This window comes from Protobothrops mucrosquamatus, unplaced genomic scaffold (genome assembly GCF_001527695.2).
Source record: "Protobothrops mucrosquamatus isolate PMUCROS unplaced genomic scaffold, P.Mucros_1.0 scaffold1974, whole genome shotgun sequence".
Classification (NCBI taxonomy): domain Eukaryota; kingdom Metazoa; phylum Chordata; class Lepidosauria; order Squamata; family Viperidae; genus Protobothrops; species Protobothrops mucrosquamatus.
The window spans coordinates 50,543-122,631 of NW_015388090.1; the positions used below are offsets into that span (position 1 = coordinate 50,543).

At 36.6% G+C, this 72,089-nt stretch overlaps 3 protein-coding genes across 3 annotated transcripts in view; 2 read left to right on the forward strand and 1 right to left on the reverse strand.

Annotated features, from left to right (window-relative positions):
• Positions 1–572: 572 nt before the first annotated feature.
• On the reverse strand, positions 573–39,549 carry MOV10L1 (Mov10 like RISC complex RNA helicase 1; the record flags this gene model as incomplete). The annotated part of the gene is given in 26 exon segments (XM_029285630.1): positions 573–762; positions 3,377–3,514; positions 6,349–6,456; positions 8,101–8,250; positions 9,557–9,730; positions 11,040–11,204; positions 13,968–14,067; positions 14,826–14,947; positions 16,223–16,369; positions 16,935–17,113; positions 17,342–17,423; positions 17,961–18,083; positions 19,532–19,641; positions 19,841–19,899; positions 21,581–21,672; positions 22,048–22,118; positions 24,350–24,527; positions 26,932–27,046; positions 28,089–28,283; positions 29,523–29,697; positions 29,789–29,937; positions 31,063–31,195; positions 32,166–32,343; positions 34,166–34,278; positions 35,138–35,294; positions 39,409–39,549. Coding segments are annotated over 26 exon segments (3,349 nt in total), but the record flags the coding sequence as incomplete, so codon positions are not given.
• Positions 39,550–48,743: 9,194 nt separating this feature from the next.
• MLC1 (modulator of VRAC current 1) lies at positions 48,744–63,615 on the forward strand. The gene is made up of 12 exons (XM_015823750.1): positions 48,744–48,809; positions 49,583–49,766; positions 52,328–52,417; positions 53,640–53,693; positions 53,786–53,887; positions 55,595–55,696; positions 57,469–57,540; positions 57,628–57,744; positions 59,484–59,540; positions 60,734–60,856; positions 62,294–62,461; positions 63,180–63,615. Exons 2-12 carry the CDS (start codon positions 49,587–49,589, stop codon positions 63,252–63,254), a joined length of 1,140 nt encoding a protein of 379 aa, XP_015679236.1. The 5' UTR covers positions 48,744–48,809; positions 49,583–49,586; the 3' UTR covers positions 63,255–63,615.
• A 3,544-nt stretch (positions 63,616–67,159) lies between these two features.
• Positions 67,160–72,089, forward strand: part of TTLL8 (tubulin tyrosine ligase like 8) — a 39,320-nt gene continuing 34,390 nt past the window's right edge. Inside the window, exons 1-2 of the mRNA XM_029285631.1 lie at positions 67,160–67,223; positions 71,409–71,504. Of these exons, the coding sequence (XP_029141464.1) occupies positions 67,160–67,223; positions 71,409–71,504 (160 nt within the window). The remainder of the gene's footprint in view (positions 67,224–71,408; positions 71,505–72,089) is intronic.

A 72,089-nucleotide genomic window follows, 5' to 3' on the forward strand; every position in this document is an offset into this window, starting at 1 on the left:
TGCCACTAACTTGTTCCAAGTCATTCCCTCCCTCACACATTCCCCTTTAGACCACAGCACTGTGTATTTCCTTTTCTTCCCTTCAAGCATCAACCAACCAACCAACCAACCAACCAACCAACCAACCAGAATAAGAACTGGAAGGGACCTTGGAGGTCTTCTAGTCCAACCCCGTTCAAGCAGGAGACCTTATACCATTTCAGACAAGTGACTGTCCAGTCTCTTCTTAAAACCCTCCAGTGATGAAGCACACACAACTTCTGATGGCAAGCTGTTCCACTGCTTAATTGTTCTCATTTTCAGGAAGTTTCTCCTTAATTCCAGATTGCTTCTCTTCTTGATTGAATCAAGCAGTCCACTCTGCTTCATTTTTTCTGAGATCAGCCCAAGTTGGCCATACACTCTTATCTAGCTGGGAAAACTATTGTTCAGCTATAGATCTGCCAACAATATTTATATGAAGTTGAAGAATCTCAGAACAAGCTAAGGCTAATTTGCCATGAAGAATAAAATCTAGTACTTTATTGTACATGCTTATTAACTACAAGAAAAAAGAAGATACCTGCAAAATGCTTTAATCATATTTATTGTTATAGCATAAAAATACAGCAACAATGAAACCATAATTATAACTCAATAAGCACTGTTTTATAGTATATTCTTTTAAACAACCAAAAAAACAAATCTCTGTATTTTTTTTTTAGGAAATAAAGTCATAGTCTGGAAAAGTGGCCTGGCGGCACTTCTTCTATTTAACTGCACCTGCAGATTAACAAAGTAGGACAAGAAATAAAACAAGAAATAGAGAAATATTATTTTAATCAGTTAATCCCAGAATGCAGGAAATGGTACCTATAACCAAAGGCATCATATGAAATATTTGTTTTACTAGCTTAAATTGATTTACAGTAATAATCATGTCTAGATAGTATCATGCATTCCAAAGTAATTGCTTTCCTGCAACTTTAAGACCATCTATAAACATTCACATAAGTGGTTGAAAGAGCTCTAATTAACGGGAATTGCTAGAAAATAATAAAGGAAACAAAAACATAGTCTTAAGATTAAGGATGCATTTTAACCGCAGAACAAGAGCCTAGGCCAGTGGTGGCAAACCTATGGCACGGGTGCCAGAGGTGGCACTCAGAGCCCCTCTGTGGGCACGCGCGCTGTCGCCCCAGTCCTAGGCCTTCAGCTGGGTTTTATAAAACCTTTTTGCTTTAGGCCTCCGCCGCCGTGTGCAAAAAAAAAAAAAAAAAAAAAGGTTCAATCAGTCAATTTCAACTTCTCGCGGGAAAAAAAAATCTTGCAAAGTTGGAATTGATTGATTGAACTTTTTAGTCCCACCCAGTCTGCCGTTACCACCGCAGCCACGCCCACCCAATTGGCCATGCCCACTCAATGGACCACACCCACCCGGCACTCAACGATGCATAAATGGGTTTTGGGTTGCAGTTTGGGCACTCAGTCTCTAAAAGGTTCACCATCACTGGCCTAGGCATTGATGGTTGTCCTGAAGTGCAAAGAGATTGATTTTGGAATTTTCCACCAATTATGAAGAAAATCACAATTATTTGATGAAGTCTCTATTTATATAAGGGATGCAAGTAGACTATCTGATCAGAGTAGTTATTTCCAGCAGATGGACTGAGTAAATATGGAACACACCAATGCTATATTCAATATGAAAGGGGAAAAATGGGATCTTATGTAACTATGTTGATCTACTAGATAACTGTAACATTGTCTGAAACAATTTGGACAATGGGATATCAGAGGAAACCTTCAAAGACTCTGAATATCTTCCAACTATTCCAATAGTTCTAATTCTTGATATGCTGCTATACTNTGTGTTGCTAGGATACCTAAGATGACAGTGTGGGAGCTGGGCTAAAGCAAGCATAGTCTAACTTCTTATAATTTATAATATACATTACTAAATCCCATTAAAAGTTTTTATAGGCTTTTGTAACATTTATTTCACTGAGACAAATTACATGTTTCCTTATTTTTTTGAAAGACTTGATTTGGCAACTATTCAAGATGTTCAGCAGACTTTACTTAATAAAGGTTGCTATAACTAGAAAGTAGTGTTTCAAGATCTGAACTAGCATTTGAAAATCAAAATTGAGCTGGGTCAATTTATTCCATCCCAATTCTTGTTGTCCTTTGTTATTGCCATTATTACTATTATAAACTAGCATTTGAAAGTCAAATATTCTGGGTCAATTTATTCCTTCCCAATTCTTGTTGTCCTTTGTTATTGCCATTACTACTATAGTGAAAGTGGAACAACCTGGCCCAACTTCTGTACACTTTCTCTGAAGACAAGCAAATTGAAGAGGAAAGAAATTAGCAATTTAGTCTAGGGATTCAGTATTGCCATGAAAATCAACATTCTTAGAAAAGGAACATCCTAAAGAACACCTGCATTAATTTGTTATTCAAAAAAAGTCTTAAAAAGCACAACTACACTTCTATTTAATTAGTTACTATGCTTTTCCATGAAATTCTAGTCTCCATTTGGAGTTAACAGAAACTCAACAATTATTACTAGGTGTTGTCACTTTTGAACTATATAAACAAGAAATTATATTGGGCTATAAAGGCACTATGAAAAGCTTAATATTTGATTTGTCCAATTTATAGCACTACTATTCTCTTAATTATGAAAAATTAGAAGAAGCAAAATAAAATAAACCATACTATATTAGCTAAAATTATATTAGTGTGAGTTAGCAAAAAACAGACAAATGAGGATCATAGCATTGAAGACTGCTGCTGCAACCAACAGCTGAATTTATCAATTAATTTCAATTGTACATAAACAAAAAATATCATTAAATTTATATGCTGCCCATCTCCAGTTGCAAAAACTAAATGCAATACAATCTACTAACAGTACCATATTTAGAGATAATGCATAGTATGGTTGCTTTTTTGAGGGAAAGAACAGTTTGTTATTAAAAGTGGCATTACTTTTGATTGTATGCCATATAATCCATATATGCCATATGTTCATGTCAACACTTAGTGACTACATAATTTTTTTCAGGACGAGGCAAAACTTTACAACTTCAGAAGTGAGATGTTTAAGATCATTTATGATAGCAACACGTTCATTTGTTGACTTCATTTGGCTCCCTGCTGTATTCTCATTTATTGAAATTAAGACTGAGTTCACCATATTTCAGATAATTATCTTTTCTGCATTTAATGTATTGCTAAGAAAGATTCAGATGAATCACTAGCACATAGCTTTTTCCCGGAACTTTAAATTAGAAATAGAGACAGGCAGCTACCAATATGGCAATGAAATTATTATATTAATGTAATTAAATGAGCATGAATTAGATAATAAATAAGAAATTCTTACTTTGGCAAGCACATGAGGATTTCCCACAACAATGAGCAAAGCCTTGGGTCTGGTAATTGCTACATTAAAGCGCTTTGAATTAGCAAGAAAACCTAAAAAGGGTCTTTCATCACTGTGTACAGTTTCATTTGACCGAACCTGGAACATAAGCATAGACCATTTAATTCCTCCAATTACGCATAGTACTGCAGACAATTTTATAATCTGAAGTTGAATATAGCATAGTGATTAAAATGGACTAGAATTAGGAATACTGCATCCAGTTTTAGTCACCACGATGTAAAAAAGATGTTGAGATTCTAGAAAGAGAGCAGAGAAGAGCAACAAAGATGATTAGGGGACTGGAGGCTAAAACATATAAGGAACGGTTGCTGGAATTGGGTATGTCTAGTTTAACGAAGAGAAGGACGAGGGGGGACATGATAGCAGTGTTCCAATATCTCAGGGGCTGCCACAAAGAAGAGGGAGTCAAGCTATTCTCCAAGGTGCCTGAAGGCAGGTCGAGAAGCAACGGGTGGAAACTGATCAAGGAGAGAAGCAACTTAGAACTAAGGAGAAACTTCCTGACAGTTAGAACAATTAACCAATGGAACAACCTGCCTCCAGAAGCGGTAAATGATCCAACACTGGAAGTTTTTAAGAAGAGGCTGGACAGCCATTTGTCTGAATTGGTGTAGGGTTCCTGCCTGAGCAGGGGGTTGGACTCGATGACCTCCAAGGTCCCTTCCAATTTTATTATTATTATTATAACTCTGTCCTCAGCAACAGAAACTCCCTAGGTGAATTTCGTCTGGTTGCTCTCCCTTAGCCCATCCTTCTAACACCAAGCTGTTACTATGAGGAAAAAAGGAGCAAAGAATACTATCTGTGCTGCCTTGAACTCCTGAAGGAAAAGACAGGATATAGCCATGATGTAGAGGTTTGTGCAGCCTCAGAGATGATTACCATGTGTTTTTGAAAAGTTTCAAAGCCCAGAATGAATCATTCTCTTCCACCAAGTACTGCAAGTGAGTTAAAATGTAAGTCCTTACATCAACCACAGAAATCTTGGTCTAGCAATTTGATGAGTAACAGAACTGCATTCTAAATAGTCAAAGGTTTAATAGTATTTCCCCATTTAAAAAGGGCTCAAAGGAAATTTGACACAATGTACCTAATAACTGCAATCTTCAAGGTTTTGTGGATTGGTATAGACCAGGGATGGCGAACCTTTTAGAGACCGAGTGCCCAAATCGCAATCCAAAACCCACTTATTTATTGCAAAGTGCCAGGGCCGCATCATCATTGTGGTGCCCTTGGGGTGTGTGTGTGTGGCAGGGAGGCTCCTCTGAGTGCTGCCTCTGGCACGCAAAACCTGTGGGCACAAAAATGGGCCACCATGCTGCAAGGTGCAAAAATGGCTGCCGCCGCACCACGGGGTGCAGATACAAGGTGCTGCACCACAGAACAGGGCAGGGCTAGTGAGTATTATGCAGGCACTAGCCCCGCCCCATTTGTAGTGTGTCGTTGCTCGAGGTCCTGTGCACACGCACACATGTAAAATGCTTCCCCCTCCCTTTTCTTCCAATCCACCAATCAACAATGGTTGGTGACCTCTGCTCTACCACCTCTACTCGAGCTTGCTAGTCGGCCGCTTCACCTCCTTTGTGCTGGGCAGGGCTCCTGTTCCGGGTGGCAGTGGTGGCCTGATGGACCTGCTGCTGGCGGTGGTGGCACGTGTGCCAACAGAGAGGGGTCTGAGTGCCGTCTCTGGCATGCGTGCCATAGGTTCGCCAACACTGGTATAGACTATAGTACAACCAACATATATCAACTACCACATTTTGTACTAATACACAACTTGCAATCTTAAGCACACTGATCAGCTTCACTATGTACACTGAAAACTACTAATGAATAATTATGCAGAGGATTGTATTATCTGTAAAGAGATATCTTCCAGACATTTTGGACTTCAGCTAGACAGGACGATCAATTTCAAGTAATTGTGAGAGCAACAGTTTGAAATATCAGGAAGAAAGCTTGAACAAGGAAGAATATGTGGACCAAAGGTTTAAATTTACATTAAATTACAACTTAAAAGAATTTTTTAATAAGATGATGTATCATTGGTATTTAACACCAGATAAATTATCAACAGTGTATAAAGGTATTTCAAATGAATGTTAGAAATGCAAATGTAAAGAAGGGATTTTTTATCATTTATGCTGGACATGTGATAAAGCAAAGAAATATTGGAGTAGGACTCATATTCTAATACAGAAGATTCTTAAAGTGAATATTAAGATAAAACCAGTAACTTTTCTTTTGGGTTTAATGGAAAAACACCTGGGAAAAAATGTGGAACTTTGATGCTATATATGTTGACGGCAGCAAGATTACTTTATGCACAAAAATGGAAGGACACTTCAATCCCCACAATGGATGAATGGTTGCAAAAGCTGATGGAGTTAGCAAAGGTGGCCAAATTGACTGCTTTCATAAAAGAAAAAAACACAATCATTTTTGTTTCTACTTGGAAACAACCCCTTCTGGATTTTGTGCTTGAGTGGAAAAAATGAAACTTTGATTTGGGTTTTACTGATTAGATAGATCTGTTGTTATAGAAATGGCTAGTTTATACTATTATGTAAAAGTAAAATGTTGAGGTTCGATGTTACTATCTTATCCTACTGCAATAAAGGGAGTGAGAAGTCAGTGGCTTTTCTTTCTTTTTCCCTTCTTTTCTACACCTTTCCCTTTTCCCTCCCCTATTTTTCCTATTACCGTATTTGCTTTTGTACTTTTGTATTTTATATTATAATAAAAAGGATTGACATGTAAAAAAATGTAATTAATTTTTTTTTTAAATCTGCCTGTCCTGAGTTTTACTAGTCACTTACACATGCATTTTATTCTACTTCAGCTTGCTAACTTGGGGGATGACATTAGCCTCTGAATACCACATATACAAGTAGCACTTCACTACGTACTGTTGATATGATGATCACTAGGAATTCTTGTCCCTGAAATTCCTCCACTGAGCCAACTTTAATATCTGCTAGGTCCACATTGCGTAAGAGAACTGTGATTTTTTCTACCTAAAAATAATGACACATATTATTTCACAGAAAGCACTGGTCTCAAAAAAAATAACATCATGATTTGATTAAAATGATTCAGGTTTTGAAACAGTTAAACAAGTCAATTCTGAATTGTATTTTTGAAATTTTTGAATAGTTATCTCTTTATCTACTTTACTACAATTTGAGTTAGAAAATATGGAAGTTTATTGAAAGCAATCTAAATTTAAATGTACTTAAAATGAATAAATTAATTGCAGATCTTCAAATAAGGCCTACTTTTCTTGGGGTAATTATCCACTATTTTTTCCGTTTTTTCATGTTTATCAAATTATTTCAAAATTCGATAGAGTATCTTCTACCAACTATCAAGGATTGTCTTGGACGGGGAAGCACACTTTTGCAAACATCTATTTTTCACTATGCATATCTTTTATGAATGAGAAAAACTGAGCTACATAAAGCCAGGCTGCACATTAAAACATCTTCAACAATGTTTCAGATCACTGTCTATCATTATGATCTTCTACTTGAGGCACTGGTATTATACTTCTGAAGAAACAATTTTCTCAGTATACTTTTCAAAACTATTTTTTAGTTAGTCTCAGTAAAAATTCATTTTTACTGAGCTCATTTTTTATATTATTTGTCGATATTTTTTTTCTAAAAATAAAATGTGAACCACATTGGTCATTCACCAACTTTAACTACTCTAGGAAACAATGTAAACTTTGTAAAACAAGGTGGTTTATACAGTACTACCCATCAGATGGATTTACAATTGGCTGACCAACTGCACTCAGCAAATAGTCCTCATTGGAATAATATCTACATGGAGGGAAGCATGCAATGCAGTACTTCTAGGTTCTGTCTTAGGGGCAATACACTTCAAAATTTTCATAAATGATTTAGATGAGGAATAGAAGGGGGAAATCATCAAACATGCCAACGATATCAAGCTGGGGAAAATAGCTGACACTATTTTTTGCACTGATTGCCTGCAAAAGCTCTTAATTTATATTTTTTCTTCAATCTTTACATTCTTAAATCTTCTTGTTTTGTCTTTATTTAATATTTCTAAAGCTAAAATCAGCAGGAGACAATAGACAACTCTGTGTTGTTCCTCACAGGGTATAGATAAATCTCCATTAACAATTGTTTATGCCTTCTGTAAAGTATAAATAGATTTTATTCATTTTTTAAAATTCTCCCCAAAGTAGATATATTTCAAACTTTTAAATAAGAATGTCCAGTTCAAACTATCGGAAGCTTCCTCTGCATCTAAAAAAATTAATGCAACTTGTTTTTCATTGTGCTGTTCAAAATATTCCAAAATATCCAATTCAGGTTTTCTAACATTGTTTTTTAAACTGCCTTTTAGGTAAAAAAAATCAGCTTGATAAAATGAATAAATTATTGTAAAATTATTTTCAATCTGGGAAGCTGAGAAATATATCATGGGAACTTCAAAGCCCTTGAATGAGGAGATTCAGGAATACCGTATCTCTTAACACCCCCCCCCAAAAAGAATGTTTTTAGTATTCACATTTATAGTCCAATAATGTAACAGACAAACAAACAAACAAACAAATTAACATCAAAATATACAATGCAATTAAAAATACCCAAACAAATATAAAAAGCTGGATTACAAAGCTATACCTGCTTTCGATAAGGTGCAACTACCCCAATGTCTTTCCCTGATACTGAACAGCTGATGCCTTTAACAAGAAGGCAACAGTAGCGCATCACTTGAACTGCTTCTGTAGGATTGAACCAAGAAGGACTGCAGCCTTCACGCATTTCCATACCCTAATGTTGTTAGCAAGGCAAGAAATGAAAAACACAGAAAAAAAATATTATTTCAAATACTTAACTCTCTTTTCACAGTGCTTATGTTAATAATAAAAAGTCCAAACAGGCATTTAATAACCAGAGCTGTTCCAAAAATATTATGTTTATCATCCTGAGGAGACTCTGTACAATAGTGACTGAACATACCACTGTAGCTTTGGGGCAATTTAAAAAAGGGCTTTAAGTCACTCATTACAGAAAAAAACCCTCTTTGAATGGATTTTAGTATATGGAGGTTTCTACAGAAGAACTGGTCCTTAAAATTAAGATTTTATGGGGCATCATTAGCAGTTCAGAATTTGAACAGTAATAAGTCATTGTTCTTTGCTAAAAGGAATACATTTTCTGCAGCCATTTCTAATTTATTCTGGATAATTTGTAGTTTCCCAACAATAAAAATGTAATATATATTCTGCAGGTTTCTCCAAATTCTTTGCACAGAGCCCTCCCTAATGCCTCATAATTTTCAGTAAAATGAAATTGATGGTTTAGTGAGTAAATAAGATAGTTGTGGAGGTGAATATAAAAAGAGTAGATTTAAGAAAAAGTGGCTTTACTCTGGATTCATACATTGTTATCTTTTGATGATGCTCACTTCCCCCTTATTCTACTTCTATGTGGCCTCCATCAAATTATGTAGTCTTTGAATATATCTTCCCTTTTTTAGAAAGGTTTGGGTACTAAAGCAATTTTTTAAAAAATCAGCTGTAATTTCAACCAATGAAAAACAGGAGATACAGTTAAGCATTTTTTATCACTTATGTCTCTCCAGAAATAGTTTTTAATTTAAACATTTGTCCTCATCCTTTCTAGAACATAATCTTCATTCACAAATTAATGAAAACAGTTTTCATCAGCAGAGTGACATCGTTATATTTTCATTATTCTTAAGATGAAATGTATGAAGGTAGAAAGCTAATTAGCTTCTTCTTGCATCTGGTTTTTACACAATTCTTTTAAAGCACCTAGAAGCAAAATTAAAATTGTTATTTTATGATGCCCAAGAGCCCTCAATGTGGTTTTTCCCAAAATGGAACAGCAGATTGTAATATTCTCTTGCAAAGATAAATCACAATAATACATACAATTATAAAGAAAAGGAACATTTATGTTAAATTTCTTGTTGTATTCAAACTACATGGTATCACAACAATCTAAATAATGTGATATGCTTATTGATTTACATACTTTTGTGTATGTCTGAGATTTCTAAAATCTATCTAATTTTAAGTATAATGCAACAAATATTGATTTCTTTACATACCCTCATTCCATGAAAAATCAGTGGAAAGCCTTTCTTTGGCAGCTTCTCCCACCCCAACAAAGAGTTTACCACGGAAGGATCAGCACAGACTTCTAGTTCCTTATGATAAAATAGCTTGGATGGCAATGCAAGCAATGCGCCATGTGATCTGTAATTCTTCACAAGCTTTGTAATCTGCAAGCATAGAACCAACACCATAGCATGAAAATGAATACGGCTATATTCGGAAGCATTAACATGTTGATAGGTGAGTCCAGTTCTGTAAAGCGAGACAGAATACCTGAGGAACTCTAAATGGCTCCCTACTAGGTTACATTTAGGACATCAGGAGGACATTGTTTTCAGTCACATTCTGAGTATCATTCATATGTGGAACTAAAAAAGGGAGCCACCATTTCTATCTCTCACTCATAATGCAAACACATGGATTCATCCACATCACTGACTTTCCTATACTAACATAAAGAAGTCTATCCAATTGTGAACTCAACCTCCATTAGTAATTAAGCTTGAAAAATATATATATTTATTTTTCACATTTCTGAATAACCCATGTCTCTCAGAGAGGGACTCTGGGCAGTTTAAACACAATAGAAAAGTTAAGCATTTAAAAGGAAGCAAAGATAATTAAACACTCTTAAAATTAGTTAAAAGGTGAAGGGAGGGCTTTCAGAGCACCAGTCAAACCCACAACTATGTGCTCCTCTTGATTCCTCTTGGCTTCAACAATATTAATACCACAATACATGGGGGTAGCAAAGAGAAAACCAGATCCAACTACTGAATGTTTTGTTGGTTCTCTATTCACAATTAGTAGTCCCTGTCATTCAGCTGCACAAGATGTTTTATATGGTACTAGTTTTTGCTAACTTGTGTACATGTGAGATTGACTCACAAGTTGTTCAGGTCTGAGGAACAGAAACATTGCTTCCCAAAGGTGATTAGTTAGTGTCTCCCATTACATGATTTAGTCATTTAAAATTATAATGGCAAACAGCCTGAAAATTGATCCAAAAATAAATGTTATCTTAAATATATTTAAAGTAGTCAATTATAGCTGAAGAATAGCCATAGCAATAGCATTTAGGCTTATATACTACCCCATAGTGCTTTACAGGACTCTCTGGACAGTTTACAATGTAGAAGCATTATTTGCATATTGCCCCCAACAATCTGAATCCTCATTTCATTGACCTCAGAAGGATGGAAGCCTGAATCAATCTTGAGCCCCATCATGATTAAATTCTAGGCTGTGGGCAGACTTTGCCTGCAATATTACACGTTAACCACTGTGCCACTAGGGTTCCTTCATATGGAAGTCCATATACTGCAGCTCTAAATTTAATCAAAATTCACAATGCACACAAATTTGCTATATTAACAGCAATTTGATACAAATGTCTTAGATTTAGGAAACTTCCACATAAATAATCTGTCAGCTTGAAAGCAGCTCTTGATCACTCTATTCCCCAGTTCCACTTACCAACACAGGATTGTATGATCCACAAGGACCAAAAGCATCCTCATCTCGCAGGTACAAAGGGCGATGCATCAGCCTCTCCAACAAAGAGATGTTTAATCCATAAAGTGTTGCAAGCTTAGATTTTATTATTGGACCTAGTTGCATGGGATCCCCTGAAAGTATGATCTTCAGATACAGAACATTTTTTAAAAATGTGATAACTTGCATTTCATATAACGCTCTTCATGAATTACATAACAAAAATCTGGGAGACAGAGGCCACCAATACAGAAGTAATACCCATTTCTCTCTATTTTTTTAAATAAAAAATAGTTATCCATAAGTAGGACATTGTATTTGAGTTACTATTACATTTGAATAAAAAGAAGCATAATCTTCCCAAGGCAGCATCTCCAGGTTTTCACTTAGAAGCAATATTTCTACCAATACGGCTGTTCCGCAGGGGTAGACAACCTCGGCTCTTTTATGACTCATGGACTTCAACTCCCAGAATTCCTGAGTCAGCATAAAAGAGCCGAGGTTGCCTACCCCTGCTCAAGTGGATCAAAAGCTCACAATGCCTTCTATAAGATTTAACTAGCAGGCAGACTGCTATTGACCAAGAGATACTCTGATGTGATTTTTAAATTTTACCTATTTTTATTACTACAACATACAGTATATAGAAAGGAGAGGAATAATCTGGTTAGTCTATATAGTAGAAATATCTAGTAACTCGTTCTCCAGGCCTCATCTGGCCCAGAAGCACTCCATACAAAAGATAAACACTCTCGGCAGAAGTTCTATCATCTGTGGCAAACTGAGGCCTTCCGGATTTGCCGGCTCAACTGATCGGCGCGGAGAAACTCGCATGCCAGAGCGTCTTATACAAGGGTGCGTCTTATAGGCGGAAAAATACGGTAATTTAATGTCTTCACTGGAGAAATAGAAAAAAAAATCTCCTGTGTAATTGTGTCACTAGAAGAGGAGACTGGTAACCTTGTCAATAGAGATGTTGCAGGACCACTCTCTCCTATCTTGCTGAAAGGCTCTTTAACTCTTGGCTATTTCAGTTAGAGGCCAGAATCTCACCACCAGCCAGTACTGGCAGTTGCTTTGGTGTAGAGCAGTGGTTCTCAACCTTTTTAATGCCGCGACCCCAACCGGTCGTAAGTCGAGGACTAAACCGGTCGTAAGTCGAGGACTTTCCCTGCCCGGGAGTGCCGCGCATGCGTGGTTCCGCCCCCTGCACCAGCCGAGGCGTAGCTGGCAAGCAACAGAGACGGAGCAGGCCGACCACCAGCTGGCCCAGCTCAAGGGAGGTAAGGCACCCGCCGGAAAAGGGGGAAAAAAATGGCAGGCAAAAAAAATGGCGGACAGCCTTGCATGGCGACCCCCATGAAATGGTCGATCGACCCCAAATGGGGTCCCGACCCACAGGTTGAGAACCACTGGTGTAGAGAAAGCCTAACTTCATGGAATACCTTCCCACTTTGCTGATCTTCTTGCCTGTAGCTTCCCTTGCTTTCCCCAATCCCTTCTTCTCTCGCTTGTTTCCCTCTCTCCCTATAGTCAGTTGCAGATCCTTCATTCTCCCAGATCCTCTGCTGTCATTATAACTTCCTTTACATCCATACCTCCCTCAACAATAGCAGCCACAGTTAACCCCTCCCGTGTTGCCGTGGGTGGGCCAGTGACCTACTATTGCTGTTGGGACTAGCAGAGATGTTCTTTCACAAGAATGGAGGACCAGGGAAGGGAGAAGAGGAAGGAAGATGAGAAATCCATACTTGCCCTGGTAGGGAGAGAAGCAGGCAACAAGGAAGGAAAATTCCTTTCTCCTTCTCTTTTGACAGTAAGAGAAGGAGAGAACAACTTTCTGGCCAAATCCTGAAGTATAGAAAGCAGAACGCTGTGGGATAATCAGCAGTTTTAAAAACAGGTGACTTTCCTCTTATCTCCAGAATGGAAGGAAAGAACATTCTTAGGGCTGTGGGATCAAACTTATGATCAGTGCTGTAATGGGCAGCAACAGGTAGTCCTCGACTCGCATCCATTTGTTTAGTAACTGTTCGGTGTTATAACAGCACTGAAATTAGTGACTTATGACAGTTTTTCACACTTATGACCATTGCAGCATTTCCATGGTCACATGATCAAATTCCCAATGCTTGGCAACTGGCATGCGTTTAGGATGGCTGCAGTGTTCCAGAGTCGTGTTGATCACCTTTTGCAACCTTCTGACAAGCAGTGAGAAAGCCAGATCCACTTAACAACCGTGTTACTAATTTAACAACAGTAGAAATTGATTTAACAACTGTGGCGGGAAAGGTTGTAAAATGGGGCAAAACATACTTAACTGTTTTACTTAGCAACACAAATGTTGGGCTCAATTGTGGTTTTCGGACGAGGATTACCTGTATTTCTCTGTATCATTAGAAGTTGAGATGATTAAAAGATTTCTGAGGATTCAGTAGTATGAGCACCTCATGACGATATGAAGGAGTTTTAATTACCATATTTTCCCGTCTATAAGATGCACTTTTGTATAAGATGCTCTGGCATGCGAGTTTCTCCGTGCCGGCAAATCCGGAAGTTCGGCCGGCCGATGATCTTGCCCCCTCCCCCTCCCATTAGTGGCATCCATAATCAATTAAGATTTTCCCCTCTTCCTTTTTGAATAAAACTTAAGAGATATGGGATGAAAACTGAACTTGTGACAGTGCAGTCCATTGCCAAGATATGGATGAATAATATTTGAAATAGGCATGGCTGTTTTTCTAGTAATGGGCACGTTTCATATTATATATTTTAGGTACATTAGATCAACAGCATGCAAGCAGTATCTACAAACAGAATTTTTTCCTCCTTAGAGAACATCAAACAATCTCTACACAACAGACATAAACAGTTAGATATAATGATTTGATATAATAAAAACTTATATACCTGCCCAGTGACTTCTGAAATCAATCCCAGAGGGATTAGGCTTTCTGGTTCACTTGCCTGCCCTGCTTCATCCACAAATACATGTGTGAAATGTCCAAACCTAATATTGTTGAATAAAAATTGGAACTACTTGTAGTATGCTCTGCATTCTCAGACATCACTTTAAAAAACAATGAACACTGTACCCAAGTAACATTGGTAAAACAAAAGTATTTACTTTCAGTTAAGCCCATTATAGATTTTGACAAGTTATTATGTTTTCAAGAACACTGAGGTTCATAGTATAGAATTTTCAATTGCCACTGTGCAATCTCAATGTGAAAATAGCAAGGAATGATAATTATCCAATTTTGATTGTGGGATTATGACAATGTCTTCGCATATCCAGATTCAGATATATTGTAGCCTAGTATAAAAATGATAATTATCCAATTTTGATTGTGGGATTCTGAGAATGTCTTTGTATATCCAGATTCAGATATACTGTAGCCTAGTGTAAATGTATGACTGGGGTACAGTACAAATGAGTAAACATCTGCATTTTATCTCACAGTGGCAATTATATAGATTCTACTTGGAGGGTCAAGAACAAGAAATAAAGTTAATTGTCAACTTTTACTTGCAATATATGGCTATTATGTATTTTTAATGACAATATGAATCTTGAAAGAAACTCCTCTTCTTCATTTACCGGGATCTTTTCCCATGTGGAGTAACTCCAGTCTGTTGGGGAGGGAATTTTTTGCCCATTTACTTAGTTCAAATAGCTTCTTGCTCTCCATTTCCTTCTCTCTAAGAAGTTGCTTATATTTTTATATCCTACTTTTCCTGGAATAGTCAGAAAAGCTTACACAGTACCTTATCCCTATCTGGTAGAACAATCCTGCGCTGCTGCATGTCACAATAATTATTCGAAACCGAGATGCTTCATGAATATCTTCCCCACCTTTGCAGTAAAACTTTATTACTTCATTAAAACTCTGCCAATACAAAGAAAGACGTTATTAATATGTCTATCATCAGTTAAGTTCACACATTTTCAACTGCAGACACGAGTCATTCTTTCCAATGTATGATATGTATTATATTATTATATTATGAAAGGAAGGTAATGCCTCTTCATACCAATGAAGCATCCCTAATTTGATTTGTATCCTATCTTTCAATTTAATTTTGAAAACTGAGTGAGATCCTCCTCTCAAATATTTTTGCTCTGAAGCACCATGTCCCTTCTTGAAAATCTGAGTTCTCAGAACATTTCTGTCTATGTTCTGTTTTAATTTTGACCCCTTTGCATTCTGTTAGATACTTGGTTTCTCTACTATTCTCTACCTTTCATTGCTGAAATGCTTAGAGGAAGTTATTCAGCACCTGCCCTCTGGAATAGTATTATACTTACAAACACACTTGCGCACATATACACATGTGCACACACATAGAGCCCTAAGAAGCTCAAGTAGGTGTAACCCTGCTATACTTTAAAATGGTCTTGAAGGTGAAAGGGAATATATGCCCTCTGTGAATTTCCCTTGTTTTCATCATCTTTTATTTGCTTTTATGTACTAGGTTTTGTTTTTAACTTAACGATTTACTGCCTAGGGTTGTTATGTACACATTTGATTTATACATCAAGAAATTACAATATTTCTCAGTACAAAATGACATAGGGAATCACTGTGTAAAATTGTATCTTTACACAGTGATCCCTTATGTCATTAAGTTGTATCTGCTGTTTTAAAACTGTACAATATATTCATATAGCTCTTTACCTTTGTTCTTTGTAAGTAGATTCTGCAACAAAACTGCATAGGTATAATGCAATTATGAACTAGTTTCTGGAGAGGATTAATCTCATCTGGAAGTTCTATTGTTTCAAAAATATCCAAGTCAAAGAAAAATCTCAATTTCTTCTATTAAACACTAGAACCTGATACATCTTTGTCCTGATGGGAACCCTGGAGAAATTCCCTCAACCCTTTCTACATCTTGACTCTGACTTTTCTTATGGAGAAACTGACTTATTGAGCCTATGATTTAAGATTCAATCATTCAGGAGAGATCATATTCAACAATTTAGGAGGAGAATTAGCAAGTAACAGATGGTAACAGAGTAACTTGGAAAACCAAGCCCTAGTCAATTAAAACAAGTATGAACTAATTGGTTATAACTAATTCTGAGCTTTAAATGCACCATTTGTCTAATGATGAGACAGAATGACTCATAGAGCAAGAAAGTCTTTTAGATACATTTTTACCTCTTCATTTCTGTTGATTGCATTAACTCTGACCATAACTCCTGGTCTTAACAAGTTGCTCTCATGAAGTCGTAAACAAATAAGATCTGTAGCGCTGTTTGATGGTGCACAGACCAGTATTCGGCTGCTTGGTAAACTATAATATATCTAATTAGACGAAAACAAGCATTCATATGTTGTATTGTTAACTGATATTCTTAATACAGTGAACAGTTACATGGTAATTTTTAAGAATTATATTGAACCAATTAAATTCCAATATTATTTTCTTTCCATGCTAGATGTGCATATATTTACTAGCAGTACTGAAGACTGAGAAGACATTAACACAATATTCAGAATATTTCAATAAGCTACAATTATGCACTGGTGCTTTATTTCTTCATATTGATCCACCATAAAAAGTTACAATTTCCTGTAGCATCCTTTTTAAAGCATGTACCAAAGTAGCATTCAAAGCACATTACTGTAATTATTCTCATGTTATTTTAATCTAGACAGAAAAGGTCTTGTTATTTTTCAAAGCATTCTCATGCATGTTAAAACTCTGTTATCTGTAGATGAGAAAATCCATCAGCAATTCCTATCTTCCACAGCAGCAAGTATTCATTCACAAAGTATATTCCCAAACAAAAAGGGTGAATAATTTTTAACAAAGAGTTAACATGATTAAAAATAGCAGAGACAAGAACCAGTTACAATTCACTATTACCTGCAAAATTGCTTCAATAATTGTGACAGTTTTGCCGGTTCCTGGTGGCCCAAATAGGATATAAGGAGTTGGACGACATTCACCACTAAGAATCCTTTTAACTGCGAGTTTCTGATGCTCATTCAGCAGAGGGTTGAAAAAGTCACAGTCTTGTCTATTCCAAGTTAGAATTCTATTTACTATATCCAAAATTATACAATTTAATGAACATCTTATTATGGTACACAGAATTAAAAAAAACACAGTATATGGAAATGTCTCCAAAATTATAGTAACCTTCAAAACACATATCCCTTTAAATAGGTAACAAGTATAGATTGTTTGCCATTTGATATAGCAAAAATTAACAAGTATTTAAAATGCACCCTCTAAACCAATTTATATTATCCCAACAAAATGATACCAACTTGTTTGTGTGGCAATAGTAACTGTATCAGAAACAACTTTTTCATTTTTTGGCATTTGTTTTTCCTTTTTTATCCCTTCTTCCTGAAAGCAGCAAAAAAAGAAAATCAACATTTGTAATGTTTCATTTATTCACTTCGAATAAAGTGCCAATTTTAATGTAACTTAAAATATTCACAAGCGGATTCTAAAAAGTTCTTGAAAAGCTTATCATTAGTAATATTGTTAATGTACATAAATACAGTGTTTATATGAAGATATTGTAGTGCACATGTAACTATTCTGACATCGAAGTTTGTTATTGATGCCACTGTTTCCAAGCTTAGACAAACTAAATCAGATGCTATTTCTTGTCAAGACATATGCACTACTAAGCTTTTACTTAAGAATTATTTAGAATTCAAGATTCTACTCTGCCAAAATGGTCCTAACTTTTCTGTTACTGCTAAATGCTGATTACCAGCAGATTGCAAGATACAATTTAAAAAGCTGGCAACAACCTTTAAAACTTTGGGTTGTGCGCCAGTTGGGGCCTCTCCTGGATCAGGAGTCCCTGCACTGTCATTCAAGCCCTAATCATCTCACAGTTGGACTATTGCAATGAGCTCTACATGGGGTTACCTTTGAAGAGCATTTGGAAGCTACAGTTGCTGCAGAGTTCAGTGGCATGGAAAGTTCTTGGGGGCCCAATGGTGGCCCATGTAACACCACTGGTCCACGAGCTGCACTGGCTACCTGTTTGGTCTGGGTGCAATTTAAAGTGTTTGATAATCACTTTTAAAGCCCAACATGGTATAGGTCCAGGTTACTTAAAGCGGGGTACCCAACCCCCCAGGCTGTGGCCCACTCTCGGGCCATAGCTTATTCGCAATTGGGCTGCAGGCTGGTGCGCACGCACACACGCGCGCACAGCTCAACTCACATGAATGGTGGGCTGGTGCACACACACCTAAATGCATGCAAGCAGCAGGCTGGTGCACACGTGTGCCTACAGCTCAACTTGCATGAGTGGCAGACTAGCGCACGCACACATGCACGTGCAGCTCGACTTGTACTCGAGCTGCATGTGCATGCCTGTGTGCCAACTTACTGCTTGCATGAGTCAAGCTGCGTGCTGCATGTGCATGCCTGTGCACCGACCCGCTGCTTGCATGAGTCAAGCTGCATGTGTGTGTGCCGGCCTGCCGCTTGTGTGGCCCGGTTCTCCCCCAGCTGGGCCACCAAGCTGCAAAGGTTGTGGACTGCTGACTTAAGGGACTGTCTCATCCCACTGGGATTGGCTGCCCCACCCAGGCCGGCAGAGGCATGCTGCGGACCCCATCAGGGTATTCTGGCTGGCAGGGTCTAGAAGAGCCCTACCATTGCACCTGCCCTTTTGGGACATCTTGTTCCCTGAAGTGAAATCTACTCCAACCCTCCTGTAAGAGCCTAAAGATCTAGGTCTGCCGGCTGATCTGGGGCTTCAAAGGAAGGTTTCATGTTGGGATGGTTGATAAGATTAATATCAGGCCCCACTGCATTTATCCTACTTCCTCTCTTCCCAACTTTGAGCTATTGTATTTTGTATTTTTATACTTTTGTAATATTTTATTTATATAATTTTATTTTTTAATATTGTAAGACTACCAGAGTTACCCTGTGGTAAGATAGGTGGCAAATAAATTGAATAAATAAATAAATGAATCTCAATGTGTAGATATCTTCAGTACTCCCTTGTCCTAAGGGCATGCTGCCCACCCATTAGATCTAGAACAAAAATCTCTCTCTGGGCTCTAGCTCCTGGCAAATGTTATCTTCAGGGATCTCGGTGGTCAATCTTTTCTAATCCCCATTTGTCTGGAATAGCATTCCTCCAGAGATCAGACTGTCTTCCACAGAGATTTATAAAGACACTGATCCATCTTGGAAGGGAGTATGTATGTGGTGCCCAGTTTGTTGTTGTTGTTGTTGTTGTTGTTGTTATTATTATTGTGTATTGTGTATGGCTAATTTTATTACAAGATAATGTAAAGATGTTCAGAGTAATTAGGATTGGAGCAACATATAAGACTAATAAAATAAAATATAGTTAAATGACATGTTAAATACAAAAACAAATGAACACATTTCACATTTTACTTACAAACAAGCTGGTTAAACAACACAGCAATAAAATTAATTAATGGAGAAGTAGATTACGGGCAGGAGTTTACCTTAGTTTCTTGGATAACACTTTGTTTTGGAATGCTGTAAGAATATTCTGAATCATTCTGTTGCTTAATGAATTGTGGTGATTGCACAATAAGAATATCAGGAAACAAAACTTGGGAATAAAAAGCAAAAAATAAGAAAAATAAGAAATTAATAGAAGCTATCCTTGTAGAAGATGCTAAAATGTTTATTTGTAAGGTTCAACAATAACCTAACTCAATGTACCATGTCTACTGAAATTGTAACAATGAAAAAAATCTAGACTATTACAGTTTCAGTAAAAATAAACAAGTAGGTAAGACATATTATACCCTTTGCTCCTAAATGGATGGCTTGTTCTGTTGCATGATGACATCTTCTGGTTGTTATCCTGTGAAAATTTCAGAAAAAAGGCTAAAACATAATTTCCAACAGATTAAGCCTGACCAATATATTATGCTCAAGACCGCTGTTATATATGATATCAGGAAAGCATGTCTAAATCCATTTGTGTTTGCTCATATTTCTTGTCTTAGCAACTGCAAAACATATCACCTATCCAAAGCACTATTATTTCATTTTCCTAAATTTGGAAGGGTGAGTGGAGAAATGAGATGTCTTAAAAAATGCCTGCAAATGGCTCATTATTAGAATTGGTACCAAAAAATCCATATTAGTATTCAAAATATTATATGAAATATTTGAAATCTTATATTAAAAACAAATTCATTAACAAAACAGATGTCATTAACAAACAAAAGCTGTGAAATGGCAACAAAGACACTCTGACTGTTACAATACTGCATCTGTTTGATGGGAAGGTGCCTAATAGACAGCCCAAGGCTGGAATCAAGGAATGCTATGTAATCCACCAATTATTTTGTTAGACTGATTTATTTTGGGATCCTTTAAGATTAAAAATAATAAAGGCTTATCTTAAACAAAGGCTGACAATTCGCAGACCAAATGCCACATTTAATTGCTATTGGAGGCAGAAACATTCTGTGTTTGTGTCTTTAGAGTTGTGACTGTAACCTGAGCAAGAAAAAGTGCAGTTTTTACAACCATAACAGAAAAGAGTTATTTAAAAATGCACTGCAGGCAGACCAAGTCTAACAGGAGGAGAAAAATAACACAATGTGCTCCATATGTGTGCCTGGGAACAAAGGCAGAAAGAAGTGATCTGGGATTAGTAATCTGAGGTAGAACACAAAGAATGATAGACAAAGTGTCAAGGTTCCGACTGACAAACCTAACCAAGCAAACACCTTTGAGACATTCCGTTCTCTTAAGTACATCACTTTGGCACTAATGAAAGCAAAACAGCTCTGGCAAGACCCCTCCCAAACCCCTATAGTAAAAGCATTGAATTCTTCCTCCTCCCTCTGCGTCAGGCCACATTGCCCAATCAAGTGGAAAAATATTGTTATGAGAAAGCATCTCCGGGTCTGGCCAGGCACCTGGTGTAATGTCCTTGAATCTCATGGTCTGGCTTCTTAATCTTTGAAGTCTGCATTCCAAACCTCTCCCCTCCCCCCCAAGTTCGTTGGCAAGCTGAGAAGCAATATTTGTCGCAGGAGCAAAACTGTGCTTTGAAACTTGACACAAAGAGGAGCTGGGCTGAGAGAGTGTGACTGGCCTCAGCTGGCTTTGTGCCTAAAACGGGACTAGAACTAACAGACTCCTGGTTTCTAGTTTGGTGCCTTAATCGCTTACCAAACTGGCTCTTATTTTTTATGCATTTATTAATTATTCATTATCAAATTTATTCTTATGAATATTAGCAAACACCCCAAGAGGTCTCTCTGACCATTATCAAAGTATTTTTTTTAAAAAAAATACTTTAGGGTTTGTATAATGGTAATTACGAGGAACCTTCAAACAAAAGCAATCACGGTCTTCTACGTGGGCTGCAAAGTAATCGTTTAAGACCCACCCTTTACCAATGTGAACATTATTTTTTTTTATCCATTTTGAGTGCTTGAGAGAACCAGAATGTAGTCTCCTGAACTGGCAAGAACATATATACTATGGCTCACAATGAAATGAGATGCAAGTATTCAAAACAGTACCTGCTATGAATAAATTCCACATTCATAGGTTCAAAATTATATGCCTGTTCAAATTCTGAGTTGAGTTTCAGAGTAACATCTTCATCATGAATCTATATAAACAAAAGAAGCTAATTATTTCACTATATACCCATACTTAAAAAACTCTTAACAAAACACCAAGAGTTAAATTTTATGTTCCTACTCGAACTATTTGACAGATTCTTTTATTAATATATTTACTAAAGTTCCAAAAACTGCAAGAACCGAACACATGTAGGAATCTGGTATGAGGTCATATAAATTAAAGTTTAAATGCAGTAAATTCGGAGTTAAAAAACCCCCAAATTGAAGGATACAATTTTACATCACTAACATAGAACTAATTCCTAATAATACAAGAGAGTTATTTTAAGTAAATATGGCTGAGCTGCATTATTAAGACATAAATGTACACAAAATAAATCAAAAAGAACTAGTTAACTTACCTCAGCAACATATGCAACATAGTGGATTATCTCCTCTGAATAGTCTTGGGTTTTCAGTATCACTCTGTCACCTAATTTAAAGTGTATATGTTACATTATTTCCCTTGGTACCAAGTGTAATAATTTTGCAAATGGAACAGAATTAGGAAATCCAACCATATCACTATATCAAATTAGTAAGCTTCTATTTCTCCATATTTACCTGAAGGCCCAAAAGGAGGGAAATAGTTTGATCCCTGCCAGGAACCCATCCCAAAGTATCAGAACTGCCACAGAGAAGCAGCTTCTAGTTTCAAGACTGGGACCATAAGTTGTTCCCTAGAACAGGGGTGTCAAACTGCCGGCCCACGGGCTGGATACGTCACAGTGAAACCACACCCACCCCATTGCCGGCAATGGAAAAAAAGTCACGATACGTCACGACACATCACATGATGTTGCGAGTTTGATATCTCTGCCCTAGAAGATCTGGTGAGCCAACCATCATGTACTCATGTACCAAGCCACCAAGGTTTTAAAGTCAATACCAGACTTTCAGTTATTTTTATTTATTTGCACCCTGCCTTTGTTTTTATAAATAACTGAAGGCAGCTAACATACCTAATACTCCTCTTAATTTCCCACAACAATTCTGTGAAGTGGGTTCGGTGGAAAGAGACTGGTCCAAAGTCAGACAGATGGGTGTAGAACTCAGTCTCCTGGTTTCTGTGGTGCCCCGCTCCCGACATACACACACACACATACAGCAAGAGTTATACAGGCATTTATTCAACCCCCTTCCCCCCTCAGAAAGCACATCGTGCGCAGGTCCAGATTCCGAGCTCAGCACAGCAAGAGTCATTGGATAACTGAGTCCAACAGGGACACACAAAGTCCAGGAAAGCAATCCACAATTCAAACGGATCAGGATACACAGCACAAGGCACAGAACTGGGTACGTTGCTCCAGCAACATTCAAATCCTCAGGACTGGATTAAATAAGTGCAGCCCTTCATGAGAGGCGAGGTTGCCTCCTCATGAATAGTATAGCTGACCAACGTATCTGTCTCCTCTCTGCTCTAGTGTCCTTGGATCAGGAGGCGGTGTGGACTCCACCTCCTCCTCATTGCTAACAGACAGCAACTGCTCCTTGTCCTTGTCTAGAGCTTCCTAACCAATTTGCTGTAGCTGTGGCTCACCTCCTTCAGCCTCAGTCTGCCCCTTGTCTGATTGACCCAGCTGCTCCATCAAATTAGCACTCTGAGCCCTAATCCTGACCAATACTCAGCTCCGTGCTTTCCTCTGCAGACTCAAACTCACCCTTCTCTTCTGAATTCGCACCTGTAGGGGGTTCAGGGGTGGATCCATGACAGTTTCTAGCCTGGTGCCTTAACCACTAAACCCAACTGAGTCAAATTATGCTTTGATAGCAATCAACAACCAGTGTAGGGCCTTCAGTGTAAGGCCTTGTTATTATTATTTGAAAAGCAATAAAATAATAAATAAAAAATAACTGGGTGATAATGAGGGCAGCTAGGTTTTCCTGCATCAGATAATTCAATAATTGATGCATCTTTTTATCTGTTCTTCCAATAGGAGCCATGAGTCCAGAAAAAACCTCAAACTGTGAACCTGCTCCTTCCTTGGTCGTGTTTCCCTGAGATAGCAGTCGTGTCAATGGAAAAAAACCAATGCACAACTGCATATCTTTGGATATATTTAAGAAAGATTTGAAAATCTATTTAATAAAGCAGATTGACTGGTGAAAGAGGTTGTGAGCAGTTGCTGAAAATAGCAATTATTAGATAGCAGGGCTGCTCTGTTGCCTTATTGGCAAAGTTGGATGGAAAAGGTATCAGGTTATAGTAATATAAAATGAAATCATTTACATTGAGTGTAAATCATGGGTCTCCAACCCCCAGCCTGGTATTGGGCCATGGCCCATTCGGAACTGGGCTGCAACTTGTATGAGCAGCAGGTGCATGTGCTCGCTGCTTACGCGGAACCATCTCCTCTCTTTCCCCCTGCCGCTGCCGGTCCGCAAAGCCGGAAGGGTTGGGGACCACTGCTGTAAATATACCACTAGTGTGTAATTTTAATAGTTCTTTAATTGTGCTAATTTTGCTTGAATGTGGACTGTGATCTGGTCGACAGTAAATTATAAATAAAATTCTTTAAAAAAACAAGTATAACACTAATGGGGAAAAGGCTAAGTATATTGCTTATATGATCCAAGTCACACGCTTCTAGCTGTGCTTCAGCGAGGCAGAAATGAGGACTGCAGTATATAGCTTCTGTATATAAAATTATAGAAAGTACCTACCAAGGAATAGTGAAGGGCGGCCCTCTATGATCCCTGGTACTTCAAGTACTAGGAAATTTCCATTTTTTTTCAAAGTGACCCCACACATGGCAAACTCCTTCAGTTCCGCCTCTGCATGGATTTCTTCAAGCCACAAAAGAGTAGAAAAGTGTGTCTTATAATTAAGTAGAGTTAAACCCTGAAACACAAAGAAGTTGAGAAAATTTAAATTACAGGAGCTCTAGATCTACAGGTCTTCTCAGAATTAGTGATGCTGCTTTGGGGAATGGCATCTCAAAAACATTTGGACACCAGAGATTCCCATCCTCATGCCTACTCTAGATCAGAGATCCCCAACCTTTTTGGCACCAGGAATCGGTTTCATGGAAGAAAATTGTTCCATGGATATGTGTGTGTATGTGTTTGTGTGTGTGTGTTTCAGGATGATTTAAGTGCATTATATTTATTATAAATTGTCTAAATAAACAAATAAATAAATAATGCACTTTATTTCTATTATTATTACATTGTATTAGATTATACCAGTGACTTTCTGCTTCTAAGAAAGTGGGCTACTGACTTATCGAGATGGTAGCCTGGAAGGGATCAAAACTGTACTTGCCAGGAACACTTAAGAGTCCAAGCACTTCAGCGCAGCCACAATGCCAAACAGGGTGGCCACTTTGGGTTTCTAAAGACTTTACATCTGGTCAGAAGGCAATTTTGGTGGCCAGGTATGAAAAAGGATGTGGAAAGTAATGTGAAAAGCTGTGCAGCCATGAAAAAAGGTCCTGGAAAGCCTCCTGGATTATTGTAGCAGGTACAGTTTACTAAAACCTGTCAGGGAGTCCTCCTTAAGACCTGTTCCCAAGAAGCACGTGGTCCCCTTTTAGTGCAGGGAGAAACCCATTATGAAATAAAACGAATTCTTGATTCTAGATTGTACAAAGGGAAATCACAGTATTTAGTACAGTGGAAGGGATACCCACTACCAGAAGCTACGTGGGTAAAAAGTGCTGACATCAAGGCAGATAGGCTAATATAGAGATTTTTTTGATAAGCATCCTCATAAGCCTTGAGGAGATTCCTAACTCTAACTTTTCTTTGTCTGCAGGATTTGTTCTCTCTCTAGGGGACCCGACTGTCAACTCTGCAACAATCTTGGCTGAAGCCATTTTTGCTTCGTTTTCGGTTGCCACAGTATTGGGAGGGGGGATGGATGGTTTTAATGTTAGACTAAACAATATTTTGTCCCGTGGGAACCAAGGTCTTTGGCGGGCTGAGCCTTCTGTTAGAAACCCCCCCAAAGTATTCTATTGGGGAATGTAGTTAATTACATCAAGCAAGGGTGGGAAGTTCAACTTTGTAACACTGTAACTCTTTGGAGGGAAGTCCAGACTTGGTTTCACTTTTGACTGTGCCGATATTTTGTAGCCAATAAACATGTTCTTTAAGGAAACCTCATGCCTTGGAGTTCTGCTTTTGCTGGTCTCATCTATCAGAACCACGACAATGTTATTGCTAGTTTTTAATTATACAATTGATGTTTTAACTTTTATTATGTTATATAAGATGCTGAGTGTTGTTAAATAGTCAGAATACTAGTATAATAATAATAATAATAATAATAATAATAATAATAATAATAATAATAAAAAAGCCTACACAAGTACAGTTGCTTATTATTTCCTAATTAATAATGGTTCTTTTTAATCAAGTGAGGCATATTTTTGGTGCCTTCAAGGCAGCTTTGACTCCTAGTGACTGCCTGACAAATCCCTGCAATTTTCCTGGTAAGATTTCATAAGTGGTTTGCTATTGCTTTCTTCCTAAGATCAACCAGCTGGCTTTGTGCCTAAAACGGGATGATAACTCACTGTCTCCCAGTTTCTACTCTGGTGCCTTAACCACTAGATGAAACTGGCTCTCAAATGAGGCATACGCTCTTATATGAGTCCATTCTAAACCACTGTTCTTATAAGCTAGCACTTTGTAACAAATTCTTTCCCCCCACCTCACTGGTAAAAAGTGAGAAAAAAAGCTATATTTTAGTTATTCTGAGCTAGACTCGACAAAGACTTATGTGCTCTGCCATTCTTCAATGGGACCACCTTGAAGCTTTTAAGAAAGCAAAGGCAGAATGCTGATATCTTTTCAGTCCAAGTTTCAAGGGTTTACTCTCTATAGCTAATAAAAGATATGCTATAGTGCAGTCTTTCTCAGTCTTTTTATCCTGAAGAAGCCCAAGAGAAGCTAGGCATATTGTAAAAATTGCAACCCCCCCCCACCAAAAATCATAGTATAATTCATTCCTATCCTACATAACATTCATTTTACAATTATCTGCAACAAGAGGAAAACAGTAGGCTGGTAGCTGAGTCAACATGTGCAAAAATTCCTACCACTGGGAGCATTAGCACTGCATAGCATAAAAAAAATTCTGGTTGAGAAAGGCTGGTCTAGTGTAACACACATATTGATCTTAAACATACATTTATGTATAATAGTCTGGATTTAGTCAATCTTACTAGTAAGATATTTGATTACAGTTGTACCAGATTCATGCATCTGTACATTTAAATTGATAAGAGATCTTTACTTACCTCTCCAAGTTCTGGATAAAAAATTAATATATCAGTTTTCTTTTCCACACATTCTCTTATTCTGTCTGGAATACTGAACTGTGGAAGGAAGTTTGGCAGCTGTCTCTTTGACTTTCTAAGGTATTAGAAAATCAAAATAGTAGTTAATACTCAAAATACACAAACCATTTCTTGCAATTAGTCAGCCACTTATACTATTAAACTTTTTTTTGCCATCATAAACTAACATAATTTTCTTCTGCAATACTTTCCACAAAGTTTCTGACTTTTCCCTCTCAGAAATAAAAAAAGACTGTAGCAATTTTGAAGTTAATTTCCGCAATAAGGAAGCTTCACTGGCCACTAGTCAGACATGACAAAAAGTCACATATAAATTATGAATTCAGTTCCATAAAAACACATGGATACTGCTACTGGTTCAACACCATAGCTGTTGGAATGATTTATAAAACAATTTTGGAGAAAGTTTCAATAAAATGCTAAACAGATGAAATGTACTCCTTAAGACTAAGTAGAATGCAATGTTTTAAATATTGAAAAGGTGCATCTAGGTTTAAAACAGATAGATATTGAAAAGGTGCATCTAGGTTTAAAACAGATACAGGAAGAAAACTTCCTGACAGTTAGAACAATTAATCAGTGGAACAACCTGCCTCCAGAAGCGGTGAATGATCCAACACTGGAAGTTTTTAAGAAGAGACTGGACAGCCATTTGTCCGAAATGGTATAGGGTTTCCTGCCTGAGCAGGGGGTTGGACTAGATGACCTCCAAGGTCCCTTCCACCTTTACTACTACTACTACTACTACAACAACATCTCATGGTCCTCTTTAAAATTAAAATATACAGGGCACTGAGATATCCTAAATGAAAAACTGTTTCTCTTCTCATAATAAAAAAATGGTTGATCAAGAGCACTCAAGTTTCCAAAATGCAACCTGAAAATCTTGGATTTCCTAAAATAGGTATTTGAAACAGACATTCCATTTCTTTGAAGTAACTCCTACTGACTGTATTTCTACTAATAATCTCTGAAATGAAGATAATCACTATCCCTTAAAGACAAACAATATGACATTAATGCTTAAAACAATTTTTACTCAAGAAAAGCAAGCCATGTGTTTAAAGTGGATTTAATCTTACTTTAATCAGCAGTACCTTTTCAACTGTGGTAAAATCACTGTTGCTTTTGTAAACTGGGGTTCAGAAATGGCTTGACATTTTCTCTGAGAATACTTCTCAGTAGGTTTTATCAATGACTCTTCTTCCGTTACTATAGTTGCTTCGAGGTATCGACCAATAATGCAGTCAGAAAAACACAGCAACAAAAGTTCTGTGCAGCGTCCAGGATTTCTTGAATAAGAATTCAGTTAAAGCCATAAAAAGTTAACAACCTATAATAAAGTTGGCTTTTATCCCAGGATATGCCTGGCAGGAGAATAAGATGACCAGATGACAACCATATGAACAATATTAGCTGTTTTAAGATCATACTGGGTGGTTCAAGCACACCCAGACTTCTTCAATCTATAGTAAACCAATTAATGCCATTCACTTTCTGTATATTTTGGATTGATAGCAAGTACTGTCTGTTTTGCCTTTTCTGGGCCATGCTAGCTGGGAATTGTTATATCAGGAAGGAACCACATTGGCAAAGGCTCTTGTTAACTAAAAAAAATGCGTAGTATGCATTGAACAGTGTTTGTGAATGAAAGCTAAGGCAACTAACTCCTTTGACAAGTCTGTCAAGAGCCTTCTGTAACTTGAATCTCTCTTCTAAAGTGTTAGCTGTTCTCCCAGGCTGGATGTCATCTGCAAATCTAATGACTTCCCCTACTATTTCTTTGTCTAAATCATTTATGAAGATATTGAAGAGTACTGGGCCTAAGACAGAACACTGAGGTATCCCACTGCATGCTTCCCGCCATGTAGATGTCATTCCATTGAGGACTAAGGGCCATTGGTTAGCCAGTTGTCAATACCGCTGGTGATGATGCTGGCTATCCCACATTTTTCTATCTTAGCAAGAAGTCCAAATATCAAGAAAGTGGCTATCTTCCCTAGGTTTCAGGATTCTGATCAACACAGCTGTCTAAATCAAGAAATTAAAAACTTTAATTATAATTTCTTGAATTTTACTGGCTTAAACTCACTAAAAGGAAATTTTGTTGTGAAAGAGACTCTCTAAGCTCCAACAGCTAGGATGAATTTAACGGACATTCAAAATCACTGGTTAATACTTAAGACAGCTTCAATGAATTCACTCCTGGATGTTTGCTAAGTCCCCACATTAATTTAAAATTTAAACGATTCCATTCCACCAATATGAGCAATCAATACTCCTGAGCTCGGATTTTGGATGGAAGGAATGTTAAACAATAAAAGTTGCCTTTTTCATACTTTTTCATGAAGCCTTATCAAGTAAAAAAACAACAGATAAGCAAACTCACAACAGAGGGATCTAGAGTGGAATTAGTCTGATAATATACATGTGTAATTCCTTTTGGCTATCAATTTAAATCCTGACTTCTAACAGAGAAAACCATACATTATTGTTTCACAAAATTGGGACTCAGAGAAAAGGAAACGTACTTTGCAGTGCATACAACCGTTATAGAAGTCTTGCTCCCAGAAGATAAAGATATGCTTCCGTTAGATCCTGTGGTTTCTTCTCCTTCATATTCTTGTTTTTCACAGATTAGACTTTCAGATTGTCCAGTTTTAGAATTATTACAATCTCCAATATTGCTTAGGTATGTAAATTCACCTTTTACAAAAACAAAACAAACCAAATACTCTAGCTAGAGTAGAGCTAATGAGCACTGTAATAAGCTTTTAAATACTGGATGTATATTTACCTGAAGTAGCTCCATTAGGGACAGTCAATGCTGAAGTTGTTTTCCAGCACACCTGTTTTTTTTCTGGCAACTGAAGACAGAACTGCTTCTCTTTATCCCAGCCACATAATTTGCAGCTAATTAAAGAATGCTCAGTTTCCCCTTTGTTCCTAAAATAATAGCACCACTTTCCATCTCAATATTTAAATATATTGTATATAAGAAATGGTATCTCAAGATATTTTATTTTTATTAAATTTATATAGGTAGTTCTTGACTTATAACCATCACTGGGGCCAGAAATCCAGTTTCAGTCATTACATTCATAGGCCAAGAAACCCATGTGGCCAAAAGTTATTTCCTTTTTTCGCAGTGATTGTTAAGCGAAACAATTCATCTCATTGCACATTTTTTTTGTTGGAAACTAGAAAAAAGCACCATAAATTGTGGTCACATGAGCACAGAACACCGGGACCAGTTGTAGAGCTGACCTGCCCAACATGCGGTCATATAGTTGCACAGGGTAGGGTGGAGGTAACAACCATTTAGGATGACAAGGATGCTTTATGGCCCATAAAGCATCTGTTCTATGGCTATCATAACTTCGACTGGTTGTAAAATGGTCAAGACATTTTTAATAGGATCATAAATAATTCTAGAGTGGTAAGAAAATACTCTATGACAGTTTTATCCCAAAATATTAGCAATATGATGACAAGAAACTGTATCCCTGTGACAACAAGAGACTATGTCCAATGGAAGTCCTTTAATTTGCAGGAATTTTCAGAAGCCCTCTATTAATACTAATAAAGTTAAAATACTAATAAAGTTAGCTTAGAGTGTGGTTGTGGTTATACACTCAAAGCCTGTATTTTGCATGTTGCTGTGCATTAAGAGTAAAAAAAAAAGCTTGCCTGTGACTTTTGGACCAAGTAGGAAAAACACATTCCTACATACTATAGGAAAAACATTTTCCCCACGGATTAGATAAACACACATTTCTTTTCAGTATGCCTCGTGCATGGTGTACTGGCGTTTTTCCTGCACTAGGAGATCGTAATAAGTGTTTGTTAAACATACAGAGTAAAACATTTTAATCGTTCCTTGTCTTTCTCAAAAGGAAAGATATAGGATAACCAAACTGGGACTGCATTGTTGGACTTCCACTTTGTCCTGTGCACCTGCTAGACAGGGAAAGGGTCGTGGGTAGCTCAGCTTTGGATATCAGAGTAAGCTGTACATTTAAATGATAAATTCTTTTTAAAAAAACCTAGGCAATAACAAAATTAACTTACTCTATCCAAATTTCCATATTTTTGCTCTCTCCTAATTTGAGTTTTCCAAAATCTGTCATTTTTGACACTTCAAGTCCTTCTTTGTCTTTCAATAGATTTTCATCTGGTTCACTGAGATTTATGTCTTGCGATAGCAATGATCTGAAATAGTAATTGATAATGTGATTTAATAAATTTATTAAAATAAATTTTATTCATTGCATCCATGTAACTGTACCAGCAGCTAACATACACTTTCATCCAGTATCTTTAAAAAAAAAGCAAAACTTAACATGGACCAAACTTTCAAAAGCAAATAAAAACATTATGTTAGCATATATTTTATGTAACATCATTAAAATATATTTTATTAAAATCAAGTTCTCAAGAAATAGATAGAAAACATATTTGACTGCCGACTGCCAATTTATTTTGGACAGATTTTCTATAAGGATTAATTTGAAACTACTGAAAATTAGAAAAGAATCAGTTTGGTTTAGTGGTTAAGGCTCCAGGCTAGAAACCAGGAGATTGTGAGTTCTAGTTCTGTTTTAGACATAAAAGCCATCTGGATGACTTTGGGACAGTCACTCTCTCTCACCTCACAGAGTTGTTGTTGTGAAGAGAACAGAAGGAAGGAGTATTAGATACGTTCATCACCTTGAATTATTTATAAAAAATAATAAAGACTGGATAAAAAAACCTTAAAAAGCCCTGGGAAAAATACTATTTAAATCTGTTTAAAATATTACTTAAAACTCCAATCATTTTTCATATCAGCTCGTAATATAGTCTTGAATTTACAGTGGAAATAAATATGATCAGTAAATATTAATGAGTGTAACCTTTTGAAAGTTTGCTCACAACAGTTCTTTTTAAAATAACTCTTAATCTCTTTATTGTTAGCATGAGCTATCCTTGAGTTACAAAATAAATAAGGATAACAAACATGTTACTCTTAAGTTATCTCAAACAAAAACCATAAGATGGAATGGAACAGAACAGAATAGAATAGACACTATTTTACTCAATCACACTTATTTTCAAGAATCGTAGAAACACTTTAACTGGAATGAAATAATTTTGTTAAGAATTATGAAAACTGCATTACCTTTTTTTGTCTGCTGGAGCCATGCAAAATGCTCTCCAATTATAACAGGACTGGTTACTCTCCACAACCACAACATTGACAAGATCATCTTTATGGGGTAAATAATCCTTAGGAAGACTCAGAAAATCCAGACTGAAAAATATACTGTCGTCTACCACACCAGTTCTTCCATACATACTGGAAATATGAATCTGTAGTAATTGTAGTTATCATTAGATCAACTAAGAGTATAAACAATTGTAATCTGATGCCCCAGTACGTATGAGTATGCTTGGTATGTCCTGATTAAGCACTCCCGATAAGCAGAAATGATAAAATACACTCGTATCTTCTGTGATTGGTTCAGCATTATGTGTGAAGAACTCTAGCTTGTTTGTCTTCTAATAGTTTATGACTTATAGGTTTTGGTACCGTATCCAAATTACAAGTAGTCCTTGGCTTACAAATTTAATAAATGAAATAAATGAAACCACAGTTGAGCCCAAAAATTCTGTTGCTGAGAGACATTTATTAAGTGAGTTTTCCCTGTTTTGTTTATGACCTTGCTGCCACTGTTATTGGGTGAATCACTGCAGCTGTTAAGTTAGTAACACAGTTATTAAGTGAATCTGGCTTCCCCATAGCTTGTCAAAAGGTTGCAAAAGGTGATCACATGATCCTGGGACATTGCAACCCTCATAAACTGAGTTGTTGCTAACTGTCTGAATTTTGATCACGTGACCATGGGGATGCTACAACAGTTGTAAGTATGAAAAATGGTCATAAATTACTGTAACTTTGAAGAGTCACTAAATGAATGTTGTAACTCGAGGACTGCCTTTATAAGTCACAATGTGTTTGCATTTATATACTGTACATAAAATTATATATTCATAAATAACTCAAGGTGGCAAACGATACTTCTATTTTCCTCACAACAACAACACTATAAGGAGCTGAGAGAGAGTGACTGGTCCTAAGTCACCCAGCTGATTTTCATGCCTAAAGTGAGATTAGAACTCACAGTCTCCTGGATGGTGGTCTGGTGTCTTAACCACTAGATCAAACTATCTTCTCTATTGCAGGAAGAACTCTTATTCTACAATTCCTGATCGCCAAAACATTAATTCCAGTCACTTAACAGTTCAAAATTACGATGGACTTGAAAAAAATTACTTATAACTCATCCTCAAAGTTATGTCTGCTGTACCATCCTCGTGGTCATATGACCACATTTTGGGAGCTTGGCAACTGATTTGCATTTATAAGTGGTTACACTTACATTTTATGACTTTTTTGCCATTTTCTGGCAAAAAATATATATTGGATAAGCTGGACTTAGATTTATGACCATGTGATTCACTTAGAGAATGCTAAAGGATGACTTGCTAAAGGATCAATGTAAAAATGGGTGTAAAATCAAGTCTGGTCATGTGGTAACTCAACTTATGACTATAATGACTTATGATAAAATTCTGGGCTCAATTGTGGTCGTAAGTCGAGGACTACCTGCAGAGGTCGCTACTGGACTTATGTCCTGTTTTCAGTTCAATGTTTCAGGAACAGATTACCAATATGAACTTTAATTTAAAAAAAATGTTTAGATTAACTCTAACTGGGTGGCAATCACATTAAAATGTCTATTTTGTAAACCAGTGGTTCCCTAATTTTTTTATTTAAGAAGATCCCTTTTCAACTTTTTTGCAGACCTGCACAGGATAGCTCTGTATATCTTACATAAAAAAATGACACCACAACAGAGTTTATAACAATTTAACTGCCAGGTCTTTCCCCTCCTCTCAAAACCACCCTTGATAACTGTAATCTTGTTAGAGGATAAAGACCATTTCTTTTTAGACTACTTTTTCCGTAAACTGGAAAATGCTTTATTGCAACAAAGAGATTTCATGGCTATTGGACCGAATCAGAATTATTCTAAGCTAACTGCATCAAGACAGTTCCTACTGTGGCTCCTCCCACCATCCATTACAGTAACTGAAATACCTACAAGGTCTCCCAATGTATTACACGTACCTTGTCAATTCTTTTGAACCGTAAGGGCTTTACAGATATGGCTTCACTAGTCCATCTTGTTGGGTTGACAATATATTCAGCTTGCACCAAATCTCCTTTACAAGGATAAAAGTCTTAAATATAAAATAAAAAGCAGCATAGAAAAACTCCGTATCTGTTAAAAGAGAAGCTTCAAGGCTGTATAAAATGGCACTGTTTGACTTTGTGAAGCTGCCTTGATTCTGATATGAAGCTATGCCACAAAATGGAAAAGCTAAGTGTTCTCCCTCAATACCTCCAATCAGAGTAGACCACTTTATTTTGACGGAGTGTGGCTTGACAAAACTGCATCACAGAAACAATTTGGTCAAAGGCGCCACTTAAATGAAGTAGCCCTTTCAGACTTTGCACATATAACAGATGATACTACCTTTTTACACCACACTGTAATTTATCCAAATGCTGGATTACAAAAGAAAACAACTAAGGCAGTCAATACGTATTTTAATCACATTTAAAAGTAAGTAAGCTGTTCAAAGATATATTTTTCTGGGAGCAAATATTTCTTTTATTTGGCCATCAAGTATCCCCGAAGTCATGTGATTGTGATATGGGCACTTGCGAGTTTGGCTTGCAATTATGACATTGCAGCAAGCTGCAGTCATAATCATAATTTCTGTCCTTCCCTGCAAGCTCTCCAAAGCAAATTCAATGGAGAAGCCATTAGGAAGTTGACGTCATAGTCATGTGAAATTCTTACTTTATTGTTCTGTTTCAGGACATAACATTTATGATGACAAATGAGATTACTGCTGCTAATAGCGTGGTCATGTGACTTCATGCTTTATGACACTGTCACTTAGCAATGGCAATTCCGGTCTCAAATGCTTTTGTTAACTGAGGACTATCTGTATTTAAACCAATATACCATTTGAAACCTAAAACTGTAGCTTTTAAAGAAAATAAAACTTTCCAAGGAAATATACAGGTTACCTTTACAAACTACCCTCATAGAGAAAGAGGTTGATTGATTGATGTGGCCACGATCTCCAGTAAACCTTGTAATAGTTCCAATGAGCGTTTTAACATTTGTATCCACTGTGTAAGAACTTATGCTGTTGTCATCCCATTTATCATCGATGCTTTCTACCTGCAAAAAGGAACAAATAAATATTTCTATTGATATTTCTGGTGGGAGGAGTGCAACCCTTTTAACCTTTGTGTACTTGGTCTGAATCACTTCATGGCGTCATTCTAAAGACAAGAACAAGGAGCTGAACACTAGATCAAATGGTAGGTAATCAAGCCCAACTGAAAGTTGAGAATTTTCTTTTAACCAGTAATTTCCAGACATGTGAAACTATTTTTATAATTTCTAGAGTCTAGACAGTCATGGAGTAGAGCAGACAGCTCTTAAGGCAGTCAAGCTAAACCAAATACGAAACAGGAATCACTAAGTTTAAGGTTTTCACGGAGAGAATGGAAGCACATATAGATACTTCTGAGAAACGTATTCAACCGATGAAATGTTGAACATGTGAATTAAATCATTCCCCCAAAACATCAAGTTGACATCATATCCTGCAGACAGATATATAGCACTTAAGGTAAAAATAGAAAGATATCAGAAGAGATTAGTTAGTTTTTATTTCATCTATGCAATTAGTTTTTGCATCTCCTTCAAACTCATTAATACAGGACAGCAGGCACTCTACCTAAGGACACAATTATTAAGATAAAAGTAAAGGTTTCCCTGTCCAATTGTGTCCACCTCTAGGGGGTGCTGCTCATCTCCGTTTCTTAGCCGAGGGAGCCAGGGTTGTCTGAAGAGATTCCATGGTCAAGTGGCCAGCATGACTATATATCGAGGCACATGGAACACTGTTACCTTCCCACCAAAGTGGTACCTATTTATCTACTTGTATTTGCTTGCTTTTGAACTGCTAGGGTTGGCAGGAGCTGGGGCAAGTAACAGGAGCTCACCCTGTTGTGTGGTGCTTGGGTCTCAAACCCAGACTGTCAGCTTTCCAGCCAATAAGCTCAGTATCTTTAAATGCTGAGCCATTGCGTCGCTATTACTAAGTAGATATTAAATGGTAAAAGACAACTGGGTGTGAAACAGAAAAAGGGCATAAATCCTTTAGCTTCCAATCTAAAAAAGGGAATATATTTTCTAATATGTGTCAAAATTTGGAAGGCAACTGAAATATTTCAGTAACTTATCACAATATGCATTTAAGCTACTGAGAAATAATTTGCCAAGCCAGCTAAGATTTTAAACCAGCAGGGATGTATGGCTCCTGCTACACTCATTTAATCATCATACTAATAGACTGGATCTTGTTTACTACTACAGAGATATTTGTGAGAAGTAAGGGAAATTAGACTTTTTATTATTATTATTCTAGAGTGCCTATTTAAGCCTTGTTGGAACAGATAAAATGGACACTTATTTCCCCTTCCTCAGATCTACAGAATATACTGCACTGGTACTGTATTACTACTGTACATGGTATTAATATTTTATCTGCATGATAAAACTGAAATTAGTACTCCATTTAAAATTGTGGTGCCTATAATCTTTCTTGAGGATTGTATGGACTGTTTTTCCGCATCGGGAAGTGTTTTCTAGTCAATGTGTCAAGAATGAAAAAGAATTGATCAAATATAGGCAACTAATACTATCCTACCATTTCAGGGAAAATGCCATTTGGGTGTTTCTCGCTGTACTGGATGCTGTTCTGCATTCGTTTTTCTGAATTCGGCCACACCCTTCCCCTTCACCTCCATTTATCTATTTAAAACGATTGCAGCAAACTTCTGAAGGCACTCTTATCTAAAACCTATTTTACTTTTACTTTCCAACGAAGGTGAAAGATCTTTCATCCTCTCCTAACCTTATCAATTCAAATTGACTGAACTTCAACTTGTGCTCTAAGTCTGCCCCCTACTGGACTTCCTCCATCTGCAGTGTGCTTTCCTGTGTCTATTATTTATACACACAGTCTATTTGTATTTTTCATTTCTGTCTTATCTAGAATTATACTTTTTGTAGAATGAACAAAAATTCAGTGCTTGGAGGCAAGTTCCCAGACAACAGTTACTTCTATATGGTACAGGGGAAAAGGAATTCCAAATGATTAAAAAGAAGCACAAAAACGAACTCATAAGTGTAAATGATTAACCCTAAGCATACTCTATTCTTATCAGGAAATTGGGATGCAGGTATTCCTCTTTTCTGAAAATTTCTACCTGTCTGAAAATATCTCATTAAGGTTATTCTGCATGTATCTGAATTTGAAATCTCTTCCTTGATTTCTGTTGACAGAACCTGGGCAAAATCATAGTCAATACCATATATAAACTAGATCATTCATTGCATCTCCACATTTAGGTGGTAGGAGACAGATCTATGTATTCCAAAACTTTAAATTTTCCCTTGGTAGGACACTCAATAGGTCTTCTCAATCTGACTAACTGGGTGGCAATCACATTAAAATGTCTATTTTGTAAACCAGTGGTTCCCTAATTTTTTTTATTTAAGATCCCTTTTGAACTTTTTTGCAGACCTGCATAGGATAGCTTTGTATATCAAGTATCTGTTAAGTGAAATAACAAAAGACTATTAGCTATTCAGTAGTGATCAATAGTGTTTTTAGGCAATGTTGCATTTTATTAATCACAAGATCCACATTCAATTTAAAATTAGCACTATGTAAACATTTTTTTCAGTCTGTAGAAGGTTATGGTTTTCCCTTTCAAAGGATGAAGCCCTTTGGCAAGCTGCTAAAATGGTTTCAAGTGGTAGTGAAATCTCTTTTCATACTTCACTCCTTGCCATACTTGTTCACAGTAAGATAAATAAAAGTCAAAACAAACCAGAAAGATTTTTAGCAAACAACTCCTCTCCTTCCTATGCACCTATTTTCTTGTTCCCATGAGCAATCTCTTTGTGCATGCTTAAAAAATAACCGCATCCTGTTTTGCCGCCAGTAAATAACAGTAACTTCTCTTGTTTAACAACTACATAAAATGCCGAGATTATCTGTCAACATGGGGTGAGGTATCATTAATATGCCGATGACACTTAAGATACATCTCTTCCTGTAGTGAGCTAAACAACGCTGCAACTGCCCTCTCTCAGTGCCAGGAGGCTGCAGAGGTCTGGATGGAGAGCAATAGGCTAAAACTGAACCTTAGAAAGATGGAGTGACTTTGAGTTAGGGATTCTTGGGTCTTGGAGAATTACCATTGTTAGTCATGAATGGAGTTGCACTGCCCAATGGACTTGGTCCGTAACCTGGATTCACAATTCCTGCTACAGCAGCTGGCGCTCATGGCCAGGAGGGATTTTGCACAATTACAAGTCATGTGCCAATTATGCCGATTCCTGGACTAATGTGCCCTTCTCATAATCACCCACACCCTGGTCATCTCAAGTTTGGACTACTAAAATGCATTCTACACGGGACTGCCTTTGAAGAGAATCTGGAGGTTTCTGTTGGTTCCAAATGCAATGGCCCAGTTTTGCACAAGACTCAATAGGTGCACGTGCCACCTCTTTTGTGGGAGCTGCAGCGGTTGCTGATTTGCTTTCAGGTGCAACTCAAGGTGATGGTAATCACCTTCAAAGTATTCTATTCTATTCTATTCTATTCTCTCCTCAGGCATGAAAAAGTCAGCTGGATTATTGCTGTGGGGAAAATTGGAGGAGGGAAGAATAATGGTCTGTTCACTGTTTTGATTTGTATATGAAAATAAGTGGTGTGTGTGTGTATGTAAATAAAACAGGCAGAGGCAGGCTGGTGTTCCTGTGAATCGTCCACAAATCTAAGTCTCTGTATTTGCCTGTAATGGCAGCCAGCAAACAGTGGAAAGCCTATACTGGCAGCCTATACCAGATGAACTACACTGATGCAGTTGAGGGTGCTTTTTTCTCGGCTCTGCTACTGTGGCAGGAGGCTGAAACAAGCTATTGGTATGGCTGTTGAGGCTGAGGCTCAAAAAATTTCCAACTGGAACTTGAGATACTCTTTCCTTTTGGGGCTTTCTATTCCTTTCCTCTGTTTCTCCCTTCCACCTTACTACTGGCAGTGAAGTACCTTTCAGTCCACTCAAGAGGAAGAGCCGTGTGAGTGAGCTTTGGACTTGTTTTCTGTTTGGTCTATCACAGACCCTTTGTAATAACTCTGCAGCCCCCTTCAGGGGTCCACTATTGTAAACAATTGAAGTTTAAGAAGCATCTCCAGTTGTTTTAATCTCACCCTAACTGCTCTTAATCCATGAGATATTTTATCTTCTTCAACGTGAGCTATTACTCTTTGTCCGACTTGCAGTGGCACATTCCTCATCACAGCATCCTTGGTGAAGCAAATTAAATCATCGATCATCCCATAGTCTGGACAAAATCTTGTTACTACACCTTCTACTGTTTTCAACTCCTTGTCATCTTAAAGAAATAAAGAAACATTTGTGTCAATACTAAATAAATCTGTATTTGCTAGAAAAAAATGTATTTTAAAAAATATTTTTCTTTGTATTTGATTATAGAAAAGAATAAAGCACACCAGTCAGTTGTTTCTGATAGGTCAGTCTTTGCAAAGCGGTTTTACAAATGAAAACAGCCACAAAACATTACAACACATTTTTTTAAATCTCCCTTTTATGTTCACAGAATCGAGTATCTCCCCTACATCAATTCATATAATATGAATTGCTAGGTAATTTAATGATTATCAACAATGATACTCAATAAGAGTTTTCATAACATTTGAATTGAAAAACATTGCATTTCACAATAGAAAAGTGAAAAATTCCTTGTAATAGGATCAGTCCACAATTTGGCATCAGAACTGAAATAAATCAAAATCTAGTAGTTCTATTTTGTCTGCCTGAAAGAAGTTAAGATACTGTCTTGAATTTAGCAATGAGTATGTATAAAGTAAATTACCATTTCATCCAGTTGTACAGTCACAATGTTCTTACTGTTGTTCAATAAAAAAATATCTGTCATATAAGGTGACATGTGCATTGTCAAGCACATGTCACCTTATATGTAAATTGTCAACTGTATTCTAAATCTCCATATATTCTTATTTTCCAAGCATCAGGGGTTTTTTTGGACTTTCTGAAAATATTCTCTAGTTTATTATGCATTATAATTCACTGCATGATATCTTCAAAGGTACATCTGCTTGTACAAGCATGTTGGACAGACTTGGCTAGAAAGTTCACATGACAGCATAGAAATATGAATCCTAGAAGGCGGTGGATTTTTTTCCCAAATATACCACCCAAGAAGATGAAAGGCCACTAGTTTCAGAAACATCAAACAAGCCAAACATACACAGCTCCACCTTTTAAAGACATGTCTTCATTAAGAGGCAGAAGAATTTATATAAACAAGTTTTGTGTAATGTCATTGTTATCTAAACTTTTACTATATAAAACATTGAAAGATTGCTATAGTGTTAAAATTTCACCAGTTAGCCCACTTATTTTTTATTTTTTTCATCTCCCCTAAAAAAAATTAAGAACATGCCTGATATAGGTAGTCCTCAATTTACAATTCATTTAGTGACTGTTTGAACAGTTACAACAGCACTGAAAAAAGTGACTTATAACTGTTTTTCACACTTACGACCTTTGCAGTATCCCCATGATCACGAGATCAAAATTCAGATGTTTGGCAACTAGCATGTGTTTATGACCGTTACAGTGTCCCGGGATCATGTGATCCCCTTTTGTGATCTTCTGACAAGCAAAGTCAATGAGTAAGCCAGATTCGCTTAAAAATCATGTTACTAACAGCTCAAGTGATTCACTTAACTGTGGCAAGAAAGATTGTAAAATGAGCAAAACTCACTTAACAAATGTCTTACTTAGCAACATAAATTTTGGGCTCAATTGTGGTCGTAGGTTGAGGACTACCTATACTCCTTCCACCTCCAATTTCCCCCACAACAGTGGTGGTGATGGTGGTTTGGACTAAGAGTGACTGGTCCAAAGTCACCCAGCCAGCAGGACTAGAACTCACAGACTCCTGATGTTTTAACTACTAAACCAAACTGATTCTCAATATATATCCTTATATCCTGAAATGAGACAATGCAAAGTGTTGTACTGCATATATTGATCAAACAAGGTAACAAAACGGAACGAAGAAATGCTTGTAAAATCATTCCATATATCCTGATCACAAATATGTTACTAAGAAATCTGATCTACTTGAATCATGCTATGAATTAGTTGGCATATTTTGTAAGCACTGACTTTTATTTTTATTCATTTACTAGATTTATGTCTTTCCTTTTTTGGAGTAGCTCAAGGCAACTTGCCAAGTACTCTCACTCAATTCCCCAAAGAATGATGTAAGGATGGCTGAGCAGAAAAAGTATGACTTACCAAAACCAGTCAGTCAGTTTCTTGGCTTCAGTTGGGTTTCCTAAAGTATAATCCAACATCTTAACAGTTTCATTTTTCTAGCTGAAAAGTTACAGAGCTTCTGTGATCACCAAATGGTGATTAAAGATAAAGTTTTCAATGAATAAAATCAAATCTCTCATGACCATTTTTGTCTGGAACTAATATGGAAGCCCCTTAAGCCTAACTTCTTCCAGTATCATTTACCCTTTCTCTAGGACATACTTGATTGCTAAAGTCACTTCCTCCACTATATTGGAACATAATTTGTAATGAATAAACAAGACAATTTAAACCTTACAATACCCTACAAAGACTATTCTACACTAATGGCTTCCAAGGCCAATTAGTCCCCAAAACTAAAATATTTCAGTTTAATTTTACTTTTTAAAGTGACAGAAGGCTATTTTTTTTTGCTGCTATAGACTAGCTTTGATGGGTATTGTTTGTCAAGGAATATTTCTTAAAAATATTCTAAAATTAAAGATCTTGATTTTGGAGAGGCAATCTTATATCCTTCAAAACTTTTAGGTTAATTTCCCCACCCACTCCATTATCAAGAATTGTGGGAACTGTAGCTCAAAGCATTTGGTAGGGAGGCCAGATTGCCTATCCTGATTTAAATTCAGAGAATCCATTTCAAGAATGTGTACTTCTATCATTCTTAGAAAAACAATATTTTCACAGCCTCTAGTTCAAGAAAGTCAGCCTACGTGTGGAATGCACTACTATTCACAGAACTGTATTTCTTAGAAATATACTTACTAAAAGCTAATAAACATTATGTGACAAATAAGACAGGTTGTGCAACAATTATGCAACAAGCAACAATTATGTAACATATCCAAAAATGTTAAAATCTAAAATGTCAATGTATTTCTTAGACAGTAAGAGCCGGTCTGAGAAAATAAATTTTTCCTAAAGTGATTTTATTATTGTTAAATGTTGTTTTTAATAAAGTTATACTCAAAGATACAAATGTTAGGAAACTTGCTTCTGTATCTCAGGATAAGGACTGTATATAACTAGTGTATTCAAATATGTCTTTTTAAAAGAAGTTTATACAGATATACTTTGCATTTAATACTAACTCCCAATAAAAATCTACTTAAGTTTTTAGAGATGATTATTTCCTAATTTTTGTCATGCATACAATTATACAAATGTATTAATATCATTAAGTCCTGTATGGCATAAGGCCAGTATACCAGAGAGAATGCTCGTTTCCAATTGTTTCTGGCCCTCAGTATTTTACGGCAGAGTGGATATGCTGTAGATCCCCTCCATTAAACGTTGCCATCTTGTGTGGATCTTGTGCTTTCTATCACATCCTCTGTAACAGCACTTTGGCTTGGTTCCTCGGAGCCCTGAATCTCAGTAAGGCAGGATTCTGCCTCTTCTTGAACTCTCTCTACTTGCCAATGGCCCCCTTTTCTACCCTTCTTTATGCCTTGCAGTGTCACTCCTTGGTTGTGATGGTGACAGTACCAGTGCTGAAGTACAGGCCCAGGGCTTTCAGCAGTCTCAGCTGGCTGTCACTGCTATAGGGCTTCTACTTCAGCCACAGCCCTGCTAGTGCCACTTCTGAGTACCGCCTGAAACCCCATGCCACAACTACTGTTCTCAACAACTCATGCATGCTGTTTTCCAAACTGTGAGGACACATACAATTTGCAGAACGGTGTTTGCAGTCTTGGGGGGGGAAAAAGCTTATTGCAGCCAGCAGCTGCCTTTCATAGGCCCGCTAAGTAAGCCTCATCAGCAGTGGGAAGACGTCGGTTATGGTCAGCTGAATGTGGTACGGCCAGTGTAGGCAAAGTGGCGAGGGCTTTCCACTGTGGTGGTTGGCTGCAAGGCTTGAGGCAGCACTCCTTAGTGGCATCAGTGGTATTAGGGATGAAGTAGACTCTGCTGGAGGTGGCTGACAGAAACTGTTGGAAGGGCCCAAGCCTCTACTTCGGCCCTAGTGCCACTGATGCTGCCGCCACATGCCACTGTGCAGGACAATAAAAAGGACAGAGATGCGGAGATGGGTGGGTGGGGGAAACATCCTGAGGTCATAAGCAAAGGCAGGTTATCAAGCACCCAATTTGGGTGACTTTGGGGACCAGGCATAAATATACAGAAGGGTAATGACTCTTTGACCTTCATATTAGGCTGAACAGAAACATATCTCGTAAAGAGCCAAAGATTCCTCAGTCTTGATCAGAAGCCAGTGCAATGTGGTTGGTTTTGCATTAGGTGGACTGGGAAAACCGAACTGTAATCTTCACACCACCACAAATCCAGCCGCCCTGAGTCCTCCGGGAGAAGGGCGGGGTACAAATATAATAAAATAAAAATAATAAAATTCAAAATTCAAATTCAAATTATTTGGCTGCATGCATCACTTTCAGGCCATGCTAGTAGAGTTGTTGTGGAGATAACATTTGGGGGAGACCATCCTCTATGCCACCTTGAATTCTTGAAATGTTATAAACGCAACGAATTAATACAGTAAACTGTCTAATGGGAGGACCTAAAGCCCTTGCATAACCAAATGAAAGAATGAGCCACCCAGTCTTCGGGAGAAGTGACCATAACAAATCTATTAATTATATTAATTAAGCTGAATTCCTGTAGGCCCTACTAGGGTTGCCAGGTGTCCACTATTTGAGCGGACAGTCCACTTTTTTTCACATTATGTTCACTATTTTTTTTTTCACAAAACAGTGGACATTTTTATTCAAAAGCTTTATGATGAAATGGTACGTAATCTAAAGCTGTACAGTCTACTTTTTTTTTACTACTTAACACCCCCCCCCGCTTGTCCGCTATTTTTGGGAAGCAGACCTGGCAACCCTACTAACAGCTCGCCTATTAAACTCTTATTTTTCTTGTTTTCCCACAGAAAACTGTGATACGAATTCGCTCCCTTGTTGCATTTTTTTTTTTTTAACCGTCCAAGCAATTATTGGTCTAACGCAGGGGTAGGCAACCTTGGCTCTTTTATGACTCGTGGACTTCAACTCCCAGAATTCCTGAGCCAGCTGTGCTGGCTCAGGAATTCTGGGAGTTGAAGTCCACGAGTCATAAAAGAGCCAAGGTTGCCTACCCCTGGTCTAACGGAAAAAGCACCAAGTGACCTCCATTCTTCTACCTCGGGCTGCTTGAAACTCCTCTTCGACCTCCCGCTCGGCCTCCCGCCAGAAAAACGAAAAGCCTTTGGACAAAAGGTGGAGCATTTCACCGAGCCTCCGGTCACACCCCGCTCAATCCTCGGCAAGGCCTCGTCCTCCTCCTCCTCCTCCTCGCGCACCAAAACCCCGCGAACCGCGCCACGTGTCTCCCAACCCCTTTTCTTCTCCGCGCGCCCGCGGGCAGCTCAAGCTCCACCCAGCCGGGGAGAGGAGCTTTTTCGCTGGCACGCATGCGCGCGCGATTCAGGGCCGCTCTTTCACCTATTCGTGAGGGGAAGGGTGCGTAACGAGTTGGGGGGAGGGGGTCCTCTTTTGCCTTTCCTAATTTAAATCCCGCTCCCCCTTTCCGTCTCGTGACAGGTGGGTATGATGAGTCCCACCCCTTTTTTTTTACATCAGCGCTTTGAGGGGTACCTTCGCAGCTTTCGCAGCCTTCGCAGCTTTCCCTAAGTCAGGGGTAGGCAACCTTGGCTCTTGTATGACTCGTGGACTTCAACTCCCAGAATTCCTGAGCCAGCTATGCTGACTCAGGCATTCTGGGAGTTGAAGTCCACGAGTCATAAAAGAGCCAAGGTTGCCTATCCCTGCCCTAAGTCATTTAACTCGGTGTCTCGCTCGGCGCCCCGAAAAGGGTGCGACTACGGCTCCCATAATTCCCAACCGTTTGTAATTGAAGACAGGTGCACTTTAATGGGACAGCAATGTGTGTATGTGTATGTATAGTGCAGGGGTAGGCAACCTTGGCTCTTTTTATGACTCGTGGACTTCAATTCCCAGAATTCCCGAGCCAGCATGGCTGGCTCGGGAATCCTGGGAATTGAAGTCCACGAGTCATAAAAGGGCCAAGGTTGCCTACCCCTGGTATAGTGTACACTTATATGTGTGCGTTTCATATATATGGTATCTTTTACACAGGATTACGCATCTTTTATATTCACACATTATAAAAGTCTGCAATTTTTTTTTTAAACCTTTAAAGGCAGCGCTGGTACATTTTGGTAGCTTTGGTAGAGAGGATAACATTTTTACATTGCACTCACCTCAGTTGATTGAGTTATTAGGAATCCATCAAGAAGGCTACTTTGCTTTGTCCTTGAGCAGTGTTCCTCAACCTTGACCATTTTAAGGCATGTGGACTTCAACTCCCAGAATTCCACAGCCAGCATTGCTGGCTGTGGAATTCTGGGAGTTGAAGTCCACATGCCTTAAAATGGTCAAGGTTGAGAAACACTGTCCTTGAGGCATAGGTATGCACCCCCTACTGGAAAAGATGTAGATTTGTTGATGACACAATGAAGATGGCTTGGCTTGCCCTTTTCCAGGATGCTTGTGTAGTCTAGTTTTTAGGCATGATATTTTTTTATGCAAGTATTAAACACCATTGATCCTACTTAGCTTTGCAAAAATCAAATGGAATTGGTCAGGTGTTTCCAACTTTGTGCTGTTCTGCAAAATTACTCCATTTAACTTTTAATAAGAAAGAAGAAAAATAAATAAAAAGAAAAGAAAAGAAAAAAAAAGAAGCTCATTGACTGCAAAGTCTAGCCCAGGTCTGGGAATATGCAAAAAGTCCTGTGCACAAACCAAAATAATGCATTTCTGATGTTTCGGTCCATATGCAGAATGAAATGACTTTTTTTCAGGATATGAATGAAAATGTGACTGTTTTGGGCTGAACAGATTTAGAAGGGGCAGGTTCAGGAATTCTGGGAGTTGATGTCCATGAGTCATAAAAGAACCAAGATTGCCTACTCCTGACTAGAGCATGTTTGTGGAAATGCTGACTGCAAGTACAAAGTATCAAAAATATCAGTTGTGGCTGATTGGAGGAAAGAAAGGCAATAGTTAGGAAGATTGGGAGGTAGACTGGCTGGTAGGATGTGCCATACTAGGGCATCAACAGCAGTTTCCATAGACGTAAAGGAATAGGAAAGCACTAGAAATGGAGGGCAGCCAGCACACAATTATATAGCAGAAAGATTAAGGTGTTACCCTTGCCAGCCTTCTATTGTGGAATCTCTCTGGAATCCTCCAGACTTGGTTTTGGCTGAAACCCAGCACAACCCAACATTTCCAGGTTTAGTTTCAGCTGAACTGTGGCCAGTCAGAAACAGTTTGGCAGAACTGCTGGAATGCGACAGTATATTTCAAGTTCAAAATAATACATATTTTCTGTTTTATGCTACAAAGCACCACACTCAACTGTAGCTTATATTTCCAATATTTGCTTAGCTCCCCATATAAACCATAGAGACATTCTTGGAAAATGAAAAATTGAGAATGGCTACCGTCCAGATTTCTTGGGAAATGCAGGTTTATCCCCAGGAGAACAAAAGGGAAAAAAAATCAAATACACTGAAGTGGAAAAAGCCACTCCTGGATGACTTGAGGGACTGTTAAATGAGCAAACTTACCTATTTGCCTTCTGATGAAGGGGATTCATGATTAAGCATCCCTAATTTATGAAACTATCCATAACCTGCTCTCAAAAGATCTTGGCTGCAAAGTTCATTGGCTGAAAAAAATTGCTGTAGTTTAGTGCAAACAGAAGTGCCTATGAGTCAAAAAGGAGCCATGATGCTGGTATCTAAGCTTTGCCTGTTTTGTGTGTGTGTGATGACACAGATAAAAACAAGATTTGATCAAGTTACCATGACCAACCTTTTGAGATTTTTTTTTAAACATCGCTCTGTAGATGTCCCTAGTACTAACCATGTTTGAACCCATATTTGGGAGCAGGTCTTAATTCACAATGGAGAAGTATGTACAAAGGATACTACAATAAGTGAAATGGCTTTTTAATGGCTATGTAGACACAACAAATGAGTTAATGCTACTTTATGTGGGCTGCTATCTAATGGCCATTTGGAGTTTTGCACCAGATCTGATGTATGTATACAACCTGTGTGTATATGTAAGTCTGATATAGGTTGGATAGTACATTTTAGTATTGAGAACAATTGCATTTAGATAAAAGCTATTGTAATTGTGCCATCTATTTCCTTTTTACCAAGAAAAAATAGTGTCTCAAAATACTTTCTCTCTTAAAATTAGCATAGACAGAAGTTTTTTTCAAAGTTCTATGTTGGAGTTGTTTCTTAGTTGCAAGGAATGTTAAGGCAGTACAAAATGTAATCATTCCAGTTAACTGTGCCAGCAGCTTCAGAGAAGATGGCATTCTTAATACCAGTAGTATTTAATAAGTAGAGATATATATATATATAAAATAAAACAAAAGTATTTTATATTCCCTATGAGAGAATATAGATTTGTCTTATTCTAAATTTCTCTCTACAAAACTAGACATATATACTGTAATATATAGAAAAGTTCATTTCATATAATATTCTTATGCAGAGGATTAAATAAAAATATAGAATAATAATATTGTTTGTATTTTCAAATCTTGTTTTTAACCTTTATTTTTAATGGAAGTTAAAGATATTTGAAATTAATAATACTTTCAAGTGGGCATGTTTGAGTTTCTGTCCTACAATCACTGTCCATGTTTAAATTCCTGACCTCCCCCCCCTTTTTTATCCGTTTTCTACAATGCTATTTGTAATGGAATAATTTTGCAGGTATGGCCTAGGACTACACAATACTATATATATATATATATTTCAAAATAAGTCCATTAGACACAGTAATGTGTTATGATTGAAATTATAATTTCTCAGTATCATAATGTGAATATAATTAAACAATCATACTGTTTAGTATATGTTATATTATATATTATATGTTTACTTCTCAGCAGCATGGAACTTTTATCTTGAAATTCTTCTTGAAGACTATGATGGAAAAACCTTGTGAAAATATGGTGTAGTAGTTTTGTAGTGTGTTCTCTTCATTAACATTCTGTTGGCATTTTTATGTTCCCTTGCCTGAGTTTTTTGCTGTGCTTTTGTTCTTGTATGAATAGATCCTGTTGAAAGCCAAAGTGGAGGAGAAAATTTTTCAAAGGGTGCATGAATCATTACACAGTGAGACTATAACAAAGTATCCAGGCAGCTCTACTCACCAAACTGTTCAAAGTTGACTATTAAACTTCTCAGTTTAAGGTATGTATAGCTTTTTTGCAGGACTGATATATGCATAGATAAGTTATAGTAATCAATCTGTGCTGTAAATAATGTAATAATTTAACTGGGTACCATTGATTAGTTGTATGTATAGAAGAAAGTATTTTGTCACAATCATTACAACTGAAATGTCAGGTTAAGTAAAGATCTTTTGTCATTTTTCTAGTACTTGCTGATTTTCATACCCAAATAAAACTTAGGAAACAGTATATAAATGAACAGTTATTCAGTTCATGATAAAATTAATCATTAAGAAAGTGTGCACATACATTGAAATTTACTCAAATACGATTAATAAGATATATTCCAATTTACATCAACTGTTAGAGACCACTTTTTTTAGTTTCACAGTGTAATTATTTTGTAAGGCATGATAGAAAACGGTTAAGTAATTTATCAGGATAATTAATTAAAATTAGAAATAAATTTATTAAATAATTTATTCCTTAGTCCAAAACAAATTGATGTGGAACTTAAATCTTAACACTTAAATAGGTTAAAATTTATCATCTATTAAATAAATCTGGGATGAGAAGTTAGTATCTTGAGCATTTCTATGCAATGAAATGTGTGGGGGCAATATGTATGTTAAGTGTAATATTACATAATAAAACTGAAGATACTAAAAGAAGCATGGAGCTTTGTCATAATTATTAGATTTTTATCTAACCTTAAAAAAATACATATTTCTGTTATCTCAAGGCATAGCGTGGAAAATAAATGAAACTGTATATTTTGTTATCTCTTTAAAGCATTATGACAAAGGAAGAATCTTACAGGGAAGAATTTAGTTATGATAGGATGCCAACTTTGGAGCGCGGAAAACAACAGAATGGAAGTTATGTTCCAGATATTAAATCTAGCAATCTTCAGCTCTCCAAAAAATTTCATCCTTGTTTCTTTTATAAAACATGGATTTATTCATTGCTGATGGGGGTAAGTACAAGAAATTGTTCAGATCTACTTTAGTCTAGCTAGTTACTGATTTCGTGTACATGGAAAACATACATTACGTTACATTTTCATCTATTTAACTCAGTTATAGGCAGATTAGGGCTATGTGCAGTCCTTCACGTAAAGTAATTTTAAACAGTCTGTAGAAAGGATCATTGTAACTCCTGGTAAAAGCAGAGAGTTCATTGCCTGTTGACTAAAAGGGGAAAAAAAAGCATCAAAAAGAGTAGAGAATGTCTGAATACAGTGGTTCCTTTTAGCACTTGTTACACCCTTTTTTAATTCTCTCATCTGGCATTGCCTTCAAGGAAAGTAATAGGCAGAAATTTGCTTTCAGCATGTCAATGCAATTTGGAAAAGTTATAGAGTGCAATTTTATCAGAGGGCAGAGCTGCCTATGAATTATCTCCATGATGACATGATAAATGTAAAAAGAATTCTGCAATAACAGTATTCATTCTCACAGTTTTTTTTTTCAAGAAAATGGGTGCCCTTATTATCCACAGTTCTATTATCTGTGACCGCACCTTTCATTGACTAATAAAAATACACAATACTTATGATCTGTGCTGATGGATTACCTGCACTTTTGGTGTGTGGTTGTGTTTCCAGGAGGGCTCTTGGAGTCTTTTAATATATTTCATGCATGCAGAGAATAGCATCTGTATGTTAAAGTAAATTTCAAGTTTATTTTTGTGTTTTTGTTATGTTTGTCTATTAGGCGAGAACAGAACCCATGTCAGTAACAAGGGACGTTATTTCTATATAAAAGATAAAGATAAAGAGTTTTCTTTAATATAGATGAGACTCTTTTGCTCCCTATATTCAATAATGCTGTAAGATGATTTTTGAACCTTGTGATGATGTTTTATGGTAAGTGTGGGATTGTTTGAGGGGTTGAGCTTCTTGTTCTTCTAGGGTGCTGCGTTCAGTGATCAGTGACATTTTCAGAAGGGACAAGAATGGTTTTTTTGTTTTTGCTCCTCTTTTTTTGCTTGTTTTTAAAGATAGAAATAGGAATTGAAGACGAGTACTCAGAAATGGGAATGGAAGACAGTATTCCACCATTTTTAACTTCCTCCAAAGCCCCCAAATTCTTTTTATGTGAATAATTTCAGATTTTGGTGGTAGAGATTTAAAAAATAGAAATGGGAACAATTGCCATGCCTACTTCCATTCCCATTCTTAAATTGCTGCTGCTGTTGTTGCTGAATTAAACTTGTATGCTATTCAATTGTCAATGATTCTGGGCAGCTCGCAACAATCAAAAGAAATGACAATTAAAAATCAAAGATAAAAGATGGAAGGCAGAATGAAGCAAAGGGTCTCACTTTCCCTTGCTCCGGGACCTCCATGGCTCTTATAAACAAAAGCAGGAGTGGGGGCCATCTGGATATTGGGAGAACAGAACATGCTGGTGATGATGACAACTAGGTTTGTGGAGAAAACAGAGGAAAACAATGGGGGAAGGGAATGAAAAATTGCAGCCTCATTTGGGGAGATTTAGGTTCCAAATGTCAGTGAAGTGAATTTGGAGTGCTAGTGGGCAGTAGAATGCTGGAAAGTCTCATTTAGCCTACTGGTCGGCCACACTCTGCGCTAAGTAGTTATATAATAGGAATGAAGGTGAATCATCTCCGCAATCCCAGGACTTCCTATTTCTTAGAAACATTTAGTAACATAACAATTCTACTAATACACTATAAATTATATATTGATACATGTTCATATTTAATGATAGTAATTTTGGCATTGCAAATTCTATTCCACTATTGTTACAGACTAAATTATACTACTTGCAATATTGCAGTAATAGTACAGTGGCTCTTGAATATTTTCTCTAAGCAGTTTATAAATAACAATGGCTCCAAAATATTTTGCTATAGTGGTTATATAATCAGAAAATGTAGGGAAGCTATGCATATTTAATTGTTGTATCTGTCTGCCAAGAAAACATTTATGCATATATATTCACAATGTTACTGCAATTAACTAACTAAATTTATTAAATGATTGCTGAATTTCATATTTGATAAGGGAAATATAACGGCAGAAATATCAGCTTGCTGCCTGCACATTAACAGCAGTTGCATAGAGAAGGGAAATATTATTGCTTCTGTGAATCTGTATCATGTCCTCAGTGTAAATGTCTATGGAGATTCTCAATCATCCAGGTCATAGTTGTGCCAAAGGTGCTTTTCAGAAGGCAACTGGACATTCTTGTTTCTTTTTCTTGAAAACGTTTCACTTCTCATCCAAGAACTGAAGACGAACTGAAGTTCTGAAGAACTGAAGAGTGAAGTTCTTGAAAAAGAAGCAAAATATTTTCAAGGAAAAAACCCCCAAGAAAGTCCAGTTGCCTTTGAAAAGCATCTTTGGGACATTCTCACTGTATTTCTTCAATTGTATTCTTTCTTAGTGAAATATGAATATTTTTATATTGCTACCAGAAATTATCGGCTAATAATTCTCAAATTTACATCGTTTACATAGTTCTATGGCTATATTAATCAGTATATGCCTGTCATATTTTTATATTTCAGACTTGTATTCTTGTTACTTCTGGATTTTCCCTTTACCTGGGGAATGTTTTTCCATCTGAAATGGATTATTTGCGTTGTGCAGCAGGTTCAGTAAGCATTCTGCAGCATTGCTGTGGCTCCATGGAAATGTGAATTAGAATTGCAGTTTAATTACTTAATGTTCATTAAACTTTACATATTTATGTCAAATTCTCTATATCAAAAATTATGACAATCTGTATATATATGTTTTCTTTAGCTTCCTAGCTATTGATCATTGATAAGTTATTTACCATAAAATTGCTGCATTTTTTGCCAAGTGAATACATTTTTTTTCACCCAAGCAGATATAGAGTAATCCACAATAAAAATTAGGTTATTTTATATATGCATTTCAATTAAAATAAGTCCTGCAATGAAATGTTATTATTAGCATTTTTAAAAAAAAAATTAGACTCTTTTCCCCCAAATCATGTAAATGTCCTCTGGTTCCACAAGAAATTAGAGGTGTTAGAGCTGGTGTTTTGTCATGAATATATTTTGTTGGATTAGAACTTAATGTGAACGAAATTTTACGATCAGATATTTTGGGACTGAGAAGAAGGGTTTTTGAATTTCTGCTGTAGCCCGGGAACCATTCACTCTAGGATGGAAATTATACACACGTTAATGACTGACCCCATCTATGTTCCTTTCAAAGGACCTATAAGAACTGCAACCTTTACATGGAAATAAAAGATTGATTTTTTTTGTATCTTCTTGCTATCATTACATGGATTCTTGCAGCCCAAATAATATGTGTGTGTGTGTGTGTGTGTGTGTGTGTGTGTGTGTGTTTACCAGTAGTCTCTTTAAATCATCTCATACTGTATAAAATCTCAGCAGGTGGCAGCACTTTGCTAGAGTTGTCAGGGTTTGGAAGCTAGGCAGATTAAGTCCTGCTTATGACTGCTTTGGAAGACCACCAGAAAATCTTAGGATCACAAGCTGGGCTGGATGTTGAAAAATATCCTGGAGTAAAGCTCAATACAACATTGCAAGGTTATGTCCATGTGGCCCCTAGGAGATGAGTTTGTCTTGAGGATGTCTTTATTTTTAAAGTGCAAAACTCCACGAGAACAACTAAGTTATGTCCTTGATACAAACTTTTTGTTGAAACAGCCTTGCATACTTTTTAAAGATGGTATATTATTTATTGTTTCCCCCCCAACTTAAATGAGTGATATAAAATTTCACAGTTGAAATAGAACTTGTTTTTTCTATCATATAATAAGTATCACACTAACATGAAAAATATATTATTTTTTAAGTTGTTTTCTTGTTTTTGGCCTAGTGTATTCCCTCGGCAGCAGTGAGTTTTGCCATAGCCAGAAACAAAGCTAATGTGGTAAGTTCTTTAAGTTTAGAAGGTTGAGTAGTATTATTTATGTATTATTTTATATATAAATAAGAAATGTAATATTTTTACCATTTTTACAGATACCTGATTTTCAGTTTCTGTTTGTTTCAACATTTGCGATTACAACAACATGTTTAATTTGGTTTGGATGCAAGCTTGTGTTAACACCTACAGCAATAAATGTGAGTTGTAAACAACAAATATGGAACATTTGAACAAATCAAGTGTTCACAGCAAAGATTTGCTGTGCATTTGTGACCATTAAATAAAGGCTAGATAAAATACAATTGTTTATCAATAGAATACAGTCAGTAATTTGCATACACTTGTATGTTTCATTAAAATTAATTGAAGTTAGGAACTCAAGCAATTTTTCATACACATTTCAATTATATTGAAGCATGACTAACTTATTTTCTAACCCAGACTTTCTGCTCAATATCCAATTTCTTTACCAAGTAAACTTTTATTATTTTACTTGCAGATGAGTTAATGTGCTAGGGTTGTTTTACTACATAGTAAATTATGATTTGTATCTGATGGCCAGTGCGAGAGGATGGTTCATAACATATGTGTTCTGGCTCATTAGAGGTTTTGCTGGTAGTTTTGCAAAGTATGGGTTGATATTAAGATCCTCCTTTTCCCCTTTACTGGTTCTCAGAGACCATTTTAAATCAATCTGTCTAACAAAAGCCAGTAGCAAACTTTAGTCCTTTCAAGTCATTAGGCTTGAAAGTGCCAGGAGTCATCTTAAAAAATGTATTTAGTTTAAGCCTAATATCCAACCCTACAGTTTATGGATTCTTCTCAAATGGTCATGTGCCATCATCTTAGGTCTCTTCAATTCAAATTCTGAAGGTTTTTGGGGCTTTCACTTTGGCCAGGTTGTATGCATTAGATGCACAGAACTCTATTTCTGTGGGGATGGTATAAAAAAAAAACCCTTCCTTTTTTTTTTTTAGCAATGCTTATGTCCCTGAGGAGATAAATGGCTCTGTGGAATCCCTAAGCCATATGTTCCTTCATTGTTTTCTCTACAAAGATTTAAGGAAGATATATATCAGTGGTGGCGACCCTATGGCACGGGTGCCAGAGGCGGCACTCAGAGCACTCTCTGTGGGCACTTGCGCTGTCGCCCCAGTCCTAGGCCTTCAGTTGGGTTTTATAAAACCTTTTCGCTTTAGGCCTCCACCACTATGTACAAAAAAAAAAAAAGGTTCAATCAATCAGTCAATTTCAACTTCTCGCGGAAAGAAATCTTGCAAAGTTGGAATTGATTGATTGAACTTTTTAGTCCCACCCAGTCTGCCGTTACTACCGCAGCCACGCCCACCCAATGAGCCACACCCACCCGGCACCTGACGATGCATAAGTGGGTTTCGGGTTGCAATTTGGGCACTCGGTCTCTAAAAGGTTTGCCATCACTGATATATATTTTTATCCCATTTTAAAAATCGACTCTGGGAGAGAGCACAAAATCTGTCTGATCCATTCTCCAGACATCTAAATTCTGCCATCCAACTAGTTTTTAGGAAAGACATTAAAACCTGGTTATCCCTCAAGGACTGAGATATTGAAAGTCTGCCTCCCCCCTCCCCGGGCTTTGGAATATTTGTCTAATGTAATTGATATTACTGTTCACATATGTAAATATACTTGAATTTTTTAAATTGTAATTTTGTTATTATTTTAACCTGAATTATAGATGATGGATATATATATGCCCTTCAAAATTGTCAGCAACTAGAGCAATGTATAAGTAAATAAACAGATAAATAGCATGATATTTTTGAAAATAGCTGGATTCCTACATTATGTTAAAACATATACAACAATTTTATCAATACACTTAATGTTAATATAAATTATTTAAAACATTTTACTGACAGATAAATTTCAACCTGATTCTCCTGATTCTGCTAGAGGTTTTCATGGCAACTACTGTAATAATATCTGCTAGATCTAATGAGGAATGCTGCAGGAAGAAAAGAGTAAGGCTGACTTTTAGTATTTTTAATATAGTTTTTATATATGTATGTATGTATGTATGCATGTATGTATGCATTTATTTATTTATTTTGCATGCTGTCTATCTAGCCTGAGGCAATTCTGCCTTATTTCAATATATATTGTATACCCCTTTTTCCAAATGAGAATAATTTGTTTATTTGTATATAATGATTCGGAGAATATATTCCCTGTTAATTAAAACAATATAGTCAATATTCTCTTCTGTCTATGCTATTGGAACTTGCTCTTTGAGTCACACTTTCTTTAAAATATAACTTATAGAAACATATGATAACCATTTCCTCTAATTTCTATAATTTATATATATATTATATTTTTGTGTACAACTATGGCTGACCTTAAAATCAGAAACTTGCTTTTCTTTTGAAATAATGCATTTTTCTTAAATGTAAAGTCCACAACCATATTGTAATTTTACAAGAAATTCTGTCTTAATCATTTTGTTGTGAATGTATTTGTGTATCTCAAACCTCACATAATACAACACTAGCAATATCTGTAGTTATGCTAGCATGCATATATGTATGTGTGTGTGTATATATGTATCTATACACAGTATATACAGTGTATACATAATTTAGTGTTTGTGCATTTTGAAATATTATAAGGAGGCTGTGATCTGTATTTTGCTCATAATTTTTCAGTGGAACAAAGTTACAGTTTTAAATCATATCTTCTACTTAACCAACCAAGATTGAGTCTAGAGATGCCTTATGTGAGGCAGGGCACTTATTCTGTGAGGGAAAAAAATGTAAAGCTTCAGTCCAAAGCATTGAGAAAGTTCTTGCAAAATATATCAGTATGCATTTTTTAACCAAATCTACTAACAAAATGTTTTGAAAGTTATATATAATGGCTTGCAATACCTCAAAGTACATGCTTGCATTAAAACATTCTTGCTTCACTGTTTAGCCAAATGGGTTTTTAAGGTGACTTACAGCAATCTTTATTATAACAATACCGACCTGAGATTTATAATTTTAAAACAGGTAGAGGAAAAGTAGGGAGAGGGCAGGGAAAGAAGGTCAGACATCTTTTGAAAAAAAAGCATTCTTATTAGTGTTCAACAGGAAAGAATAAGCTTTCTGGAATGGCTGCCAACTGGGAAGTATTAAGTAGGTATGAAACAGCTTCTTCTGCTCTGCAGTTACTTGTGTTAGAATAGTTGTTGCCAGATGATAGCTGTTATAACATAATGTTATAACAGCCAACTCCATAGTGTTCCTCTAGGGTTTGTGGAATAGTTATATTGAACAATCCACTGTCACAGTTTCTTAGACTAGTGCATTTCTGAACATCCAGTTTTGTGTCTTAATTTTGTCTCACAGATTTTTTTTTTCAAGACTGTTGCTTTCAGATTCTGAATAGTCATCCGACCTTAAAGAAACTATTATCTTGATCACATTTGGAATATTTTCCACTAGCAGGCATACTTTGTAAGAAACATACAATTCTGTTTAAACATTCCTAAGAGCCTTCTAAAGGCTGTATAGAAAATATGTGCGATTTTTATTCATGTATTGATGATGTTGATGAAGAATGGATCATGTTCATATTTACCACAAAACATGAATATGCACGATGCCATGATTTTAAACATAAGAACCTTCTTTTCTCAATATATTCATACTATATGGTAAAACATTAACAGTATAATTCTGTCAATAGCTTCAGTAGATTGTTAATGTTTGATATTGTTGCTTTCTTATTTTGATCATATTTTCCCTTTTAGACAATTATTTATGATACTACTAGCACATTGAATAATGTCAACTTCCCAATACGGATCCTAAAATCTTATTCGGTAAGGAAATTATATTATTGTTCTTGAGGAATCTTTTAGGACTTTGTTACTATAATCAAATTCCAATCATATTATTATTTTTTAAAGGTGGTAGAAGTAATTATTGGAATTTCTGCAGTGTTTGGAGGAATAATTGCCTTGAATATGGATGTGCTAATTTCTGGCCCATACCTTTCGGTCACTTTTTTTTGGATCTTAGTTGCTGTAAGTAGCACTCAATTGAATATAGCTTATTTTTATTTTCATTTCAAACTCTTGTTAACAATGAACAATTACTGTCATATCCTTTTATACTATCTGTAAACTACCTTTAATATTTCCAATAACTTGTCTCTACAAATATGATTGGAGGACATCATTGAATCCCACTGTACAACAAAGTAATAAAAAGGAATCCTTATCCTTTGTAGGTAATTTCCATCTATTTTTAATTTACTTGAAACTCTTGTCTCAAAAAGATGTACAATGTTTGGGAATGAGACTTGAAGCAAATAATATATAGCTTGTTAAATATATATTTTGATAGTAAACAAAATTAATTGCTTCATATATGAGTTAGATATAGTATCTTCCCACGATGGAAAGCCAATAGGAGATTGGCTGGGAGAATTTCCCAGGCTATGGATGCTGAAAATGTCAGCAAACAACAGTCACACCCAGCACTAGGCATGAGATTCACCAAGTGGCCTTCCATTAAGCAATGAGAGACATACAGGTAACCCTTAACCTAGGATCACAATTGGGACGGGAATCTTGATGGTTGAATGAAGTGGTTGTTAATCAAGACACATGTGCCTGCTTTGCTCAGTGACCACAATCCTGGCATTCCCAGTTGCAATAGTTAAGTGATCTTGTAGGATGTTAAGTGGACAGTGTCCCAGAGAAGCAGTGTGGGATGCTTCAGTGGTAGAGGAGACCTTGGGAGTCTTGGCTCAGGAACTGAAAATCCTCCACTCTGAAACTCAAACAGGATTTGAGCAAAGATACACTTGTGAGTGGCCTGCATTGGGTCTTCCAGGGCCTCCCCCACCTGCCTGAGGCACTCCACATTCTTTACTTTACTGCACTGTCTTGCTGCACTCTGCTTGGATTTTGGTTCCCTCTGTCTCTGGGGGCTGGCTGAAAGAGTTGCCTGCTGAAGAATTCAGCTTCACTCCCTTCATGTAGGGAAGGGAACTCCTTTGGTGGGATGCAGGAATGTAGTGCAGATTTTTAATATTTGAGTTCATTTCTGCACCTCACCAAAGGAGTTGAGATCGCCTCCGTATGCAGAAGGGAACTCGTTTCGCAGGATGCAGGAATGGAGGTTGTTTCTATACCCTCTCAAAGGAATTTGGCTCCCTTCAGCAGGCAGTTGTTTTAGCCATCCCCCAGAGATGAGAGGGAATCCTCTCGGCAAATGGCAGCAGATTGCAACCTTCCCTGCTGACTTCCCCATTGACTTTCTGGGGGAAAAGCCAGCAGAAAAGACTTCAAATATGATCATATGATCATGGGGCCCTTGACAACTGGTCATATGTTTGAACAGGATATCAAGCACTCAGATTGTGATCGCATGACCATGGGGGTGGGTGGCGGTGCAGTCATCCTTTCCATGGCCATCGTAATTCCAAATCACCAAATGAATGGTTGTAAGATGAGAGCAATCTGTAGTCAGTTAAAACATAAGATTTTAAGAATGGACTACACTTCATTTGCATAGAGGGCAATCTGTTGTTGGAAGTGGCTTCAGTCTTTGTATATAATAAAGATTCATTCTTAGTCCATAGCATGTCAAGAATAGAAAAGCTTCAACTAGGCATGAGATTTTTTTTTTCTCTGAGCTTGGGTACAAAAACCAAAGTTGTGAATGTACATCATAGAAGGATCTACTGTTCTCTTGAAGTATAGCTTTCAATGGTTCTTACTCTGAACATTTTGTCATATTTATTTATTTTTCTTAGTGTTTTCCCAGTGCTATTGCAAGTCATGTTGCTGCTGAATATCCAAGCAAATGCTTGGTGAGTACATTGTTAAAATAATTAAATGGTAACAGATAGTAGCCTCTAAATCATTTAAACCAAACTCTGTATTAGTCTTGTGGTTTTTACCTCAAATGTATTTTCTGTTTTCATACAATGCCCAACTGGGAAACACTTTTATTTGGGAGATATCGTAGGATGCCTATTGGCCCAATAAAGGTATTGCTGAACTATTTGAGATCTTCCTTTTCACTGAGCAAAAAGTTATCTTTTTATTTCATAAAATTTAAGAAGATAACTTAATGGACCATTATTGGGGCCATGTGGAAACTGATCTCACAAGAATTGCTGAAGAAAATGGCTGAACGGGATTTTATACAATTAAACAATGTGTCCAAATGTGATTAATGGGACAAAATGGTTTTATATTTTTTCATCTTCAAACATTTCAGTCTCCGTTTCTTGTAACTCTTTAGAATCGTAGTACTTGTTTCTGTTCTTCAGTTCTTATTCAATGTACAGTTTCAAACTTCATTATTTTTATTTTCAATCTGTTCTTTTGCATGGCTCCATTGTTACATTATTAGTTATGCATCTCTTCTGTAATTTATGTTATGATGGACGCTAGCAGGATATTGTCAAAAAAAATCAAAATGGCAATTGCAACAGTCTAATTGAAGCCCTGCTCCTTTCAATATGTATGCAATGTAGATGCACGTACAAAAGGAATGGGATTTTGACTGGGCTGTCCTGAATGCCAATTTGACTTGTTTTATTCCTCCCCACACCTTGCCCTGACATCACTGACATATTAAAAACAGGGACACCTTAAATAATTTAATAGCATATGCAAAACAGCATCCATTGCGTGCTCAGGTATGTACAGGCTTGCAAGCTGAGTAAAGTACTAGTCCAGTCACAATGTATATTATTGTACTTCCTTGTCATCCATTGAATGATTGCTGTCAGAACTTCAATTGAGCTTAGTACTAAGTCCTGATTCCTGTTTTCAGCCACTTTGTAGCTTTGAATATACATTTTAATATAATATCTGAAATATTTATGTGTTAATTTTTAATATTCATTGGTAATTTCTCTATGATTATAGCTTAATTAAAATATTTGTGTAAATAAAAATAATAGTATAACACTTCTGATGACATAAAAAGGCACACATTTATGGATATTTCTTCTTTGCAACTGTATTTTTCACAATTTTATCTTTAATTTAGGTGGAAGTTCTTATTGCCATAAGCAGTGTTACATCACCCTTGTTATTCACAGCTTCAGGATACTTGTCTTTCAGTATAATGCGCATTGTGGACATGATTAAAAATTATCCACCAACAGTTCAAGTATGTTTTATTTTTTTAGCTATTAATGCATAATAAGCTTTTATGAATATTGTATATAGGTCATAATATTCTGTGCAAATAACTGATTTGTAATGAAAGAAATTCTGTGATTTATTAAAACGAATGTGATTTTAAAGCATTTTGAAACAGAAGTAGCAATTCATAGAACGTTGTGTATTATAAGGATTTTGGAGATTACAATTAGAAAATGTGAGCTAGGAACTAAAAGGACAGAAAATCAAAAATGAAAAGTTGAAAACATTTAAATTAACCAGAAAATAGTTGGCTGCAGGTCTACTAGTTAACACAGAATTTTAGAGAAACTGATGGAGACCAAGTCAAGACTAGTGAACATGGAATTTATTGTTTTTGTAATGTTTTAGAGATATTTATCAGTTGATTGAAATCAATTTATGTATCAACAGGGAAAATATTTGCATATTTGCATACTGCCAAAGACATTCATTTCAGGAAAGAATTTCAATCACTCACAAGTTTCTTCTTGTCAGCCGTGGTAACATGTGCTAGTATTTCTAACCACAGATGTCCAATGTAAATGTTTTAGACACAAGAATTAAATTTTAGGAAAGTGTATTCATAATTTTTAAATATGTTACTATATGAAACCTACATTTGTTCAGGTAAAGAAGGGTGTTGCCTGCACCAAAGCTTATTTATCTGGGTTTTAATGACCCTGTTAAAAAGAACAAATTTACTCCTAGTTTGTCTTTCTTGGATTAAACATACTATAACACTGTGTTGCAGAATTCAGAATTCTGTAAGAAACTAAAGATAAGCCACTACTTTATTTTCTACAGGATAGAAGCTCTTTTTTTGTTTTCAAAGACAAACTAAAAGACAATCTAAATGTTCAATTTAACATGTAACAACACAAAGGTTTATATATGTATATGCATATGTGTGTGTTTATAGTATGTAAAGATTGATGAGTCCTTGTATTTCATACTTAGTAAACTCTTGCTAAGAAATGATAACAAAAGATATTAAATTAGCCTTTAGGAATACGAAAATTCTTAATTATGCAACTTGAAAAATGAATGATCTTTGAATCTCAATTGCTATGTATAGAATTGCTAGAGCCTAATACACCCCTCTAGAGCCAGTTTGATGTAGTCATTAAAGTTTCAGGCTAAAAACTAGGAAACTGTAAATTTTAGAGTTGCCTTAAGCACAAACCCAGTTGGGGGACCTTGGGCCAGTCACTCTCTCTTACCCTAGGTAGTAGACAAGAAGAAACCACTTTAAAAAATATAATTAAAAAAACTGCAGGGACTAGTCCAGACAGTCACCAAGAATCAACTCAAAGGCACCAACTAAATCAACCAAAATGCCTCTAGCAAAAATGACATTTTGAGATAGAAAAGTACATAATGTTCAGGATAATTAAAACTTGTTTTATATATCTGTTATTTTTAGCAGTCTTATGATGTGCTGCTCTTGCTTCTAATGCTGATGCTGTTAGTTCAAGCATTTCTGACAACTGGGACAGTCATACTCTGTGTAAATTTTAAAGCAAAAATGAAAATGCATGATTCGTTATGGGTGGGGCCACTAACAAACAAACAAGAATACAAAACAACAGAGGTGAGCAATATTTACAGATTAAATTTCATAAAAGAATATTGTTAATAATTTAAATCTTATTGCTCCCAAAATTGTTGAATGGTGGTATCCATGTACAGCTTGACATAATTATTCATTAAAATGTGCAGAATATTTTACATCTACAATTCTTTTTGACATGCATGTGTCAATATCTAGCAACTTCATCTGTTTCATAGATCAATCCCATAAGAATACCTTAAAATGTTTTATGCAATTATATCTAATGGTACTACATGCATCATAGCTAAAGAAATATATCTGTGCACTTATTGCCTCATGTATTTATGAATCAAACAATACAGGGCAGATTCACACTTACATTTTTTCTGTATCTTTTTAATGTAGCAGAAGGCCTGAAACAGTGGTGTATAGAAAAGGATTTAAAGCATTTCTTAAATGCTATTTTATAAATTGAATTGGCATCCTGAAATTTACTTTAATTTGCCTCGGGAAGAAAGCTGACATTTGTGCTTCAAAATTAGAGCAAATAGAAGGTTTGTTCAGGAAAATAGTAGAAAAAGTTAAAATTCTCTTGTGGCCCTGATGAAACTGATGAATTAGGGAGTTATGGTATTTATAATGATGGAAATATGTAATCAATTTATCTAACTCATTAAATCATGACCCATTATTATTATGGATTCTTCTGCATTTTGTTCTGTGTTCCATTCCTTGACATCTTTTTTTTTTGTTTTAGGTCTCCAATAACAGCATGAAGGATTTTGACAAAGAGAAAGCTTGGAAAGCTGTTGTAGTGCAGATGGCTCAGTAATCTGCACTTGGGAAACTGAACCAGGGAAATTGTAGGGCTAAATAATGTTTGTATACAAGGGCTGTGGTATTAAATGCAAAGCAACTAATTTCATAGCAACTCCATTGACCAGAATGGCTTGAAAACAATTCTTGCATCAGAATATTTTCAATAAACAATAACATCCTTTAAAAGTAATAGATTGTTCTAATAGTACACGTATTTGATTTTAGTTCATCTTGATTTCAGTAACTTTTTTTCTTTACAAACTGTGGTTTTAAACAGTACCATTGTTAATTAAATATTTTGACCACATGAACAGTTAATGCAATTAGTTTTGTTATTGCAAGAAACTAATATAATTGCTGGTATTTAACTGGTATAAAATTTTAAGCAAGTTTGTAACAAATATATTTTACCTGTAATCTTTTGCTGATTGTTTTTTTAAAAGTTAAACTTGTTTTTACTTTTGGATAAAATAAAAATCTTTATTGGAAACCAATTCTTCTCATTGGATTGATGTTGCTTTAACTAAAATCACAGAAATATCACAATTTCTGATAGATGTCACTTGTAGATGTGATCACAGGAACACATAATGCTTCATTCATAGATTATACAAGACAATAATGTGGTTTTCACATAGTGTAATCTATCAAAAGAAGAAAATGAATAAAGTCGTGTTTGGTTAGGGCAGAAACCCAGAAATCTGTAAGTCTGAAATCATGAGGTTATTGAGTGCAGTAAATGATTATGCATGTTTTTGATTTACTTTTGTGTTCAATCTACTACTTTGATAAATGCTCAAGAATATAAGGCAGAATCAGCTAAAAGGAACCAGGATTTTTTAAAAACGTTGATAATTTTGAAATATGACTTGTTTCTACTTTAGCTAACAACTTTGATTAAAAAAATACAGCCACAATTGTCAGTGGGAATTGGGACTGTGGAGATCTAGCCATATTTTTAGATGAGTCATTTTCTTTTTGTGGTTTCTAAAGTAGTAACAGGTTTCTTTCATTTGTCATGAAATTTCAAATCATTTGTCATCCTGGAAAGAAGTATCAGGCTACAGCCTATTGATTTTGTATTACACAACTTTATGGGGGTCTTAAAACTGAAACAGCTTCAGTGTTCAGAGTTTTTCACCTTAATTATCCATTTCTGTACCAAATTCTATTTTTAATACGATGGTCTTATAATAGTTCAGTACTAATATATGGTAATATATTAAAAAAGCTAATGTTGATAGCTGGAAAATATCTGACCCTCCTGACTGATGTATGGATTATGTCCAAGAAAGCAATAAGAGAGTATGCTAACCAAACTTACACTCCAGTTATTTTCATGGCTCAGATGTCACTTTTGAAAAAGGTAATTCCTGGGTCCCAGTCATCCCTAACTCCAGTGATAGAGAATGTGAGATAAGGCCTTAGAGCAGTGGTCCCCAACTCCTGGTCCATGGACCGGTACTGGGCCGCGGCATGCCAGGTACCAGGTCACACAAACAAGCAAAGCCCCATCCACAGGATGCAGGCAGCACACAAAACCATGCCCCCCTGTGGTCCGTGGAAAAACCTTTCTCCATGGAACTGGTCCCTGATGCCCAAAAGGCTGGGGAACTCTACCTTAGAGGATAAGTAGTGTCAATTGACAAAGGCAGCACTTTTTGATATTCTGCTTTCAAATCAGAGAAAATCTTGCTGAAAATAATGAGAACTCTAAACTGTGCACAGAAATGAACTGGAAAATACACAGTTTAAACAAATTATATTATGCGAAAAGAGTAATGATGTCTGATGCACTTTATACTTCGTAATCATTAGAATTTAATTATAGAAGATGCTGTGTCTATCTGATTTTTCTAAACAGTAGCAATTATAGTAGTAATAACGGGATCAAATGTTTATATTACAGCCTGCTCCTGGGTTTGAAGTACTGTATATGTACATTCAAAAGAAAGAAAATGCTAAAAGCATCAGTAGTATCAGACAAATTTGTTCTGGAACTCAAAAAAATACGAATAAAGTATAAAACAATCAGTCATGAATAAACTTAAACATGGACATTCTTAAATATGGTCATAGGCGTCTTACTTCAACAATATTTAGAACAGGTAGTCCTTGACTTACAACAATCGCTTAGTGACTGTTCAAAGTTATAATGGCAACTGAAAAAATGACTTATGAACATTTTTCACACTGCAGCATCCCCATGGTCATGTCATTTACATTTGGACATTTGACAGCTGACTCACATTTATGACAGTTACTGCGTCCAGGGTCATATGATCACCTTTTGCGACCTTCTGACAAGCAAAGTCAATAGGGAAACCATATTCACTTAACAATGGTGCTACTAAATTAACAACTGCAGTGATTCATTTAACAAATATGTCAAGGAAAGTTGTAAAATGGGGCAAAACTCACTTAACAAATTTCTCATTTAGCAACATAAATTTTGGGCTCAATTGTGGTTGTAAGTTAAGAATATGACAATGAAGGTCTGAATGTGTACTAACAAAAAACAAGACAAAACCCTAAATCAAAACAAATTCTGGTTTATCATACCCCTTTTTTATGTTACATCATAAATCTCTTACAGGAAAAGAAAGAAAAGTGTGTAGAAGTTTAACTAATTTTTGTATCAAACATTCCAAAAATGTTTCTATGTGCTAATGAATTCATCTCAAATGCTAGATGAAAACTTTGAAAGCAGAATGAAGGTTTCTGCTGCAGAAGACAAGTTTAATAATTACGGTAACATGAAGAATATACCTTTCCAGTTACAGTAATAGCCAGCAACAAAAACACAAACTTCTGTATCAAAATTAAGCATTCCTCAACAGGATATTGGTAATCCAATGTGTAACAACTGATACTTGTGCAATATTACAAAAACAGTCCTAGAGTATGGATTATGGACTTAGAAAGGAATCAAGCCAGGATTGGAACAGGTGTGATGAAAAAAAATGCTTAGATGCGTGTACTGTGGGCAGCAAGGAACATGCGTTTGAAATTGAGCTGATTCATACTTTAATATACTTGTGCAATTCCTATTCCTTTTCAGGATTCTTAATACAAAACTGTGTAACAATGCATTTATTGCCACCGAGACTGGATCTTAATCACTAAAAAAATAATAATCCATAGTTTACCCCTTTCACAAATATGTTTGCTTTATGTACAATTCCCTACCCACAATGCACAAGGTTGCATGCCTACAGAGGTCACAATGGTAGTTAGGTGTAAGGAGCAATGTAACCCTTTGTAAGGGGAGGATTAAAGGAGAAGTCTCAGGTGTCACCAGGTAGAGGACCTCAGCTGCTTCCAGGAGGGTAAGACAAAATGGAAAGCGAATAGCCAGAATGCCAATCTAGGGGCCCTTTTGAAAGTCTAGTAAGTACTTGATAATGAAAGAAAGATGACATGAAAAAAGAGACTGATTGACTACATATTCCTAGGATATGCATCAGAACCTTGTAAAATGATTTAGCAGCTCAGGTATTCATGAACGACAAATTACACTTTGGGTTTTTCATATCAATTCACATAAATGGTGTGGTTAAGCATAAACAGGGTTTCCATTTGTTTCTAGTGATAATATGTATTGATGGTACATATTGTTTGGAAGTAACTAAAGATGATGTTTGCTTCTCCTGACAACCATGACAGATCAGTTTAAGGACTACAAGTAAAGTATTCCATGAAAACCATATGTTTAGAAGTTCACAGTTAAAATCATATATTTGGTAGTGGACAGAAAAGTTAAGGAGAGATTTAGCCATACCTTAAAAAAGGATTTTTTAAATATTTCATTTTCTTGAATAACTGCTGCTTGTACCTTTTGGTTGAAATATAGTATTAAGGTTGTAATATTTCTCCATTGGCAGGACTGTGACAAAACAGTGAAGCAACAATGACAGGATGAACCGGCTTCATGTAGAAAGAAAATCTAAAAACGAAGAAACAAAACATGAAGGAGAAAATAGTTAGTGTTTACAAATTACAGCACTGGGGTTTATTAATGGGGTTGTGGGAAGGGGGGTATTAAAAGCAAAACAGGGAAATGACTGGATAATTACATGACCCTTAAAAGATCATCCCCTTCAATTCCACACTCAAAGTCAGAAACCTGATTTCAACTTCAGAGGGAAATATCTGATCTTCTGTCTCACTTCTGTGTCATTTAGTGCAGGTAACACTTCCCAAGATCAGAAAAAGGGGGCATATCCTGTTAGATAGCAGGAAATGAAGGAATTTGGTCAGGGGAAAATTTAGGCTAGTTGTTCCTTTGATCTAAATACAAATCTTCCCACTGATTGCAAGAGAAGATAAAAAATTCTAAATTCCTTTAGGAGGATGGGGAGATACTTGTATCCTTCATTTCCATCCTTCAAAGATACAGTTGGCAAAGTATTAAGATGTTGAATACTCTGTTGTCAGAATGCTCTGATCTATACATAAAATGGTATTTCCATGTCACTAGCAGTTCAACAGATTTTATTTTATGCGTTTAAGTCAGTCTTGACTCCTGGTGACTGTCTGGACAAGTCCGGTCAGTTTTGTTGGCAAGATTTTGAAAGTGATTTGTCTTAGGGCTGAGAGTGAGTGAGTGGCCCAAAGATCCCAGCTGGCTTTATGCCTAAGACAGGACCAAAATTCATGTTCTCTGGTTTCTAGCCTGATACCCTAATCATTCTCTAAATGGTATCTTTTTGTAGCAAGAGAACCAACCAATAAGAACTAATCCTAATTAATATATTTATTATTCACCTGCTGTGGTGAAGTAGTCTTATTTCACTGCTTCAGTAAGATGAATCAGGAATCAATGAATCCCATGAAATTCTATTTCTGACTCCTTTTTACTATTGGTATTCTAATAACCATCAGTTCAACTCCTTTAAACTATATCCAGAGTTGAACTTGGTTAATGGGCTTTGAAGAAGTAAGGCAGAAAGTAGGGTATCAGAGTAGAGTGAACTTTTAAACATTGGTGTTGGAGAAGATTCCTAAGAAAAAACACTGATAACCAAGAAAACAAACAAATGGATCAAATCAACCAGAGTTCTCACTCAAGGTGCAAATAATCAGATTCAAATTATTATATTTTAGACATGTTATGCAAAGACTTGGAGAAGTCTATAATGCTCATAGACTCATTAGGCTGGGAGGGATCTTGGATGTCCTCTAGTCTAAGAAAAAAGTGGCAGGAAACGAGGTGATTAGCATCAATGTGGTTGGACTCAATTGTAGCAGCACTATGTGCACTGTTGGAAGACATGAAGGACCAGGTTGGGAACAGATCCACCTGGATATGGTGAGTAAGAGTTCATACCATCTTGATAGCACATAATCAAACTAAATATAGCTGAAGACATAAACTCTTACAGTGAACTCCAACCTACTTTCTACTTTGGAGTAAGTTTATCAGAATCCTTAATTATGTAGTATAGAGTATCATAGAATCATAGAGCTGTGAGGGATTGTGGAGGTCTTTTAGTCTAACCTTCTGCCCAGGGCAGGAGTCCTTATTCTATCCTGTACAAATAGTTGTCTAATCTTAAAAAAACCTCAGTGATGGAGAACCCAAGCAAGCTGTTCCACTGACTAATTGTTCTCACTGTCAGGAAATTTATCCTTAGTCCCAGTTTGGATCTTCCTGTGATAAGCTTCCACTCATTGCTTATTGTACTGCCTTCATTGCTCATTGCCTCTTGTACTGCCACTCTTTCCTGTGACAGCCTTTCAAGTATTAGAAGATGGCTATCATGTCACCTTTAATCCTTTTCTTCTAAGGCTAAACATACCTAGTTCCCGTAGCCATTCATTATACAGTTAGCTTCCAGACCTCTTATCTTTGTTACTCTTCTTTAACTCTTTCTAGGTCCGTAGCATCTTTTTTGTATCATGGCAACCAGAACTTGATGCAGTATTCCAAGTGTGGACTATTAGTGCAGTACTATCAGTTCTCGTGATCTTGATTCTATTCCTCTGCTAATGCAGCCTAGGACTGCATTGATTTATTTTGGCAGCTGCAGCTCACTGCTGGATCATCCTTAAGTGGTAGTCCACTAGGACATCTAGATTCCCCTCAGAAGTACTACTGTTGAGCCAGGTACTGCCTAGTCTGTGTCTGTGCATTTGGATTTTCCTGCATAAGTGGAGGAACTTACTTTTCTCACCACTGAACTGTATCTTGTTGGAAAGGGCTGAATGCCCAAGTCTGTCAAGATCCTTCTGAATTTTGAGTCTGCCTTCCAAAGTGTTAGCAATATACTCCAGCTTAGTGTCATCCACAAATTTGATGAGTGCCCCTTCATCCCTCATCTAGGTGGGATGATCTAGATGATATTGAATAGTACTGGGTTCAAGACAGAACCTTGTGGTACCTCATTGCATGCTTCCCTCCACATAGATGTAGTTCCACTGAGGATCATACAGCTTTCCATAAATAAGTGTCCTAAGAAGATGATAAATGATTGTATGCAGAGATATAGGTTCAGTTCAATCCTACAGGACATATTTCCATGCTCCCACATAAAGATGTATAAGATTATTTTGTATTTTAGGATGTGTCCATATGAGCTACTGGGTTAGCTATTGCAAGAGATGGAATTCTAGATCACAGTAAATGGACATTTGGTTTAAAATAATTATGGAACATGCCATCTAGTAGTTTACCCTCCAGTGTATATGACAAGTGAAGTAATTAAAACATTTAAGGGGTCCTAAGGTATCTTCAATTTGCCTTTCTGAAAATAAAGAAAAATTCCAAAGATTCTTAGAAATCTTCTCCTCCCAAGAGTTTCTATAGTCTTTTCCAATCTTAAAAATTCTAACATCAGAAAGATGAGGAAACAGGTATGGAAGACTGGTTTAGCAGTATTTCAGGAAGAAGATAGCAAAAAGGCAGTAGGCTAGGCTTATCAGACTCTGAAATGCAGGGGACATGCCCAGTGAAGCAGAAAATAAGCTCTACTGCAGAGGTCCCCAACCTTTTGGGCACCAGGGACTGGTTCTGTGGAGAAAGGTTTTTCCACGGACTGGAGAGGGCATGGTTTTGTGTGCTGCCTGCATTCCACTGATGGGGCTTTGTTTGTTTGTGCAGACCAGTTGCTGGCATGCCGTGGCCCGGTACTGGTCTACAGACTGGGGGTTGGGAACCCCTACTCTACTGTGATCCCAGCCATTACTGGTCACCTGACTTCATTTCCAATGTTATTATCCCCCATGCAACTGCCACGGATGCTGTTGGCTGAAGAGGGAATGACATTATAGTAACACAGGTGTAGCTGGGGCTACCTAAGGAGTCTCCCTCATGGTTTTGCCATGAGATGGAAGTAATATCATGGGAACAAGGCAGAGAAAGGTTGTTGCCAGACTATGGTTCAGCATAATCAATAATAACAGCATGACAAAGTAGCAACCATGGTGCATTAGAATATCTGCAAAAAATACCATTTGCCTGCAAGTAGGAAGTGACAAGACTATAAAATAGAGAAAGTAATAGAAAATGAAGAAGCTAAAGTGCTCTGAGAGTTTAGAATCTGAATAGATAAGCACCCGTCACATAACACCCCAGACTTAACAATTATTGATAAGAAAGACAAAAAAAGTCTGGATTGATGTGGCAGTACCTCAAGACAGCAGAACAGAAGAGAAAGAATTGAAGAAAATCATAGAATAGAAAGAGCTGCAAGCAGAAATAGAATGATTGTGGCAAAAGGAAGCAAAAATACTACTAATGGTAATTGACACCTTGGATGAAATCCCAAAACAACTGAAGCATTACTTGAACACAATCAGCACTGACAAAATCACCATCAGTCAATTGCAAAAGGCAGCTTTACTTGGAACAGCTTACATCCTGTGACAATATCTTTAACACCATCAACAAACACCATTGGCCTATTCCACGTCCTTGGGAAGGACTCAACAGGTGGCTAAAAATGGAAAACCCAGTCTAAACATCTGGCTGATAGTACAACAAACCATAATTTATTGAACATTTATAGACCTTCTGCCCTGTAGGCAAGATGCCAATTTGCCTCGGATTTGAGCATTCAGAGGAGGCCTGCCTATTAGTTTGTTTAATTCCACATATGTAAAAATGCACTCCAATTCTAGTTTCTATTCATCATTCATCTGACAAGTTTTGCTCATTTTCTATCAGGTTTAACAGAGTCTGAACTCTTGCCTGAAAAGAACCTGAATATTGCTTTGGACAATTGCCTTCCTGTAGTTTCCTGCCACCATGGGATGTTTCCAGGTATGTTTCCGGTATCTATGTACTGGAATATTAAGCATTCATTTTTTAAAAAAATTGTGAAATATTTCATGGGAGCTGATTAACACACACAGTGCATTTTGGTTGGAAATATATGGTATAAGAAAATTAGAGCAATTGTATCTGATCAAAGGAGCAAAAACAGAGTCTTCAGTATGCACTGTGTGTATCTATCTTCAAGTCAGTTTGACTCTTGGTGACTGCTGGACTAGTGCTTGCAGTTTTCTTGGTAAAATTAAAAAGTGGATTGCCCTTGTGTTCTTCCTAGGACTGAGAAAGACTGACTGGCCCAAGGTCACCCATATGGCTTTGTGCTTATGGTGGGACTAGAGCTCAGATTTTCCCCATTTCTAGCCTATTGCCTTAACCACTACACCAAATTGGCTGCAGTACAATTTTTTTTTTACAGGTCCGCCTCTGGTTCCCTTTTGTATTTTAAAAAAATAATTAAAAGAATGAGAAGCTGCCATATTTAGGCCCTCCAGCAGCATCTTCATTTATTCCAGGAATACTGTAACTATAGATCCTGAATCGTGCCAAAACTCTTAAAAAAAAAATGATGATGGG

Excerpts from the sequence above, each read along its gene's own strand:
- MLC1 (XM_015823750.1), top strand. The coding sequence starts at position 49,587 with ATGACAAAGGAAGAATCTTACAGGGAAGAATTTAGTTATGATAGGATG. Across the intron at positions 57,541-57,627 it reads GGATCCTAAAATCTTATTCG|GTGGTAGAAGTAATTATTGG; the intron begins GTAAGGAAATTA and ends TATTTTTTAAAG. Across the intron at positions 59,541-60,733 it reads AATATCCAAGCAAATGCTTG|GTGGAAGTTCTTATTGCCAT; the intron begins GTGAGTACATTG and ends TCTTTAATTTAG.